At 30.3% G+C, this 60,948-nt stretch overlaps 7 protein-coding genes and 2 non-coding genes across 11 annotated transcripts; 1 reads left to right on the top strand and 8 right to left on the bottom strand.

The window, feature by feature from the left end:
• Positions 1 to 12,235: 12,235 nt before the first annotated feature.
• On the bottom strand, positions 12,236 to 21,643 carry LOC103483046 (glycosyl hydrolase 5 family protein-like). Of its 2 annotated transcripts, none has more exons than XM_051089757.1 (3): positions 21,038 to 21,628; positions 20,291 to 20,891; positions 12,236 to 12,702 (listed from the first exon to the last, which is right to left on the bottom strand). In XM_051089757.1, exons 1-3 carry the CDS (start codon positions 21,617 to 21,619, stop codon positions 12,269 to 12,271), a joined length of 1,617 nt encoding a protein of 538 aa, XP_050945714.1. In that variant the 5' UTR covers positions 21,620 to 21,628; the 3' UTR covers positions 12,236 to 12,268. The 2 variants fall into 2 exon arrangements, with proteins under 2 accessions (XP_050945714.1, XP_050945715.1); XM_051089758.1 differs by lacking the exon at positions 12,236 to 12,702 and adding an exon at positions 19,520 to 20,141 and having other exon boundaries at positions 21,038 to 21,643.
• Positions 21,644 to 22,544: 901 nt separating this feature from the next.
• Positions 22,545 to 22,630, bottom strand: TRNAM-CAU (transfer RNA methionine (anticodon CAU)). Its single transcript is given in 2 exon segments — positions 22,545 to 22,580; positions 22,593 to 22,630. It is a non-coding gene; the product is annotated as a tRNA-Met (tRNA).
• A 712-nt stretch (positions 22,631 to 23,342) lies between these two features.
• On the bottom strand, positions 23,343 to 28,051 carry LOC103504655 (DEAD-box ATP-dependent RNA helicase 7). Its single transcript, XM_008469036.3, has 14 exons — positions 27,366 to 28,051; positions 26,751 to 26,885; positions 26,537 to 26,677; positions 26,330 to 26,441; positions 26,142 to 26,212; positions 25,851 to 26,005; positions 25,636 to 25,747; positions 25,427 to 25,528; positions 25,261 to 25,321; positions 25,009 to 25,180; positions 24,842 to 24,938; positions 24,636 to 24,730; positions 24,148 to 24,281; positions 23,343 to 23,901 (listed from the first exon to the last, which is right to left on the bottom strand). The coding sequence occupies exons 1-14, from the start codon at positions 27,822 to 27,824 to the stop codon at positions 23,651 to 23,653; spliced, it is 2,097 nt and encodes a 698-aa protein (XP_008467258.1). The 5' UTR covers positions 27,825 to 28,051; the 3' UTR covers positions 23,343 to 23,650.
• A 3,667-nt stretch (positions 28,052 to 31,718) lies between these two features.
• Positions 31,719 to 33,848, bottom strand: LOC103504656 (60S ribosomal protein L7a-2). The gene is made up of 6 exons (XM_008469037.3): positions 33,648 to 33,848; positions 33,365 to 33,566; positions 32,551 to 32,720; positions 32,306 to 32,434; positions 32,132 to 32,224; positions 31,719 to 32,031 (listed from the first exon to the last, which is right to left on the bottom strand). The coding sequence occupies exons 1-6, from the start codon at positions 33,693 to 33,695 to the stop codon at positions 31,900 to 31,902; spliced, it is 774 nt and encodes a 257-aa protein (XP_008467259.1). The 5' UTR covers positions 33,696 to 33,848; the 3' UTR covers positions 31,719 to 31,899.
• A 2,120-nt stretch (positions 33,849 to 35,968) lies between these two features.
• On the top strand, positions 35,969 to 38,261 carry LOC103504657 (60S ribosomal protein L7a-2). Of its 2 annotated transcripts, XM_008469038.3 has the most exons (7): positions 35,969 to 36,090; positions 36,186 to 36,230; positions 36,314 to 36,515; positions 37,186 to 37,355; positions 37,472 to 37,600; positions 37,692 to 37,784; positions 37,883 to 38,261. In XM_008469038.3, the coding sequence occupies exons 1-7, from the start codon at positions 36,088 to 36,090 to the stop codon at positions 38,012 to 38,014; spliced, it is 774 nt and encodes a 257-aa protein (XP_008467260.1). In that variant the 5' UTR covers positions 35,969 to 36,087; the 3' UTR covers positions 38,015 to 38,261. The 2 variants fall into 2 exon arrangements, with proteins under 2 accessions (XP_008467260.1, XP_050945716.1); XM_051089759.1 differs by having other exon boundaries at positions 37,692 to 38,261.
• Positions 38,262 to 39,047: 786 nt separating this feature from the next.
• Positions 39,048 to 41,240, bottom strand: LOC103504658 (secoisolariciresinol dehydrogenase). Its single transcript, XM_008469039.3, has 2 exons — positions 40,868 to 41,240; positions 39,048 to 39,975 (listed from the first exon to the last, which is right to left on the bottom strand). Exons 1-2 carry the CDS (start codon positions 40,957 to 40,959, stop codon positions 39,159 to 39,161), a joined length of 909 nt encoding a protein of 302 aa, XP_008467261.1. The 5' UTR covers positions 40,960 to 41,240; the 3' UTR covers positions 39,048 to 39,158.
• Positions 41,241 to 43,119: 1,879 nt separating this feature from the next.
• Positions 43,120 to 43,191, bottom strand: TRNAT-CGU (transfer RNA threonine (anticodon CGU)). Its single transcript has one exon. It is a non-coding gene; the product is annotated as a tRNA-Thr (tRNA).
• A 6,513-nt stretch (positions 43,192 to 49,704) lies between these two features.
• On the bottom strand, positions 49,705 to 52,166 carry LOC103504659 (xyloglucan galactosyltransferase XLT2). The gene has a single exon (XM_008469040.3). The coding sequence runs from the start codon at positions 51,668 to 51,670 to the stop codon at positions 50,183 to 50,185; it is 1,488 nt and encodes a 495-aa protein (XP_008467262.2). The 5' UTR covers positions 51,671 to 52,166; the 3' UTR covers positions 49,705 to 50,182.
• A 7,181-nt stretch (positions 52,167 to 59,347) lies between these two features.
• On the bottom strand, positions 59,348 to 60,651 carry LOC103504660 (CDGSH iron-sulfur domain-containing protein NEET). Its single transcript, XM_008469041.3, has 2 exons — positions 59,957 to 60,651; positions 59,348 to 59,692 (listed from the first exon to the last, which is right to left on the bottom strand). The coding sequence occupies exons 1-2, from the start codon at positions 60,181 to 60,183 to the stop codon at positions 59,593 to 59,595; spliced, it is 327 nt and encodes a 108-aa protein (XP_008467263.2). The 5' UTR covers positions 60,184 to 60,651; the 3' UTR covers positions 59,348 to 59,592.
• Positions 60,652 to 60,948: the final 297 nt, after the last annotated feature.

Consider the following 60,948-nt stretch of genomic DNA (forward strand, 5'->3'; position numbering starts at 1 on the left):
CGTATGATTTTTATCTAATTTTTGAGTTCTTAGTTAAGTTATAAAAATAACGGATTTTTCAAAGCTATTTTTCTTAATTTTTCAAAAACTTGGTTTGTATTTTTGTAAGACAATATTTAAGAAGTTGAGATAACAAAAGAAAAAAAAAATCATTGGTTGAAAACTTGAAATAGTTTGGGACCTTGGACCTTGTTCGATATATAATTTTTTTTTATTATCTTTTAAAAAAAGGCAAATGGCAAAAATCCTCTCTTAAAATGCGGTATTTACAAAAATATAAAAAAAGGTAAAATATTTACCCTCTATAAAACAATTCAAAAAATGAAAAAAGTCTAGAGGCCCACCGTATAAAATACCAAAAATGTCCTGTCAACCACGTCGTCAATAACGTGCGCGTAATATATTTACGATCGTTTAGATTTGGTTATTGTTTGATACGCGATCATTTAGATTTGGTTATTGTTTGATATGCGATCGTTTAGATATGGTTACAATTTATCTTTTCAATTCCATCGTTTAATCTGATTACGTTTAAATTTGGTTACACGATCATTTAGATTTGGGCACCCAAATTTAAATGATTTTTTTTCAAAATCTGTTACATGATGTTTTTAATTCTTTTGGTACACGATCATTTAGATTTCTTTACACGATCGTTTACATTTGGCTACTCCAATCCAAATGATTTTTTTTCAAGATTCTTTATACACGATCTTTTATTTTTTTTACACGATCGTTTACTTTTTTTAAATGATCATTTAAATTTTGCTACTTCAATCTAAATGATTTTTTTTTTCAAGATTTTTTATACACAATCTTTTATTTTTTTTACACAATCGTTTACATTTGACTACTCCAATCTAAATGATTTTTTTCAAGATTTTTATACACAATTTTTTTTACACAATTGTTTATTTTTTTACACGATAGTTTACATTTGGCTACTTCAATCTAAATGATTTTTTTTCAAGATTCTTTATACACAATCTTTTAGATTTTGCTATTTTTTGTACACGACGTAAAAAAAAGGAAAAGAAGAAAAACGATGGAAAGAAATTGCAGCCAAAAAAAAAGAGGAAAAGTAGAAAGACGATGGAAAAGCGAAAAAAAAAAAAAGAGGAAAAGAAGAAAAACGATGGAAAGATTAAATGACGTAAATAAAGAACTGAAAAATAGAAAAGATGATGAAAAGAAATTGCAGAAAAAAAATAGGAAAGAAGAAAGACGAAATCGCAGGAGGAAGACGATGAAACAAATAGTAGAAGGAAGACGAATCGCAAAAGAAAGATAGAAGGACAAACCTTGAATATTTAAAAAATGGCTAACTTTATGCAGGGTTTTGTTATATGGCTGGCCTGAAATAGTTTGGTGTTTTGTTACATTTATATAAGTTTCTCTCTTAAAATTAAGAAATTGTTTTTAAACTTATAAAAGTGTTGAAATATATTACACTCTTAAACTTATGATAATCGTAAAAATTGAATCCATAAATAATGTTAAAAATAAAATCTTCAAACTAATTATATAACTGTATAAATTAATTACCACTATATTTTAGAGACAGTTTTTGTAATTTGTCTTTTTAAAAATTTAAGTTTATAAACACTACTCTCGTTCATATATTAAATTTTGCTTATTTTATTGTCTAATTTTTTCTCTTTTTAGGGAAATTATATATCTTTTTAACTTATAACGGTCAAATTTTCTCCTTAATAAAAAAAAGGTTTTCTCATTAATAGAAAAATTAACAAATTATTTATACTCCGTAGAACAAAATTACTAAAAGACAAAATTCATTACACTCGATTTTTTTATGAAATGTAAATAATATATCAAGTATTTTATTTTTGAAAATTTCTCTAAAACAAGGCTCAACCTCGTTAAGTATCTATATAATTATTAGTGTAATTTTGACCAATATTCAATTAATTTAAGTTTAAATCTTAGCATTAAAGTATTTAATTTTTTGAATCCATCAAAGAATATATTAAAACATTAAAGATTATGTGTATTGAAACAAACAAACAAAAAAACATTGAAGTTGTTAATTTGACATCTTAAATCTTAATAAAAATATCAATATATAACATCCTTCATGACATTTTTAACGTCACTTTTCTTAAAATAATACAATTTTTATAAAAGTTAATTGTATGAATAATTTCAACGCTGTCATTTTCATACGAGATAAATAATAATAACTTTACTAATATCTTGACATTTTTATGGATCACAATTATCTCGTCAATCTTCATTCTTTATCTTAATTACTACGAAAACAATTGTAGAATAATTTCAAAAATTAATCACGTATCATTTCAAATAAATTTCAAAGCTCACAATTAAAAATATAGCATTTAGTGTAATTTAACCATGCATGTAAGGGCAAGTTTAAAACAAAAATTGATATATGTCATATAATTGTGGATAAAGTATTATTATTTGTTTTTAAAACTAGATAGGATTGATTTTAATTTTCTAATATATTATTATTTATTTTGTAACATTTTTTATAGCTATCATGAATATAATATTAAATTTTTAAAAAATAAACGTATTTTTCAAAATTTCTAATTTAGTCAAATAAATTTATTATTTAATTCTCAATCAAAAAATCGTAAGAATACTACTTTTTTTACTCCTTAAATTTTAGTTGTGGGATTTCCTTGACATTATTGAGAATAATTCGGATAAGTTTATTAGTAGTATTTTAAAGTACGAAAATAAATGCATTCTACGATCGTTTCTTAATTAGATTATCTTTTCGTTTTATAAAAATCATAGTAATTAAGTATCGAAGAATCTATATATTAACCTTTTAGAAATTTAATTTTTAATTAGTTCTTCATAAAAATAAAGTGTTTTCAATTATAGTTCAATAAAATGTTATATATATAGCATATTTTCATATGTAACTAAATCAAATAAATATCGTTCTTATTTACACCTATAAAAAAAAAAACCCAAAAAATGTCATAGAAATTCAAAGAATCGCAAGTGGAATATAACAATAATAAAAAAAAAAGGTTTATAGTTTAATAATAATATAATAATAGGAGCACGAAAAAGAAAAGCCAATATTATCTCTCAAAAAATCTAAATTTACATGTGAGGAACTTAACACTTTGATCTTCATTCATGTCCACGAGGAAGAGACTTAGCTTAAAGATTCCAATAATTTTAGTAGTTGATCTTTCCATGAATTTTGGTGGAAAAAAAGAATTTTCCCAACTTTTTTTGTATGCATAGTTGATTGCTTCTTCTTCAGTTCTTCACTCACCGACTAATGTTTCATAGTAAACTTTTTGTTTTTAGTTATTGAGTTGATAGACACATAAGCTGGATTAAGCTATGCTCGGTCCCACCTTTTGTTTTTTCTTTCCAACCCTTCCATATCTCTAAAATCGAACTACCAACAATATTGCTGAAGATCAAACTTGTCATGCATGACTTATTGTTGTGAGCACGAGAGAAAACTTGTATGTATATAGAGAGAGAAATACAAATGTAGTTAAGGAAGAAATAAATGTTAGAGAAACTAAATGATCTAGTAATAAATGATGAGGAAATTAAATGGTCTAAAAAACTTTTTTAAAAAATGTTTTCTTTCAGCCTAAAACTATTCCAAATAATGAAATCTTTTACTTTCTTCTTAACATAAAATTTCACCATTTTCCAAAAAAAAAAATTCTTACCACTTCTCCATCGAAAAAAATAACGATGCATTGCAACATTAAATCTTGGAATTAATTTCTTTATCTTCGATGTAAAACTCCTCTATTTTCTTAAAAAAAATCCCTTAAAATTTTCAACATCGCAAGAAATAAATCAAACCTACTAATGATTAAAAATCGGAATTGATTGAAATAGCTAGGCAAAGAGATAAATGTGGATTGAGTTATATTTCTATCATATTCAAGAAGTATAATTATTTAACAAAGTCCCAAGAATTATAATTAGTTATTGTTTTGAAATTAATAATATTTAAACTTAAATAAAAATATATTATTGAAATAGTACAAATAGAATTGACAATTTTTTTCCTTCAATCCCTCAATTATAAGATCCATAATATACTATTGTGGTAAGCACATTCTACCCCTCTTTACATCAAAAGCATACTTAATTACAAAGCAATAATTAAAAATTGAAAACCTAGTTATTTGGTATCCTCATGTCGCATTGTTAGTTTAGTCTCACACTTTTACATATTCTTCATTCTCATTAATTTCTCTGTATCTTTTTTATTAGGTTGATTGCTTGCTCCTAGGCATCGCAAAAATATGATGAAGGTTCGTGGATTTTTGTAGCCTTGGCTCACAAATCTTCATTTAACTTTTTGTGATGACTTGTGAACACAAATAGAAAAGAAAGAAAAAAAAGAGATATTTATACCCAAAATTTTGCAAAAGGAAAAAAATTGGATAGGTTGAAATAGATAAAAAAAAATTAATATGAGAGAGGAAAATGTGAATAGGTAGGAGATAGAGGGATGTACGTGAATGGTTTTAGAAAATTTTTAATGATATAGTTAATTGGAGAGAAAAAGTTAAAATTATTAATACCCAAACATTTAGTAATAATTAATTTCAAATTAAAAATAAATAAAAAAATTACAATAAAACTAAAGTAGGCAACAAATAAATCTACTAAGAAGAAAAAATTACAATAAAACTAAAGTAGGCAACAAATAAATCTACTAAGAAGAATGGTAGAATTGGAAACTAAAAGTTTCTTCTCATCCCTACTTACTATAGATATATGATTACATTTTACATTTTGAACTAAGTTAAATGAGAGGTAGATTTGATGGAACAAAGTGTAAACTATTGGCTTTATTTCTGGATCTTGGCATTGAGAATCATTAGAGCACAAGCACTTATTAGTCACAATTTGATAGGAATGAGAAGCTCTTTGCAAGCCTAAGGTTTGTCCTTGTTCATCAATAGTGACTAGTTGCAATTTGGCATTTGAACAATATTTCCAAATACTTTGTTGGCTTGTGCAGTCTTGAGAGAGAATTGGAGGGAGCTCAACTCCTATAGCTTTCAAACACAATATAGATTCTGCCAACTTAATAGGAGCACCGACGTGTTTATGGCTCCAACGGTTAGAAGTCTTACAACTCTACTGATCCCTAGTTGATATTTTTTGTTCATTCGCACACACCCACCGCTAAGAGGATGGTACATTATGAATGATGATGTGAGATTTGAACTTGGATCTGTGTTAATAACAATCATTTTGATTCTTCAATTAGTAGGGAACGAAAAAAAATAGAAATGAAAATTGGATAAAAATTAATCGTCTTCCCTTAAGATATAAATTAAAGTAAAAGGAGAAAAGTAACCTAAAACTTGAGGTGTTATATATACCTTGAAGTTTTGTTTGCATAAGTTGAGACTTCTTGAGGAATAATTTAGAGTTTTTTGCTTTTGCAAAAGTGGAATCCAAGACATTCTGCATCTTTCACACCTTCTTTGTAATAGTAGCTACCTTGCAATGCTAATAATCCCCAATCAAAATCATTCTCAGTAAGATAGGTAAAAAAACAGTTCAAGAATCGTTTTTGACCCTCATTTATGCCTGTTTGGTCAATCCCAAATTCGCTAACAAATAGTGGTATTGGGTTTTGTCCTCTCACAAGAAACCCTACTCACTCTTCAAATCCTTGGTTGACACTAGCACAAAACGTGTTTAATGACTTCCACATCCAAAAATCACCCATGCTGTTTAATTTGTGGAGGAGTAAAAATGAGCCTCAAATACAAGCTTATTGTCCAAGTTGAAGCACATTGACCTATTCTTCAAGAAGCTAAGATCGGTGTCGTAGCTCAATCCAGAAACTATTACTAAAGCATTTGGGTTAATTTGGTGAATAAGCTTAGCTCCTTGGCTCATATATTGAAACCACTTCTCCACGTTCTGGTTTGGTGCTCGCAGTTCGTTTCTCAAGCTCATTGCCACCACCTTTTACACATATACATTATAATGTAAATAGTTAGCATGTCATATCAAAATCGCAGTCTAAATTTAGTTATCGTAGTTTCAATATGTCTAAAGATCGATCACTATTATTATTAGGTTATGGTCAAACATTTTTTACAAAATAAAGAAAAAATCTCTATTACTCCTTTTCCGGAAAGAAACTATTCTTATTTTACCAAATTGGACAAGATAAATGGCTTTGTTCTTGTATTATATGTTAACGCTGGAATTTGAAACCTCATGGAAAATATCTATGCTTTTTTTATAAGTAATTAAAACTTAATAATCAAAATGGAAATAAATAACTAAATAAATAAATAATTGGAGATAGTTTTCTATATTTTAACCATTGAAAATTTAAAAGATGAGTTTTAAAATGTTGCATTAATCATCGTAAAAAAACTAAAGTTTGTTTTTATCTTCCGTAAGAAAAACATACTTGTGATTTGCTTTTTAGGCTTTGTGTTGCGAAGCTAATTCCTTGTAACCATTCTTGAGGATCGATATATCGATCTCCAAAGAAGTCGTTTCCATCATTATTATCACAACACCATCTTGGTTGACTTATATGATTATCAGAAACTACCATGATCTTATATGTGCAGCAAGTGAATCAACCACTGTTCCATACGCCTGAACAAGTGTCATGTTCAATATAGAAGGATTGTTTTGAGCTATCCCTGTCATGGCATCCTTCATATCAAAATTCTCAAAAGATTGTTTAACGGTCAAATTGGCATGGCGCGTCAACATATGAATTGAGTATGTCAAACGCACACAATTGAATCGCAACTTCACTACCAATGCAGCAAGAAATACTTTAACTTAGTTGGAGGTGTATGGTAGGGTTTTGGTCCCAATGATCCGCACCTCAACAACAAATGAGTTTAGTGTGTTGAGATTTCAACTTTTTTTTATTTTCTTTTTCCTCTTCTTCTTCTTATTATTTTGTTTATTTTCCTTTAAAGTTCTTTAATTTTCATTATTCTTGCTATTTTAATTATTTTATTTATCTTTCTTCAATCTTCCATAAAAAATACAAAAAAAAAAAAAAAAAAAAAAAGAAGAAAAAGAAAAAGAAAGACTAAATGATTAAATATTTACTTATTGTTATTGTTCTTATTGCTCTACTTTTATTTCTCTTATAATTATTTATTTATTATCTTGTGAGGTTCTCTTTTATAGTTTTTTTTTTTATTTATTACATATTTCTTCATACCTTGTTGTTATCTATTTTTTTATTTATTACTATGTCTTTCCTTTATTAATTTATTCTTAAGCTTTATTTTTTATATATTGTTTCTTTACGATTTCTTATATATAATTAGTATTTTTATTTATTTAATTCTTTTTTTCTTTTTATAGCATTATTATTGCTTCATTAGTATTTTCTCATCTTGATTATTGCTTTAATATTTTTCTAATCTTGATTATTGCTTCTTTAATATTTTTCTCATCTTGATTATTGCTTCTTTAATATTTTTCTCATCTTGATTATTGCTTCTTTATTATGTTCTTGTATTTTATATGTTATTTAATATCTTGTTTTTTTCCCTATTTTGTGGTCAATTTAATATGTGGTTGCTAATAACTTTTAAGTTTCTTAACATTTTAAATTATGTTTTCTTTTAAAAAAATCCGACAACAGAATCTAGAAAATTTGGGAGACTGATTTTTTAGAATTCTTGAGGTGAGGAGATCATTTATTTGAAAGTCCAAGATCGATCTCCAATATGTTTTCTTTTATTAAAATCTCAATGTGTTATTTTATATTTGCCTAATTTATTGTGATTACTTATTTACTCTCGTTCTACTTATTTAATGTTCTTATTAAACATCATTTTGTTTCCCATTTAAATTTGTAAGTCTTTTCTAAGAATGTTTTAAAATTATTTCTAATTTAAAACTCTTCAAGTTTTAAGATCTTTCATAAAGGACCTAATAGAAACTTTTTTGAAAGTTGTAGGACTAAATAGAACACAATTTTAAAAGATTAGAACGAAATGTTGCAATTATATTTTTAGGTCAAGGCGTCGCCTGAGGAAGGTAAAGATGTTCGTTTAGGTGATTGGAAAGCTGCTAATGTTGAGATTCTCAATACTTTTCAATTGCTCACAGCCAAGCCTATTGTTTACTTGGTAAGCCCTATCAAGTTAACAAGTATCTTTATTGTTTAGTATCTTTATTATATATCGTTTTCAATTCTTTCTATTTGTTATATTAATTAAAATATGAATGTTTTCCCAAATTTCATATTTTTAGTCACACTTGGGGCATGTAAGTGTTGTTTTGAGAGTTAAAGTGTTGCTTAAACACTTTTTTGGAGGATTTTTTAGGTTGGTTTTGGGTTTGAAAGTCACACTTAGGCCATGCATCTTGTTTAATTTGAACAGTCACATTAGAATGAGACATATTCATTTTAATATATCTTTTTTAGGATTATGTAGTTTGAAGGAGTGGAGAATGAAAGCATTCTGGCTTAGTTAACCATTTTTTGTATATGTAATTTTTTTTTTCATTTTGTTATGCCAAAATGAAATTTAATATAGTTCATGAACCTTGGCACACTAGAGAATGATTGTTTGTGATATTTTGACAAAGTATTGAATTATAGATTGTCATATTTTGACAAAATATTAATGATTGAAAATATTTTCATTTTTAAATTTTTGGTTGTAGTGTTCAATATATTTTGTTATAGATAGGAAATTTATAATATATTTGAAATTTAATTTAGAAGCATACAATATTAATAATAAATGTAAAAAAAATTAAAATCATTTTTGTCACGTTCTTTGTGTGGCTAGAAATATGTTGGCAATTAGAAAGCTCTGGCGACGTTTGGTGCGTGGGCAAAAAGAAAAAAATATATTATTTCAAAACAAATTTACCATGGGGAGAAATTTTTCTTTCCCGACAAAAATCCTTTCGTTGGCAGAAACTATTTTTGCCCACGAAAAAAGTTGGCAGAAAGGTATTTTTGCCCACGAATCTCTTTTCTGCCCACGATTTTAATTTCCGTGGGTATTTTTGCCGACGCAACGTAAAAAACGTGAGCAAAGGAAAAGACGATAGTGTTTCGGCGACGCAACGTGTCCATGCAAAAAAAAACGTCGGCAGAAGCTCTGTCCACATTTTTTATAAGAACTGTCCACGATTTCCTGCGTCAGCAAAGACGAAAATTCTTGTAGTGAAAAGTGTTAAAATTATATCCTTAAACTTGTTGTGATTATAAAAATTGAATCTTTAAACTTATATAATTGTATAAATTAATTACCACCATATTTTAGAGCCGGTTTTTTGCGATTTGCCTTTTTAAAAGTTTAAGTTTATAAACACTACTCCTGTTCATATATTAAATTTTACTTATTTTATTATCTAATTTGTTTTCTCTTTGTAGGAAAATTATATATCTTTTTTATAATAGTCAAATTTTTTTTTCCTTAATAGAAAAAAAGGCTCAACCTTGTTAAGGAAAACAATATATAGATAATTATTAGTGTAATTTTTACTAATATTCAATTAATTTAAGTATAAATTTAAAAAAAAGATGGATATATATCAAGTAATTGTGGATAAAGTATTACTTGTTATTAAAATTAGATATGGATTGATTTTAATCTTATAAAATACTACTATTTATTTAGTAACATGTTATAGCTATCATGAACATGATGTTAAATTTAATTTACATAGAAAGAACTCATTTTTCAAATTTCTAATTTTAGTTAAATAAATTTAATATTTAATTCTCAAGGAAAAAAAATTGTAATAACACTTATTTTACTCCTCAAATTTTAGTTGTGGGATTTCCTTGACATTATTGAGAACAATTGGGATATGTTTATTTAATATCTTGTTTTTTTCCCTATTTTGTGGTCAATTTAATATGTGGTTGCTAATAACTTTTAAGTTTCTTAACATTTTAAATTATGTTTTCTTTTAAAAAAATCCGACAACAGAATCTAGAAAATTTGGGAGACTGATTTTTTAGAATTCTTGAGGTGAGGAGATCATTTATTTGAAGGTCCAAGATCGATCTCCAATATGTTTTCTTTTATTAAAATCTCAATGTGTTATTTTATATTTGCCTAATTTATTGTGATTACTTATTTACTCTCGTTCTACTTATTTAATGTTCTTATTAAACATCATTTTGTTTCCCATTTAAATTTGTAAGTCTTTTCTAAGAATGTTTTAAAATTATTTCTAATTTAAAACTATTCAAGTTTTAAGATCTTTCATAAAGGACCTAATAGAAACTTTTTTGAAAGTTGTAGGACTAAATAGAACACAATTTTAAAAGATTAGAACGAAATGTTGCAATTATATTTTTAGGTCAAGGCGTCGCCTGAGGAAGGTAAAGATGTTCGTTTAGGTGATTGGAAAGCTGCTAATGTTGAGATTCTCAATACTTTTCAATTGCTCACAGCCCAAGCCTATTGTTTACTTGGTAAGCCCTATCAAGTTAACAAGTATCTTTATTATATATTGTCCGTTTTTTGTTGTATATATGTCTTTTACCCGATGGTCATATCGTTTTCAATTCTTTTTATTTGTTCTATTGATCAAAATATGAATGTTTTCCCAAATTTCATATCTTTAGTCACACTTGGGGCATGTAAGTGTTGTTTTGAGAGTTAAAGTGTCTCCTAAACACTTTTTTTAGGACTTTTTAGGTTGGTTTCGGGTTTGAAAGTCACACTTAGGCCATGCATCTTGTTTAATTTGAACGCTCACATTAGAATGAGACTTATTCGATTTAATATATCTTTTTTAGGTTTATGTAGTTTGAAGGAGCGGAGAATGAAAACATTCTGGCTTAGTTAACCATTTTTTGTATATGTAATTGTTTTTTTTCATTTTGGTATGCCAAAATGAAATTTAATATAGCTCATGAACCTTGGCACGCTAGAGAATGATTGTTTGTCATATTTTGACAAAGTATTCAATTATGGATTTTCATATTTTGACAAAATATTAATGATTGAAAATATTTTGATTTTTAAATTTTTGGTTGCAGTGTTCAATATATTTTGTTATAGACAGGAAATTTATTATATATTTGAAATTTAATTTAGAAGCATACAATATTAATAATACATGTAAAAAAAATTAAAATCGTTTTTGCCACGTTCTTTGTTTGGCTAGAAATATATTGGCAATTAGAAAGCAGTGGCGACGTTTGGTGCGTTGGCAAAAAGAAGAAAAAAATTATTTAAAACCAAATTTACCGTGGGGAGAAATTTTTCTTTCCTGACAAAAATCCTTTCGTTGGCAGAAACTATTTTTGCCCACGAAAAAACGTTGGCAGAAAGGTATTTTTGCCCACGAATATCTTTTCTGCCCACGATTTTAATTTGCGTTGGTATTTTTGCCGACGCAACGTAAAAAACATGGGCAAAGGAAAAGACGATAGTGTTTCGGCCGCGCAACGTGTCCACGCAAAAAAAAAACGTCGGCAGAAGCTCTGTCCACATTTTTTATATGAACTGTCCACGATTTCCTGCTCAGCAAAGACGAAAATTCTTGTAGTGAAAAGTGTTAAAATTATATCCTTAAACTTGTTGTGATTATAAAAATTGAATTTTTAAACTTATATAATTGTATAAATTAATTACCACCATATTTTAGAGCCGGTTTTTTGCGATTTGCCTTTTTAAAAGTTTAAGTTTATAAACACTACTCCTGTTCATATATTAAATTTTACTTATTTTATTATCTAACTTTTTTTCTCTTTTTAGGAAAATTATATATCTTTTTTATAATAGTCCAATATTTTTCCTTAATAGAAAAAAAAGGCTCAATCTTGTTAAGGAAAACAATATATAGATAATTATTAGTGTAATTTTTACTAATATTCAATTAATTTAAGTATAAATTTAAAAAAAAATGGATATATATCAAGTAATTGTGGATAAAGTATTACTTGTTATTAAAATTAGATATGGATTGATTTTAATCTTATAAAATACTACTATTTATTTAGTAACATGTTATAGCTATCATGAACATGATGTTAAATTTAATTTACATAGAAAGAACTCATTTTTCAAATTTCTAATTTTAGTTAAATAAATTTAATATTTAATTCTCAAGGAAAAAAAAATTGTAATAACACTTATTTTACTCCTCAAATTTTAGTTGTGGGATTTCCTTGACATTATTGAGAACAATTGGGATATGTTTATTTCCCTAAAAAATATTTGAATAATAATTTGCATGAGTGGAAATAAATGAGGTTCAAATAACAAAATATACATATAATTACATATCGAGCTCAATTAATGCGACGTAGATTTGATGGGACAAGTGTAAACCATTGGCTTTGTGGATCTTCTTGGCATTGAGAATCATTAGAACACAAACACTTATTCGTCACAATTTGATGGGAATGAGAAGCTCTTTGCAAGCATAAGGCTTGTCCTTGTTCATCAACAGTGGCCAGTTGCAATTTGGCATTTGAACCATATTTCCAAATACTTTGTTGGCTTGAGCAGTCTTGAGAGAGAATCGGAGGGAGCCCAACTCCTATGGCTTTCAAACACAGTATAGATCCTGCCAACTTAATAGGAGCACCGTCTTGTTCGTGACTCCAACGGTTAGAAGTCTTACAGCTACTGATTCCTAATTGGTATTTTTTGTTCATTCGCACACACCCACCGCTAAGAGGATGGTACATTATGAATGATGTTGTGAGATTTGAACTTGGATCTGTGTTAAGGACAATCATTTTGATTCTTCAATTAGTATGGAACAAAAAAAATATTCTAGAAATGAAAATTGGATAGAAATTAATCGTCTTTTTAAGATATAAATTAAAGTGAAAGTAGAAAAGCGACCTAAAACTTGAGGAGTTATACCTTGAAGTTTTGATTGCATAAGTTGAAACTTCTGGAGGAATAATTTAGAGTTTTTTGCTTTTGCAAAAGTGGAATCCAAGACACCAAAAGTTTCTTCTGCATTTTTCACACCTTCTCTATAATAGTAGCTACCTTGCAATGCCCATAATCCCCAATCAAAATCATTCTCAGTAAGATAGGTAAAAAAGCAGTTCAAGAATCGTTTTTGACCCTCATTTACGCCTGTTTGGTCAATCCCAAATTCGCTAACAAATAGTGGTATTGGGCTTTGTCCTCTCACAAGAAACCCTGCTCGATCTTCAAATCCTTGGTTGACACTAGCACAAAACGTGTTTAATGGCTTCGACATCCAAAAATTACCCATGTTGTTTGTGAAAGGAGTACAAATGAGCCTCAAATACAAGTTTATTGTCCAAGTTGAATCCCATTGACCTATTCTTCAAGAAGCTAAGATCGGTGTCATAGCTCAATCCAGAAACTACTACTAAAGCGTTTGGGTTAATTTGGTGAATAAGCTTGGCTCCTTGGCTCATATATTGAAACCACTTCTCCACGTTTTGGTTTGGTCCTCGCAGTTCGTTTCTCAAGCTCATTGCCACCACCTTTTACATATATATTATCATGCAAATAGTTAGCATGTCATATTAAATCGATGACAAATTATAGATTATTTAAATGTTAATTATTTGGTCCATATAATTTGAAGTATGTTCCACTTTTAAATTGTCTTCTTAAAAAGAAAACATACTTGTGATTTGCTTTTTAGGCTCTGTGCTGCCAAACTAATTCCTTGCAACCATTCTTGAGGATCAAAATATCGATCTCCAAAGAAGCCGTTGCCATCATTATTGTCACAACACCATCTTGGTTGACTTATATGATTATCAGAAACTACCATGATCCTATGTGCAGCAAGTGAATCAACCACTGCTCCATACGCCTGAACAAGTGTCATGTTCAATATAGAAGGATTGTTTTGCGCTATTCCTGCGATGGTATTCTTCAAATCAAAATTCTCAAAGGATTGTTGAACAGTCAAATTAGCATGGCGTGTGAACATATGAATTGAATATGTCAAACGCACGCAATTGAACCGCAACTTCGCTACCAATGCGGCAATATCATTAAGTGGCCTAAGATGAAGACCCTCTGCCAACATACCCTGCATGTGTCCTGGCCAATTTACACACATTAACTTCACACGTTGGCCTGTTGTGGCATCGACGATCCATCTTCCATTGGTTGAAAGCGGCAACGAATACGTCTTAGAAATTAACATCACAAAAACACAAACTAAAGCAATATTTTTCCATTGTTGTTGTCCTTTCATTTTGGTCTTTCCTTGAAATTGAATACTTTCAAGTTTTGGATTGATGATGCAAGAGAGGCACTTCTCAAATATTTATATAACGACCCATCAAGGGTAATCTATATTAAAATCAAAATAACTACCTAGATAAGAACAATGGTAAAAAATGAAATGATGAAATGGTCTAACTAGAATTTGGTTTAAATTCTATATTAAGGATGATAGTTTATCTTAATTATTCTTAAAGTAGACTGTAAGGTAAAAATCAGGAAGCAAGGTAAAATTTACATTTGTTTTTTCTAAGTACGAGTTGTATGTAAGAGGTGTTTTCTTTTTTCTTTTTTCTTTTTCTTTTTCCTTTTTCCATTCTAGGGATCATGTGTTAATTAATAAATGGATCACACAAAGGGTTTGTTGTCTTTTTTTCTTTTTTTCTTCTAGAAAATCAATAAAGACGTTGTTTGAAAGGTTGAAATATAATCAAGATTACTAGCTAAAATCTGAATTAGAATGTTGAAATGAGTGAAAAATCGAGGATGAAACAAGAAACGGGTTTGTAAAGTGTGGAAACGATGGGAAAATGGGTTGAGTTGAAAACTATAAGAAGTAGATGAGTTTGGTATTAACCAAATACATGGACTCAAAACGTTCCATCGGACTTAAAATTAAAACCTATTACAAACTCATTTCGTTTCATTCTTTGAATGTTTTGTGTGATTCAGTTGTTTAGTTTGGATCGGATGAATTAGATCTTCTTTGATTTTTGTTCTTTTCATTTAGATTTATTTCTTAATAATCTTTGATATGGTTTTTATCTGATTTTTTAATTTTTAGTCAAATTTATAAAAATAAGGTGTTTTATTTTAAAATCTATATTTTTCCTTAATTTTCAAAAACGGGTTTTGAATTTTTATTTAGACAATGCAAGAAGTAGAGATAACAAAAGGAACAAAAGTATCATTGGTTGAAATAGCTTGGGACCTTAGACGACCTTGATTACATTTTTTAATTATAATTTTTTAAAAAATTAAAGGGCAAATATACCCCTTTTTAAAATTAAGAGAAATTAGTTTTAAACTTATAAAGTGTTAAAATTATACCTTGAATTTACGAAAAATGAATCCATAAACTAATTATATAATTGTATAAATTAATTAGCACTATACTTTGAAGGCTGTTTTTGTAATTTTTCTTATTAGAAATCTAAGTTTATATATAAACCCTACTCTCATTTATATATTATTATTATTATTATTATTATTGCTTATTTTATGGTTTAATTTTTTTTTCTCTTTTTTAAGGAAATTATATATCTTTTTGACTTACAATGGTCAAAAAAATGTCTTAATAAAAAAAGGCTCAACATTGTTAAGAAAATATATATGTGTGTGTGTGTGTGTGTGTGTATGTAATTATTAGTGTAATTTTGACTAATATTCAATTAATTTAAGTTTAAATCTTACCATTAAGGTATTTAATTTTTTGAGTCCATCAAGGATATATTCAAACATCAAAGATTCTGTATTGAAACCAAAAAAAACATTGAAGTTGCTAACTTGACGTCTTAAATCTTAATTAAAACATCAATATATAACATCTTTCATGACATTCTAAGCATCATCTTTTCTAAATAATACAATTTTTACGAAAGTTGACTATGTGAATAATTTCAAAATGATGTAATGTTTATAGGAAATAAACAGTAATTTCACTAATATCTTAAAATTTTTATGGATCACAATCGCTACGTCAATTTTCATTCTTTATATCTAACTAGGAAAATAATTAAAATAATTTCAAAATTTACCTCGTATCATTTCAAATAAATTTCTTACCCTCAAAATTAAAAATATAGTATTTAGTGTAATTTAACAATGCAAGTGTAAGTTTAAAACAAAAATTGATATATGTCATATAATTGTTGATAAAGTCCAATTTGTTTTTAAAACTAGATATGGTTGATTTTAATTTTATAGTGTATTATTATTTATTTGGTAACATGTTACGGCAATAATGAATATAATATTAAATTTACATATAAAGAACTTATTTTTCAAAATTTCTAATTTAGTCAAATAAATTTATTATTTAATTCTCAAGGGAAAAAAATTGTAATAATACCTTTTTTCCTCCTCAAATTTTAGTTGTGGGATTTCCTCGACATTATTGAGAACAATTAGATAAGTTTATTTCCCTAAAAAATATTTGAATAATAATTTGCATGAATTGAAATAAATGAGGTTCAAACAAATCTATATATATATATATATATATATATACATTTTAAGCTATGAGACGTAGATTTGATGGGACAAGTGTAAACCATTGGCTTTGTGGATCTTCTTGGCATTGAGAATCGTTAGAACACAAACACTTATTGGTCACAATTTGATGGGAATGAGAAGCTCTTTGCAAGCATAAGGCTTGTCCTTGTTCATCAACAGTGGCCAGTTGCAATTTGGCATTTGAACCATATTTCCAAATACTTTGTTGGCTTGAGCAGTCTTGAGAGAGAATTGGGGGGAGCCCAACTCCTATGGCTTTCAAACACAATATAGATCCTGCCAACTTAATAGGAGCACCGGCTTGTTCATGACTCCAACGGTTAGAAGTCTTACAGCTACTGATTCCTAATTGATATCTTTTGTTCATTCGCACACACCCGCCGCTAAGAGGATGGTACATTATGAATGTTGTTGTGAAATTTGAACTTGGATCTGTATAAAAGAGCAACCTTTTAGGTTCTTCCACAAGTAAAGAGAAAAACAAAAGTAGAGTATGAAAACTATAGGAGAAATAGATGAGTTTGGTATAACCAAATGGACTTAAAACGCTCAATTGAGCTTAGAATTAAAACCTATTACAAACTCGTTTCATTTTATTCTTTGGATTTTTTGTGAGATCGATTATTCAGTTGTTTAGTCCGGATGAATTAGATCTTCCTTGATTTTTTATTTTTTTTATTTGGGTTTGTTTCTTAATAATCTCTTGTATGGTTTTTATCTAAATTTTGAGTTATTAGTCAAATTATAAAAATATCGGATTCTTAAAACACTGTTTTCCTTAATTTTTCAAAAACTTGGTTTGAATTTTTTTTTAAGACAATATTTAATAAGTAGAGATAACAAAAGGAACAAAAATATCATTGGTTGGAATAGTTAGGGACCTTAAACCTTGTTGGATATATAACTTTTAGTTATTATTTTTAAAAGAAGACAAAGGGCAAAAACCCTCTCTTAAGATTAATAAATTGTTTTTAAATTTATAAACACTACAAGAATTTTGGTTTCTACGGGCAAAGATATGATGTGTCGAAGTAGTTTTCATTACGTGGGCACATCTTCATTTTTGTCGACGAAAATATTTACGTGGGCAAAATTTGCGTATTGCGTGGGTACATCATCGTTTTTGTCCACGAAAATATAAATGTTGGCAAAAAGTTGTGAGGTTTTAAGGAAATTTTTTAAGTTGTATTTCTGCCGACGTTTATTTTAGTTTATATCCACGTATGATGTGTGGGCAGATATTTTAAGTATTTGCCGATGTAATTTACGTGGAGAAAAACCTCACGTTTTTTACACATATTTATGCCGACGTAATTCAGGTCAAGGCATCGCTTGAGGAAGGCAAAGATGTTCGTTTAGGTGATTGGAAAGCTGCTAATGTTGAGATTCTCAATACTTTTCAATTGCTCACAGCCAAGCCTATTGTTTACTTGGTAAGCCCTATCAAGTTAACAAGTATCTTTATTATATATTGGCCGTTTTTTGTTGTATATATGTCGTTTACCCGATGGTCATATCGTTTTCAATTCTTTTTATTTGTTCTATTGATCAAAATATGAATGTTTTCCCAAATTTCATATCTTTAGTCACACTTGGGGCATGTAAGTGTTGTTTCGAGAGTTAAAGTGTCTCCTAAACACTTTTTTTAGGACTTTTTAGGTTGGTTTCGGGTTTGAAAGTCACACTTAGGCCATGCATCTTGTTTAATTTGAACGCTCACATTAGAATGAGACTTATTCGATTTAATATATCTTTTTTAGGTTTATGTAGTTTGAAGGAGCGGAGAATGAAAACATTCTGGCTTAGTTAACCATTTTTTGTATATGTAATTTTTTTTTTTTTTCATTTTGGTATGCCAAAATGAAATTTAATATAGCTCATGAACCTTGGCACGCTAGAGAATGATTGTTTGTCATATTTTGACAAAGTATTCAATTATGGATTGTCATATTTTGACAAAATATTAATGATTGAAAATATTTTGATTTTTAAATTTTTGGTTGCAGTGTTCAATATATTTTGTTATAGACAGGAAATTTATTATATATTTGAAATTTAATTTAGAAGCATACAATATTAATAATACATGTAAAAAAAATTAAAATCGTTTTTGCCACGTTCTTTGTTTGGCTAGAAATATATTGGCAATTAGAAAGCAGTGGCGACGTTTGGTGCGTTGGCAAAAAGAAGAAAAAAATTATTTAAAACCAAATTTACCGTGGGGAGAAATTTTTCTTTCCTGACAAAAATCCTTTCGTTGGCAGAAACTATTTTTGCCCACGAAAAAAACGTTGGCAGAAAGGTATTTTTGCCCACGAATATCTTTTCTGCCCACGATTTTAATTTGCGTTGGTATTTTTGCCGACGCAACGTAAAAAACATGGGCAAAGGAAAAGACGATAGTGTTTCGGCCGCGCAACGTGTCCACGCAAAAAAAACGTCGGCAGAAGCTCTGTCCACATTTTTTATAAGAACTGTCCACGATTTCCTGCTCAGCAAAGACGAAAATTCTTGTAGTGAAAAGTGTTAAAATCATATCCTTAAACTTGTTGTGATTATAAAAATTGAATTTTTAAACTTATATAATTGTATAAATTAATTACCACCATATTTTAGAGCCGGTTTTTTGCGATTTGCCTTTTTAAAAGTTTAAGTTTATAAACACTACTCCTGTTCATATATTAAATTTTACTTATTTTATTATCTAACTTTTTTTCTCTTTTTAGGAAAATTATATATCTTTTTTATAATAGTCGAATATTTTTCCTTAATAGAAAAAAAAGGCTCAATCTTGTTAAGGAAAACAATATATAGATAATTATTAGTGTAATTTTTACTAATATTCAATTAATTTAAGTATAAATTTAAAAAAAAAATGGATATATATCAAGTAATTGTGGATAAAGTATTACTTGTTATTAAAATTAGATATGGATTGATTTTAATCTTATAAAATACTACTATTTATTTAGTAACATGTTATAGCTATCATGAACATGATGTTAAATTTAATTTACATAGAAAGAACTCATTTTTCAAATTTCTAATTTTAGTTAAATAAATTTAATATTTAATTCTCAAGGAAAAAAAATTGTAATAACACTTATTTTACTCCTCAAATTTTAGTTGTGGGATTTCCTTGACATTATTGAGAACAATTGGGATATGTTTATTTCCCTAAAAAATATTTGAATAATAATTTGCATGAGTGGAAATAAATGAGGTTCAAATAACAAAATATACATATAATTACATATCGAGCTCAATTAATGCGACGTAGATTTGATGGGACAAGTGTAAACCATTGGCTTTGTGGATCTTCTTGGCATTGAGAATCATTAGAACACAAACACTTATTCGTCACAATTTGATGGGAATGAGAAGCTCTTTGCAAGCATAAGGCTTGTCCTTGTTCATCAACAGTGGCCAGTTGCAATTTGGCATTTGAACCATATTTCCAAATACTTTGTTGGCTTGAGCAGTCTTGAGAGAGAATCGGAGGGAGCCCAACTCCTATGGCTTTCAAACACAGTATAGATCCTGCCAACTTAATAGGAGCACCGTCTTGTTCGTGACTCCAACGGTTAGAAGTCTTACAGCTACTGATTCCTAATTGGTATTTTTTGTTCATTCGCACACACCCACCGCTAAGAGGATGGTACATTATGAATGATGTTGTGAGATTTGAACTTGGATCTGTGTTAAGGACAATCATTTTGATTCTTCAATTAGTATGGAACAAAAAAAATATTCTAGAAATGAAAATTGGATAGAAATTAATCGTCTTTTTAAGATATAAATTAAAGTGAAAGTAGAAAAGCGACCTAAAACTTGAGGAGTTATACCTTGAAGTTTTGATTGCATAAGTTGAAACTTCTGGAGGAATAATTTAGAGTTTTTTGCTTTTGCAAAAGTGGAATCCAAGACACCAAAAGTTTCTTCTGCATTTTTCACACCTTCTCTATAATAGTAGCTACCTTGCAATGCCCATAATCCCCAATCAAAATCATTCTCAGTAAGATAGGTAAAAAAGCAGTTCAAGAATCGTTTTTGACCCTCATTTACGCCTGTTTGGTCAATCCCAAATTCGCTAACAAATAGTGGTATTGGGCTTTGTCCTCTCACAAGAAACCCTGCTCGATCTTCAAATCCTTGGTTGACACTAGCACAAAACGTGTTTAATGGCTTCGACATCCAAAAATCACCCATGTTGTTTGTGAAGGAGTACAAATGAGCTTCAAATACAAGTTTATTGTCCAAGTTGAATCCCATTGACCTATTCTTCAAGAAGCTAAGATCGGTGTCATAGCTCAATCCAGAAACTACTACTAAAGCGTTTGGGTTAATTTGGTGAATAAGCTTGGCTCCTTGGCTCATATATTGAAACCACTTCTCCACGTTTTGGTTTGGTCCTCGCAGTTCGTTTCTCAAGCTCATTGCCACCACCTTTTACATATATATTATCATGCAAATAGTTAGCATGTCATATTAAATCGATGACAAATTATAGATTATTTAAATGTTAATTATTTGGTCCATATAATTTGAAGTATGTTCCACTTTTAAATTGTCTTCTTAAAAAGAAAACATACTTGTGATTTGCTTTTTAGGCTCTGTGCTGCCAAACTAATTCCTTGCAACCATTCTTGAGGATCAAAATATCGATCTCCAAAGAAGCCGTTGCCATCATTATTGTCACAACACCATCTTGGTTGACTTATATGATTATCAGAAACTACCATGATCCTATGTGCAGCAAGTGAATCAACCACTGCTCCATACGCCTGAACAAGTGTCATGTTCAATATAGAAGGATTGTTTTGCGCTATTCCTGCGATGGTATTCTTCAAATCAAAATTCTCAAAGGATTGTTGAACAGTCAAATTAGCATGGCGTGTGAACATATGAATTGAATATGTCAAACGCACGCAATTGAACCGCAACTTCGCTACCAATGCGGCAATATCATTAAGTGGCCTAAGATGAAGACCCTCTGCCAACATACCCTGCATGTGTCCTGGCCAATTTACACACATTAACTTCACACGTTGGCCTGTTGTGGCATCGACGATCCATCTTCCATTGGTTGAAAGCGGCAACGAATACGTCTTAGAAATTAACATCACAAAAACACAAACTAAAGCAATATTTTTCCATTGTTGTTGTCCTTTCATTTTGGTCTTTCCTTGAAATTGAATACTTTCAAGTTTTGGATTGATGATGCAAAATAGGCACTTCTTAAATATAATGATAATCTATATTAAAATCAAAATAACTACCTAGATAAGAACAATAGTAAAAATGAAAGGATGAAATGGTCTAACTAGAATTTGGTTTAAATTCTATATTAAGGATGATATATATAGTTTATCTTAATCCTTAAAACTAGATTGTATGGTAATGAGGTTAGGAAGCAAATGTAAGTTTACCTGTGTTTTTCTGATGTGTTATTTGTTCTTCTTTTCTTTTTTTATTACATAGTGACTTTAATAAATAATAATATATAACCCAGGATTTTCTTTTTTTAATAATCAAATTTTTGTATTTGAAAATTGATATGGTTTTCACTCTAATTGAAGTAATGTTTGAATCTTTTAATTAAATTATAAGAGAAGGAAAAAAATGAAAATTACTTCTTTATTTTCAAAACTTGGGTTTGAATTTTGAAAATATTATTTGGTAAGTAGAGATAATAAAGGAATAAAAAAATTGGTTCAATTAGTCTCGTTATAAACTTGAGTTTCAAAAGTCAATATGGTGCCAACCACCAAAAAATTTACATAGGGACCAACGGGGCAAGTGTCAGATTATAATATATATTAAATAATATTTTATTTTAAATTGAGTATAGTTGTAATAAAGTGTCCAACTCTCATAACAATCAAGTCGTAGTTTCGAATATTTGCTTCTTGCAAATTTCAATTTTTTTTTCCTAGTGACTTGATTTTAAAAAATCGTGTTTACAAAAAAATAAAATAGGAAAGTATTCATTTTTGCTGTAAATCACTTGAATGCATAATCAAATTTTAAAAGTTACGATAAACATTTTCTTTTAAGAATACTTTTATTCTTAGAAAAAAGAAAAGTAAAAAAAAGTTGTGGGGTGAGAGAGGCTCGAACTCTCGACCTCAGGATAACTCTTTTAGCTATGAGACCTACGCGCTAGCCAACTGCGCCACCACCCCCTTTGTTAACTTCAAGTTCAAAATGTATATATTATTTGTTTGTATACATATAGATGTTTTCGGCCAATAGTAAGAGAAGCATTTCTTGAGCTTTTGCGCTAAGACAACTTTTGTAAAAGTTAATTTTATAAATAATCTTAATGGCTATTTTAGTGAAATATACTTCTACCTCTACGAATCAACTGCTTCTTCAAATAAAACCTTTTGAAGTTGGTGCATCATTACAACATACTACTTTAAGATTGCATAATGAGAATTATTAACTTAATAGCGGAATAGTCGAACAAGATAAGGGATTAGACCACAATCTTTTAGAGTTGGTAATATTAAATCTTTTAAAATTGGTAGTATTAAATTTCTACTGATATCTAATATCACGCCTTTAAAAGGGAAACATGATAGACCAAAAAATGAATTGACTAGTTAAAGACCACCAACTATCTTAATGTTCGTGATCGATATATTTACTAAATTGATCCTGAACAGACACCTACTGCTGCTTGAGCACAAATGAGATGCAGATACCCAAATTGGAGTTCAAAACCAAAGTGAGAACAATTTGGCCAAGCAAGAATAGTCCCTTCCAATCTAGGGGAGACGAGAAAAACCAACAAGATATCAATATAATCTCATTTACAGCTGGGAGGACAAAATTCTTCCAAATAATTCATCAGAATTTCCATAATGTTAATCTATCAAAAACATACACCAGTACTGTAACTTTCCAAGGAGCTCAATTAAATTAATAAAATAATACAAAATCCTCTCCTCACAAAAGTCTAGTTTACCAAAATAAGGGGCACATGGAAAAACCCCCCATTAGGAATAAACAGGAAATCATCAAATGAAAACTAATTACCAACTTATAATCTCGCCGAGATTGGCCCTCAAGCGATAATACATACTGCTCTCACATCTTGTAAAGAGAAAAGAAACTCATCTTTCTACAAAATTTCCAATGTTCCTAAAATTCAGGTTGTGGCTTATTAGGAACATTTACACGCACCATCTTGTTTTACCTTACCAACTGCTACGGCTGCCACCACCACCGAAGTTTCGACCTCTTCCACCCGAAAACCTGTTGTTTCTGTCGGAAAATCCTCCACGACCACCTCCTCTTCCTCCTGAAAACCTACTACCACCGTTTCTGCGATCGCCGAACCCTCCACGACCACCGCCACCAAATCTTCCGCCTCTTGATTGCTCTCTATCTTGCAATTTTGGAAGAGATTTCAACACCTCTATACTCACATCGGCTGCATTAGCCTGGCCTGGAAACAGATGAATAAGAAAAGAGAAAGTAACTTCAGGATCCCACTCTGCAAACAACGTTTTTTAATTATATTGCAAGGAATAGATTCAAAGCGTGCGTGATAGATAAATGAGGTTCATTTATAAACAGTATCATTCACAAGTCCAATTAGAAAAAAAGAATAACGTCAATCAGACGGATAATGAAGGGGGGGGAGAAGGGGATAATCAAAGATGAAAATGAAAAAGTTACTCCATAGATTTACCAGTAAGAAATGCATCCAAATCTTCAGTTTTAACATCGAATACAGCACTGTATCCATCAGCCGTCAATGACATGCCCTTCACTGACTCGACCTTCTCCTCAGGCAAGAACCTCCTCAAGATACTGTAGGCGAATCTGGACAATTGAGAAGCAAAGTTCGTTAGTTATTATGGTATGTTGCCGAAGAGAGGCAGGAATAAAAGCTATTTTACATGCAAGACAAGAAATACGACATTCAAACAACTGATCAACCCACAAAAAAGTTTAAATGAAGACAACAGAGGTCAGTAATTTTTAACGTATTACATTCATAAACTAAAAGAATATTAATTTCCCATAATCAAAACCTACAGTTTAAATTAATTAAAAAGAAAGGCACGCAAATGACATCATTAAGGGATCAACACAACTTTCAAATTCATAGCAAGTGTAGGACACGTGAAAAGAGCATCAAGCAGATTAATATAGCAAAAGGTCAAGATTTCTCACGATGGGGAATAGATAGGCTTCCCAGGTTCTAGAATTAAAGTGACATGATTTTCCATTGATGTCAGAAGTGATCTACTCTTTATCTCTGTATAACCCTGCAGAAATAAAATAAACCAGTGCAGTTAGGCAACTGTCAGTAAAAAAGAAAAGGCAACAACCAAAAGCTTAGGTTGCATAGTTAAGAAAAAATTTAAAAGACAACTCACAGAGAGCTTGGCAAGGGCCTTGGCGAGTAGCTCCACAGCAGACAAACTAGAGCTGTTCACCATCTCCTCCGCAGCAGATTTGAAAGGTGGGATTACACTGTTTCATTATAAATAAGATTCAAGCACGCCAAGAAAAAAAATAACTAATTAACATTATATGAACGTACCTGTCAGACACTTGCGTTACTGATTCTGCAGCACTTGCTCCAGCAGATTTGGCTATGTCAATAGGCTGAGGAGCAGACAAGTGCTCAAACTTCACACCAGAATCTCTTTCTATCCTGGCGATTCTTCCTGACTTTCTTGGATCATACAATGTCACAGCAACTCCAGTATTGCCTAAAAATAAAATAGTCTTTTTAGAAAGTTCAAAATTATATGCATGTATAATGGGGAAAAGTTGCCGAACTCAGAATTACCAGCTCTTCCTGTTCTTCCGGACCGATGAATATAAGCTTCTATATCCTTTGGAGCTTCACACTGGCAGATTCATAAATAAAGACAAATATAACATTAGCAAGAAAAAACATACTTCAGAAAATAAAATAAAAATGTGAAGTTACATAATCAGGGTCAAGCACAAACCTGTATAATTAACTGAACATCATTGATATCCAATCCACGTGCTGCCACATTGGTGGCCACCAATATCAGAAACTTGCCTGACCTGAACCCAGATATGGTAACCTGCAACAAGTAGGTCACAATAAAAGACTGCAAAACAGGCAAGTATATCCAGTAGGGAAAAAATGTGTATGTGTGTATGTGCAGGCTACACTAATCTATCAAATTACCGAACGTTGGGACTGCTGTATATCTCCATGCAACGGCCGTGCGCCAGGAAGAAGACCAGCAAGCTCAGATGCAGATTCCTTAGTCTCCGTGAATATAATAGTTCGGCCCCCACTGATCATCATATAGCAATAACAAAGAGAGCAATTGAATAATTCATTGATGATAAACAGATAATAATAACAGTAACTAACATCTCTCCATTCAAACCACTAACCTGCTATAACATCGAATGATATCTGGAATGAGCTGAGACCTCTCTGAATCAGAGCAGGGAATAACAATATGCCTAACATCCTTACTGGCTTTCATTTTCTCATTGCCAACAAGATCTACAGTTTTCTTGCTTGCCTTCAGGAACCTAGAAGTAATCTGAAAATGAAAAAAAATTTATCAGTAACAGTTGCAGAAGAAAAATACATATGTTCATAAAACTTATCAACTATTTTATATTGCACGTTTAAATTAGGAAAGCTTAAAAACTGTGTATTATGTTTGGAATACTGACATTCTTCACCCAGTCTGGTAAAGTGGCACTGAAAAGAAGTGTTTGAACTTTGTTCACATCCGCCACCTTGCCTAAGAATCCACCAAAACAATGTTTTGCCAATATAAGTTAAGAAATAAATGGCACTGTATTAAGAAAAATTTCACTCTTCCAGTGGAACAAATAATTATGAATTCCAAATACCATACCAAGAATAAATTCAACATCGTCAACAAAACCCATGTTCAACATTTCGTCGGCTTCATCAAGAACCCTGAACTTTAGAGACCGCAAATCAATATTATTTCTGTTAATGTGATCCTATACCAAATTAAAAGAAGGCACAAGTCAGTAACCAAACACTAAAGTTTTTCCATCATTTAACAAAGCCTTCAATATTTACTATAAATTTGCACCTTCACACGACCAGGAGTTCCAACAACTATGTCAACTCCCCTTTTTAATGCAATTTCTTGGGGGCCATACTGCATTCCTCCACATAAACAGCAAGAGTCCAAGCCTAATGCACGTCCATAAAATTTGAAGTCCTCGAACACCTAATCAAATCACAACTTTTTAAGATACTATAAGCAGTTTAACAAATGTAAGTTAAAAATCTTCAAACCGTACCTGGTCAGCCAATTCCCTAGTTGGTAAAAGTACTATAACACTAGGAGACCTTCCATATCCCGTCACTCGTGATGACTTAAAAGGCCCATTTACTAAAGACTCCAAGATGGGCAAGACAAACGCTAGCGTTTTACCCTGCACAAAAGACAAGAAAATTTTACATAAGATTATTTTTACCAAAAAAAAAAAAAAAAAAGTTAACAGTGAAAAGTAACATTCGTATTATATCTAATCCAACTTCAAAAGCAAAGACCTTCGAAGTTCATTGAGAACAACATCGTCGTAGATAGCAAATATAGACTTTTAAGATTAAGTAAAAGTAGAACTAGAAACCATTCTCAGAATTACTAAAACTTAACTAGGAATAAGTCTATAGCATGCAAGATTTGCCCTTCAAGTAGCAAAGAGGAATTACAAGAGAGAACACAGGATAATTTTTCTCATACAAAAAAAAAGTTACAAATCAAGTTTGCCACAGACATATTCACGTCGTTCAATTTTGTTGATGTTTCAGCGGCTGGTCTTTCATGGTATGTTTCATACTGGAGAGGAAAAGCCTAACATTTATCTTACAATCCCAAAAGAGCAACAAGAAATCAAGCAAACGGATCATACCTGTCCAGTTCTGGCTCGACCAACCAAATCAGACCCGTCATATACGGTATCAAAAGTCATAGCCTGAATCGGAAACAAGGAGCTAATACCCTTCTCCTTCAGTTTAGCCTTCAGCGGTTCAGAAATCCGAAACCTAGTAACAGCATTCGGATTCTCAGCCTCCTTCTCCACATCATCATCTTCAGAATCAACCACTTTCACCTTCTTCGAGCTCTTCTTCTCCTTTCCGCTTTTCGACCTTGAATTCACAGGTTCGCCCAATTCCGAGCTCGTCTCGCTCCTATCCCCGTCGTCAGCCACTTCTACAGCTTTCCGCTTCTTGCTCTCCTTATCGGACTTACTCTTCTTCTTCTTCTTATCGGAAAGATCCAAACCGTCAGCGTTTTGCTCAAAAACGTCGTTTGAAGCTAGGGCTTCCACAAGAGCTTTGTTCTTCATCTTCTTCTCCTTCTTGTCCATAAAGAGATGAGAAAAAGGTTGAAGATGGGAAAACTGTGGTGCCCAAACCGATCCGAACTGAGATGTGACTCCGTTCGGTGCGGTTTAGGGACGGTGAATGAAGAAGATGGGAGGGAGCAAGGGAAAATCCTAGACGGCGCCTAGGTTAAGAATGGGTATAGATGAAAAGAGAAAAAACGAATGGGAATGAGAATGAGAGAGAGAGAGAGAGAGTAGGGTTTTTGAATGAAGAAGAAGGAGATGAAATTAAAATACGATTTTTAATTCTTCCTTTCATGTGTTTTGCACGTGCCACCTGCCTTTGTTTTTTAAAATAATTTTAAATTTATTAACAAATTCTTTACATAAAAGAAAAGGTAAATTTAGGAGAAATTGCCAAAAATAACACCATTTATCTTTACCATTGTAAAATTTGAAAATATATATTTTATGTGAATTTTTCAAATTTGGAAAATAACTTTTTCTTTTCTATAATATTTCTCAATCTTATACACCCAAATCTAGTTTTCTTATACAATCTCTCAAATCATTTATTTTAATTATGTGTTCCATAATTATGTTTACAAGATTATTGTACAAAACTTATTTACAATATAAAATATAGCAAGATTGTAATAGAAAATTTGACTAGAGTTAAGTAAAAGATTTGGTTGATCCAAGTTCGTTTTGATAAAATTGTATCGAAAAAGTCCAAAATTATTAATTTTTATGCTTTCTCGAGACAATTTTGCTCTAGATGAATCGAAGATTATCAAGTTTTTAAGCTTTCTCAATACAATTTTACCCCGATTAACAAGGATCCATAATTTGTTTAAAAAATATTTTTAAAAAACTAGTTAAGGATTGGCGTAAGATTTAGGGAGATTTGAATAATCTTTTTTTGAAAAGATAAAAAAATTAAAAACAGATTTAAAAAATGGTAGAATCTCGGTCTATTGTCTACCGATATGCACCGAACAAATCCCAAACTTTTAATATTTTAGATGGACCAAGAAAAACAGTTTTTACAATTTTCTAAAAAATGTGCTACTTTTGAAAACAAAAACTAAGAGTGTGTTACTTTTACCAATTCTTTTTATTTTTTATTCTTAATTACAATTCGGTGTGTGTTTGGATCAAATTTTTCAGGACATGTTTGGGATTAGAAGTAGAGTGGGCTATAATAGTTTATTCCTTGTTTGGGGTAAGCTTTAGTTTTAATTGAGGATTAGGATCAGGATCTAAAACAACTCAAGTGTTATTGTTGTTCTTTAACCCTAGGGGTATTTGTTTTAAGAGTTGGGAAATTCGTTGACCAACTTTTAGACACCACCTACAATGATCATCGATGACCAATCTTCGACCACCACCTTTGGTGACTCCACTGACAAACTTCTGACAACCAACTCCGACGATCGTCGCTTATATCAACCTCTGGTTGCCATCAATTAACTTTAAATTTTTTTTAAAAAATATTTGTTAAAATTTTTAGAATTTTAGGCTAATCTCCAATGACCGTCGTTCCTTAATTAGATTAGTGCGTATTTAATTTCAATTTATGACCCATTTGGTCATCCTTTGGTTTCTAGTATTTAAGAAGAAGAAACAAGCTTGCAAATATCACTTTCATTCCTGAGCTTATTTATTTTATATATCTTTTACAAATGTTTTCATGAAAATCTAAGTCAATTACTTATACCTTGAAATAATAGTTTTAAAAAGAGATTTTCTTCATTGAGTACTTAAATTTGAGTGCATTAATATTAAATAATCTAAATTATGAAAACTAATCTTTTGCATGCACCAAGTAATGTAAAATTATCTCTGGAGTCCATTTGTGGCGATTTCCACACATTGCAAATCGGAGATAGATATTGAATCCTATTTCCATGTATATCCACACTTAAATTTTCATCATCTTATGGTTTTTTCCTAGCGTTAAAATCGTAAGATCTCATCAATTGAAGACGAGTGAGACTTATAATTTACAAATGGCAATTTATTATTACTAAGTAGTTTGTGACATAATAGTAAAATGTCAATTTTTATAATTTTTACAATTCATGTCACTTACTTAACTCGAGCCCAACTAGATTTGGATTATTTGAAAAAAAAAAGTTTTAAAAACTTGTAAACCTTTTGAATTTAGCAAAATTTTAAAATGTTTTATTAAGATTATACCAAAACCATCGAAAAAAGTTGTGACAAATAGACAATGATTTTTAAAAAAACACAAAACAAACCACTCTTATATTTAGTTTTTAAAAAATAAGCTTATAATAGCTTGTGAGTTTTTATATTTTTTTATTCGTTTAAAAATTTTAATTTTGAATAATAAAAACAGTTTTCAAATTTTTATTTTAAAATTTAAAATTTAACTACGGATTTGAGTATTTCTAAAATATGTATGACTAAAAACAGAATTGTTGTCGAACAAAATCCAAATTAATCATCAAATATTGCTATGTATGTCAAATCATCTTATATATTTGATGATATATGGCTAAAAATCTCGATAGAAAAATGTCTAAACTAATGTGAGTTTGCAAAAACAAATAACATGCAATATTTTAGAGGAGAAGAGTAAAAATTGTTTTTAGTAGGGGAGATTCGAATTACAATCTCGTGGCTGCTATACCATGGGAGTTTCATCGATAAGTCACTGCAAGTAACATTTTAAAATCTAATTTGAAAAGTTATAAGTTCATCTTTCAAAATAGAAGAACCACAAAAACTAATAGAATTTACAAAATTAGCGACATATTGATGTATAGAATGAGAGACCCTATTACATGATCAATGACAAAACAAAGAGACATGCCCCAACCAGCTCGTTAAATCATAAACTTTGACAATTGTGTCTTTTAGGTAAACTGTTCAATGATGAATCCATATATATGGTGTCTTCAAATGATAATTGTTGATGTGAGATTCAAATGAGGGAGTTTCAAAACTGACGAGGTTTGTATATTCAAATAACTTCGACGAACATAAGTTCTCAATTTGAATATATTTTTAACGTTTTGTTTTATTATTTAAAATCTTATCAATTATCTGTTAAAAATCACTCATTTGTTAAGGTGACTTTAATTCATTGATATTTACATAACGATCATTCATTATAGATGTGAGATGCTCGACCTCTTATCTCCATAATTATTGTGTTAACAAATAAATAAGTACCACTTAGTCTCCTACCCACATATTTACATATATGCTATAATTCATTCAACGTAGGTGAGAATATAATACATTGTTTGAAGTTTAAGATTAAAATTGAAACATCCATCCAAACATAGATGTGATTTTATTTAACAAAATTGAAAAATCGAAGGTGAAAATTGATACGAGTTACAACTAATTATTCCCTATTATCTATAAAAGTTACAATTTCAGCTTTTCTTTATTCCCAAAAAAATCAGAAAAAGAACTTTTTTTTTTTTTTCTCTTTAGAGAAAATATGAAAAATGAGTACTTATTAGCAAGAATTATTCTATACCATCTATAACAGTTACAATTTCAGCTTTTTTTTTTTTTCATTTGAAAATATTTACAAAAAGTTTTTTCTTATATATTTATTTTCTTTTGAGTAAATATGAGTATCCATGGACATTATAATACATGTCCATTCTAGTTCATTCAACCCATTCGAAGAATCAAAGGTCCAAAAACAAGAACTAAAATCAAAGATAAGGTTGCTCTACCATGGACTACCTTATTACACATATTTTCAGACAAACTATACAAGTCAATTAACGATTTTTATTCAAAATTATAATAATTAAATTACAATTTTGATACTATGGTAAGAATCATTTTTATTTTTATTATTTCTTCATAAAAATTAAAGTTTTAGATTGAATAAGTACCATTCTGGGATGGGGGAACAGGAGGGAGCATTTGAAACATTTAAAATTAAAACTAAAATAAATAGAGGTTTATATAGAGAAAATACTGCATCAAGTTCTCTTTAAAAGTAAACAAAATTTCCAAATTCTACTGTTGAGTAAAACTACATACCAAAAAGAATTGGGGTCTCAATTTTTCTCATAAAATAAAATTCAGCAGAGTTACAAAAGAACAACTCTGATTTTACCTAAGACATCCTTTGAGCAGCTTCTTTGGCCAGTAATTTCTCCTTTGCCTTGGTTTTTGCCTGAGACTTTGATCCCATGATTCCACCGCCCCACTTCTTCCTGTATTCGTCGTACTTGTCGTTGAAATTAGCCTTAACATAAAACAAAACAACAAACAAGTAGTTAGATATGAAGCTAATACGGATGCTTTAAACTTGGATCATATCTACGTTTTGTGTGTGTGTAAGGCACCTTAATGGCTTCCAAGATCCTGCTAAACTCCATCTTATCTTCATTCTTCACTGTTGTTAAACACAAAACTGATGCAGTCTTTTTGTGGACAACCTGTTATTAGAAAGGAAAAATTACAAAAATTCATGGCTTCAAAGGAGTGTGGCAAATAAAGGGACATGGTTACCAACTTACCGCTCCCAAACGTGCTTTTCCCTTCACAATGCAATATGGAATTTCCATCTTCCTGCAAAGAGCTGGGAGCCATACAACCAACTCAATTGGATCCACATCGTGTGCAATCACAACCAGTTGTGCCTTGTTCTGAAAATAAAGTGCATAATATATTGATGTTAAAGATAAAGAGAGTGTATCTGATTGCAGACAACATTGCAATTGAAACGAGTGAAAATTTTCAAATGTATGGAATAAAAGATGACCTGCTCAATGAGGTAGGTAACATGGTTGAGACCATATTTAACAACAATAGGCTTTTTGGCATCGTGTGATTTTCCTTCAGCCTCTTCCTGAGCTCTTTTCAGAAGACGCTCCCTTTTCTGTGTTTTATCCTCTGGCCTATACTTCAAAAGCATCTTGAACAAGTTTGTTGCTGAAAATGAATGGAAAGGCTTTTAAAACCAACCATCTAATAACATTTCAACAAATATCAAAGAACCACATAGAAGATGAGATAAGCATAATTCAAAATATACCTTAAATCTAATCAAAACCACATGGAATCAGGTCAGAAATTTCCAAATGACCAAAATGGAAAATACAAAAATAAAACATTTCATTCGCTATTTTGTACTACAAAGAGAACCATTTATAACAATACAACTATTAGAATGTCTAAATAACCCAAAATGTGAGAAGATCTAAGCATAATAATCCAAGAGACCTAAGGAGAAAAAAACGTTCATACAAGAATTTAGGTTCCAAGAGACTGAAGCTTACTACCAATTCCCAGATGAACTTGCATTGCCAATCAAAACATAGTTTCTCATCTCAAGGTACCCAAACCAAACCATCAATCAAATGGAACAACTTATTTCTTCTTTCATCATAGTAGAAACTTCAACACCTCTCCTAAATTAAGTGCAATCATACAACCTACCCCTCCAAAATCCTAACAAAGTTCATACTTCATAACAAATGTTCCAGCTGAAAACACAAAAAAGCATAAAAAAAAAGACCGAAAAACCCTAATAATGTAATAGGAATCTCCGTGAGAATTTAGTGTTTAATCATTACCAAGATTCTTGTCAAGGGTCTTGGTGAACTGATTCAAAGCTGGTGGAACCTTGAGCCTCTGCTTCAGAATCCTCTTCTTCCTTTGAATTTGAACAACCTTGGGCCATTTGACAAATCGTGTGAGATCCCTCTTAGGCGGCAAAGCCCCACCGATTCCAAACTGCTTTGGACGCTTCTCAAATAGCGGATTCACCACCTTCTCCTGCAAAGAATCCAACGCAATGTTAAAACAAAGCAATAGAGAACTGAAGCAACAAACTCGCCATTAAAAAAATGGATTTACCGGCTTCTTCTTCGCCGAAACTTTTCCAACGGCCTTCTTCGGTGCCATTTTTTGGCGCTGCTGCAACGGGCGATGTAAAACTGGCAAGAAGAAGGAACGAGAAGGGGAGTGTTAAGAAGGCGGGGGAAGAGCTAGGGTTTTGAAGGAAGAAGACAAAGAGATTAAATATAAATTTAATAACATTTTTTTTATTTATGATATATTTCTTTTTTCACGATATAATTATAAACAAACTATTTACCCTATAGAAGGTGTGAGCATCAACATTTACAAAAATCGATCCGAACGATAATGGACCAAACCGACATCCAATAGTCAGATTTATTAAAAATATAGTTGGTGGTCAGTTTAACTAAAATGTTTGAAAAACTAACCAAAATCGACTAGCTAAACATGGTTGTCGGTTTTTCTTAGTATAAATCGACTAGGTCAGTTTTCGACTATGATTTTTGTACAAAACTAAACGATGGTCACCCTACTGTACTTATAAAAAAAATTAAAATTCACTTAAATGATTTTATTATGGAGCGTAAATATTTGTATACTTTGCTATTTATATATATATATAATTTGAGTTTTTAATCTTATTTTAGTAAAGAAAAATAATTAAATAAAACTTTTATGTTTTACTTATTTTTTAAATAGAAATTAAAATAAATGAACCAAACCAATCCCATCTAAATGTTTTCAGTGTGTGCTTGAATTTATTTTTTAGAGATTTTTAGGTTAAAGGAATTTACGATGAAATCATTGTTGATATAATATTTATTTAGCTTACTCAAGTATTTTATTTAAAAATTAAATCTCCAATGCACTTTGATTTGTCAATAAATTTTTTTGCATATCCATGAATGATTGAGGAAAAAATATGAAGGTATATTAAAAAAAATCGACAAACTCATTAAGAATCATGATATCAATGTTATATTTTGAAATTGCATTTTGAATGAGCGTGTTAATATCGTGAAAGATAGTTTAATTATTATATGTAAGTGACATGCATATCATTATCGATATATAACCATCATTAGTTTTACTTATATTGAGTGTAACAACAACGTAGATGTATTATTGATATACTACAATTTGTCTGTTGTTGATTTACAGGATATGCTCAATTGTAATTAATAAAGACAACAATGAATCAAGTGTACCGTGTTTTATGAGATGAAATGCCAAAATAATTGCACTCTTGTCAACAATTTTCTTTTGTAAATCTATGAAAATTATGGCCCAACCGAAATATTAAAATGTACAAAAACAACTTTTAGGAGATGTTAAAAGGAAAAATGGAAAAACTCTTTTAAAATGACTATTTGATGTGCTTATCTTTCTAGTGGACAACGTCACATTTATGTTTTATTTAGATCGAGACTCAATGAACAGACATGTGTGTTTTTAAGGTTTATTGACAAATTGATTAGATGGTTTTGTTCAACCTATATAACATAAAACTTATAATAGTTTCAAAAGTTTATTGAAACATGAAATCATTTATATTTTTTAAATTCTAAAATTTCAAATCATTTGTTTCTAAATCATATTGTTTGATAGACGGAAGTTTTTTAAATATTTTATTTACGTCATATTAGTATGAAGTTACCAAAACAAAACTCAATTAGATTGGATTGACCAATCACTCTCGCTCTCTACTATCTTGTTGTCTAAAACTTCTTTTTCTTATCGCTTCATTTTGTTCCATTTTCCCGTTCTCGCTCTCTCATTCACTTTCGACCTCTTATGTCCCTCATAGTCTCATCACTCACTCTCTTTTGGTCTACTATCTCACTTTCACTCTCAATCTCCTATTCGATCTCCCACTCCATTGCATTTGATGTGTCTAAGTACCGGTAATGACTTTGCTACAACTTTTCAATTGTTGACAAAGAATGGAGAAAGGAAAAATGGAGAATGGTTGACGTGATTGGTGGAAGAAGCATCAAGGAGATGAATAGACAAAAAAGAAAATTAAGAAACGAGACAAAATTATCAACTTTCAAATAGTACAAGAAAACCCATTTAAAGGTTGAGATTGGATCTCTGGTTTAGTCACCAAAAAATCCTAATCTTTAGCAAAAAAAGAAAAGTGATATCCTCCTCTTGGGATCATCATCCGAACCTATCATTAAAAAGATCAAACAAAAGACTCAACTAAAGTGAAATCAATTTAGTTTGATTTGAAGAAATTTTTGAAATTGAATTTTTCTGTCTCATTACAACTTCGAAAACTAAAATAAAGCAGTCTGAACCGCATGTTGGTCGAACCGGTTCGATTCAGGTTCATATATAAAATTTAAAATGTTAGGTTCGGTTCGGATTTTCATAACCGAACCGAACCGTTTCCTTCCATAGCCTTCCTCCAAAATAAAACCCTAACTCTAAACTAGCAATACTGCTGCGGCTCTGTTTGCTTCACCTCGCCCCTCTTCCACCGTGAAAAATGGTACACTCTCCTTTTCTCTCACTCAATCAGTACTTTTAATGGTTTCAATTTATTCTTTGCATTCTTATGTATGAATCTTCTACTATTGAATCAAGGCTCCGAAGAAGGCTGTTGGAAAAGTTTCAGCAAAGAAGAAGCTGGTAAATCCATTGTTTTTTTATGCGAAATTTGTTGTTTCAATTCTCTATTTCTTTGGTTTCACATCGCTTTGGATTCTTTGCAGGAGAAGGTGGTAAACCCACTATTTGAGAAGCGTCCCAAGCAGTTTGGAATTGGTGGGGCATTGCCGCCCAAGAGGGATCTCACTCGCTTTGTCAAATGGCCCAAAGTTGTTCAAATTCAGAGGAAAAAGAGGATTTTGAAGCAGAGGCTCAAGGTTCCACCAGCTTTGAATCAGTTCACCAAGACCCTTGACAAGAATCTTGGTAATTTAACCCTAAATTCTCACGGAGTTTCCTAGTACATTATTTCTATTAGATGGTAATAATTGAATAGTTTAGTTAATTACGGATTGTGTCCCATTTCGGTCTATGCTTTGTTTTTCTGCTGGAACTCTCATAATTTGTTATGAAGTATGGACCTTTTTAGGTTACAGGAGCGATAGGTTTTATGGTTGCGCTTAATTTTGAAGAGGTGTAGAAGAAAAATGTAGTTCCATACCTATCTGATTGATGGTTTGGTTTGGATACCTTGAGATGAGATAATATGTTCTGATTTTATTGGCATTGCAAGTTCATTTGGGAGTCGGTAGTAAGCTTCAGTCTCTTGGAACTTAGATTTTTCTCCAGGCCTCATTTTTCTTATTGGGTTTATTGGATCGTGCTTAGATCTTCTCACTTTATAGTATATGGTCGGGAATGATGCCTTTGTTTTTTTATGGTAATTTTCATTTTTTTTCTGATTTCCATTTTGGAGAACTGTATTAGTATCTGCCTTGATTCCAGGAAACTCTCCTGGTCATCTTTTTATTTGGTTTGGATTGGATATTGGATTTAAGGTGTATTTTGGCTTTTGCCTTTCACTTTTCTTGTTTATTAGCATTTGTTGGAAGTTTGTTAGTCTGTTGTTTTTAAATGCCTTTTCATGCATTTGCAGCAACGAATTTGTTCAAGATGCTTTTGAAGTATAGGCCAGAGGATAGAACACAGAAAAGGGAGCGCCTTTTGAAAAGAGCTCAGGAAGAGGCTGAAGGCAAATCACTCGATGCCAAAAAGCCTATCGTTGTTAAATATGGTCTCAACCATGTTACCTACCTCATTGAGCAGGTCATCTTTTATTCCATACATTTGAAATATTTCACTACTTTCAACTGCAACTTTGTATGCAATAAGATACACTTCTTTTATCTTTAACATCCACATATTATGTACTTTATTTTCAGAACAAGGCACAACTGGTTGTGATTGCACACGATGTGGATCCAATTGAGTTGGTTGTATGGCTCCCAGCTCTGTGCAGGAAGATGGAAATTCCATATTGCATTGTCAAGGGAAAAGCACGTTTAGGATCGGTAACCTTTTCTTTATCCTATTCCTGACAGACATTTTCCAGTACTCTGGAGCCCATGGAATTTTTTCTGAAACCTTTTTCCTTTTCAATAGATTGTCCATAAAAAGACTGCGTCAGTTTTGTGCTTGACAACAGTAAAGAACGAAGATAAGTTGGAGTTCAGCAGGATCCTAGAAGCTATTAAGGTGATGACCACAGTTTACATAGATGTTACACTTGACGCCTACCGTTATAGAGCTTTATTTTTTAATACGTTTACTGCTGTGTTTTTTTTTTTGTTAAGGCAAACTTCAATGACAAGTACGAGGAGTACAGGAAGAAATGGGGTGGCGGAATCATGGGTTCCAAGTCACAAGCCAAAACTAAAGCAAAGGAGAGGCTTCTTGCCAAGGAAGCCGCTCAAAGGATGTCTTAGGAATTCACAGATCAACACTAGAGCAAAGGACAAGGGAGAAGTTTCTAGCAAAGCAGAGGATGTCAAAGCATGGCTTAGTATTTGGTAATGAGCTCTTGTCTAACTTAAGTCATTTTTCCTTGATTGCAAAACAGATTGTTAAGAGGCTTGTCATTGTTATTTTCAGTTTTAAGTTTATTGGATTGAGAAATTTTATTATGTTCTACGAGTTCTACATTATGTTTAAAGCAGGACATTTTGGAATTAATTCTGTTTGGATCCCATTTTTCTTGTATAAGTTAGGTTATATGGTACTTTTACCCTGTTCTCTCTATTCAGCCTCCTGTTATTTCATTGAAAAATTTTCTTAAACTTTTATTATAATACGTTTTCTGAAAGAAATTGCTATCAGCAAAAGTTAAAGGATTCCATTTAAAAGCATTTCCAAGCCTATTTTTTTATAGGTTGAGTTTAATTTGCATATTAAACAGGATCTAACGTTGGGAAAGAGGAATCTAGGGGTGCTTTGTCTTGTGTCAATAGTGCCTACTTTCTTCACGATAAGATGCAATTTTGATCCAAGAGCTTAGTGCTGGTGTTTATTTAGTTTTTTAAATTTCAAAAGAAATACGTTTGGTCTTTGAAAAATAGTTGAATATGGTTTGCATATTCCTTTGACCGTAAATGGGTTAAGTTCAATATATATTTTGACCTATATCATAGTGTGCTAGTAAGACTAGTTTTTACTTGAGTGGCAAAATGTCATCATTTTGAATTAGACATCTACTTTGTTTGCATCTTATAACAAAAGTTTTAATGAACAACTCGCAAATATCTTCATAAAAACTTTGTTTTACATTGTTTTCAAGATTTGGTACAACAACCATCATGTTCGTAAAGGTCTTGACCTTCTTTACTCCTATGGTAAGGCGTGAACTTTTTGGCTGAGTCTCTAATTCGTAATGTTATGTAAAGATGAACTTCTTTGCTAGTTGTTTGAAAGACATCAATTTGACATTTTTCTAACTTTGGCTCTAAAGAAACTCTCCTATACTTCGAAATAAATCTCATCTATTCAGTGTTATATATAATTAAACATTTATTTTGTACTAAGAAAACCTGTATAAATCAAATCATACAACAAATGACCAAAACGACTAGTTTTTCAAGATTCCCCTTGGATTGTATTTTGATCGGGCAGGGAAAAGTTCAAGCTCTTGAAACAAGTAAAGGCTCCATCAACCACCAAATTATGCCCACTTACATACTTAGCATCATCAGATGCAAGATAAAGGGCAGCATTAGCAATATCATTGGTTTCACAAACTGTCCCTTCCAAAGCACTCAAATCAAATATCATCTTCTCAAGTTTCTCCTCTTCGACAGAAGGAAAAAGCTGTGTCATTTCCTCGATAACAAACGGTGTCGGGATCGGAAATGGTGATATGCAATTCACTCGAATACCATACCTACACAACTCTGATGCCAACGACTTGACAATTCCTATAACTGCAACCTTCGATACAGAGTATGTATGTTGAGCCAATCCACCCATGAGACCCGTAACACTAGCCGTGCAGAGAATTGACCCTGATCGTCGAGGAATCATGACACGAGAAGCATGTTTGATACCGGCCAAGACACCACGGACGTTGACGTTCATGACTTTATCGAAGACGGCGAGGTCGAGATCTGAGATGCTTGGAGGAGTGTTGCAAGCAATACCAGCATTGTTGTACATGATGTCAAGTTTTTTGTGAAGAGAGATAGTGAAATCAACAGCATCAGAGATGTTGGACTCTTTGGTAACATCACAATGGATGAAGGTTGCATTTGGTCCTAATTGTTTGGCAGTGTCTTGGCCAAGTTTTTCTTTGATGTCAGCTATTACTACTTTGGCTCCATTACTTATAAATTTCCCAGCAGTTGCCTTCCCAATTCCGCTTGCTGCTCCTGTAATCAGTGCTATCTTCCCTTCAAGTCTAAATATCAAAAACGACCGTTGCAAATATAACGATTAAACATAAAATATTAATAGATATAAAAGGATACGAATAACTTTATAGATATAGTAAAATTTACATCCAACTATTTGACTATACATTTAATTATTACCTTTATTTATTGAAATTATTCTATTTTAAAATTAGGAAATTTTATAGTACGTTTGGTTGTGAGTTTTTTTTATTCTTTTTTCATATTTACTAGGTGAGAGATTTAAATTATTATCCAAAATTTGAATATTTTTTGGAAGCTTGTAGATCTTTAAAGCACTTAAAACAGACAATTAAACAAAAATAGTTGATGGTATTGTGTTTGTGAGCTTATAAACACGCTTTCTATTCTTAAATTTCTAGATTTATTTATCTACATTCTACCCATGTCTTAAAAAATTAAACCAAAATTTGAAACAAAACCTAGCTAAAAAAATGTGATTGACAATTATATTCAACTATTTTACTTAACAATAAAAATCGAAGGAAAAGTAGGTTTAATTTTTTTAAAAATCAAATACTTACTAAACACCATTAATGGTTTTCAAATAAAGCTTAAATCTTTCAACATTTCGATCAATAGTTCTAAGAGCTTTCAATTGAGTATGAAGTGAATCCTAAACCCAATTCGACATTTATCGTAAAACCCACGAACTAAACACAAAAATTGAAACTTTAATGTTCAAATTGACACATATTTGAATATATATCCCTAAGACAAAAGAATTGAAAAGCTTAAAACTACTAGATCTGAAGTTGAAAACATCACACACACACAAACACACACATATACACATACTTTTTAAATTTCAAAAACTATTAATCTCAAATCTATACAAGAAGTAAGACAAAAAAGAAAGAAAGAAAGAAAAGAAACCACCTTCCAGGTTGAGAAGAAAATCTCCTATTGAAGAAGAAGCTCCAAGTAAGAGAATTGTTGAAGAGAGATCTCAGCCGTTGGATCTGGATCATGCTTAATTGATCTTGAAAGATAAAATGGATCTTCAAAGATTTTCGTTTGTTTGAAAAGCTATGAACAATAAGAGTTGGCAATTTTAATGGTGGAAATTGAAGGAAAAGAGATATGTGATGATGAAAAGAGAGAGTTTGATAAGGAAGGCTGTTTTGTGGTTTTGTCTAATATTTGATGTTTTTGGTTGGTTTTTAGTCAAAGGGACATGTTTTCTTGTTTATGTAATCAATCACCCATTTCTATTTTATCTTTTGGTTTTCTTCTTTAAACTAAAATCTGAAAAACAAAAGGAAAAGATGAAGAATTGGGAGCCAAGGGGGATGGCATTATATTTGCATGTTAGTGTTTATTTTAAGACTGACAAGTGCACACACTAAATATTTATTAATATAAGTTTGACCAAAATATACACTTTTGATGCATTTGGTCATTCAAGTTAAAAGATCAACTTGCTTGGTTTTTTATATTTAAATGGACTGAAATTTAAAAAAGAAACGATAAATTAGAAATCAAATTAATTCGGTTATGTTTATCACAGAGAAAATATAATCTTTATGTAATTTGGAAAGTAGGTTTCAGTTGACGATGTTTTTGTTGTTGTTGTTTACTTGTGTTATGTAATTGTTGAAATGTGAGATCCATTGTTGAATATATAATCAACAAAGACAACTTAAGTGTAGAGTTTAGGTTGATTGGTCGATTATAGCAAATAGTTAAAGAAATAACGAGAAAAAGAAACCCTAATGGAAGATTTTTGGTCTTTTTTTTTATAACATCCGACAATAATTTCAATGGATTAATTAGGTGTTTTTATCGAGAAAGGAAATTATGGAGAAAAATGGAATAGCCTTTACCTCTTTCAAGTGCAAGAGTTAGAGTATAAGAAAAAAGAAGAGGGAAAGGAGAAAACATGTGAGTTAGGGAAGGAGCAATGGTTTGGAGGATGGGAAATAGAGAGTAAACAGAGATTGGATGAAGAAAATGACAGATTGTTGGAAAGACAAAAGAATATTAGAAAGCAATAGATTAAAATACACACAATATGTATTTTGGATTGGATGTTTGATTGGGATCATGATTACATGAAATAATGTTTGAGGAATCGAAAGCAGAACGAAAATGGAATCGGAAAGCGTAAAAACGGTGGAAGAGAAGGACAAGTTGAAAACTGTAAAAACAAAAATGAATTTTGTACTACAAATCAAAGTCAAAAGACGTAACTCAAACATGAGCTTTGAATTACTTTACATTACAAACATGTTCTATTATATGGTTTCCTAAACAACCGTTCGTAAAAATACTTTCAAGAGTTTAAATTTAAAAGAAAAATTGCAATAAATCTTAAAACTAGTTCTCTTTGTTAGATAGAAGTTTAACTTTTTTTATTGAATATATGATTAAAATATTGTTTTGATTTTTATACTTTGAAGTTTGTTCAATTTTAGTTTCTATACTTTCAATAAATCTTAAATTTAATCCCTCAAAGTTAATTTATATACCACGAAGGAACAATGATACCAAACCAACGAAGGAGAGACAACGACAAAGGGAGGTTAAGAGAGACAATGCCAAGAGAGCTCTAAAAAAGACAGGGAGTAATCTCGTATTAACCAAACTAAGAAGAAGTGAGCAAAAATAATTCTCCAATCGAAAATTTTGCCAAATCTCATCAAACTAAACTCTAATGTCGATCATGACCGACGTCCTTCTTGTCATTGTACATGCACGTCTTTTTATTATTTATTACCAAAAATAAACGATATAATATGATAGAGCTAGAAAGAGAAAGTTAATAATTGGAGCCTTATCTTTTTGTTCATATTTATTATTGCATGTTAAAAAAAGTAGGAGTTTAATTGTTAAAATTATAAGCCACACACAAAGTTTATCCAAATAGAATGCAATGTTAGAAAAGTTTAGTGTTTAACTGATCAATACAATTATAAGTTCGAAGTTTTAATTGATACAACCTCCAAAAGTTTAAAAATATAAATGAATATTTCTTCTATATTTTATTTATTTCACCGTCAAATTACACTCTTTTTTCAAAAGACCTAATATTAGGTTTATATGGAAATCGTTAGTGTTTTATTTTAAAAATATTCTTAAACAAATACCTTGAGACTTAATTAAAAGATAAGTTCAAAAGACGTAATATTAGCTCCCAGCGAGGATCGAACTCGCGACCTTTCGCTTACGAAGCGAACGCACTACCACTATGCTATGGAAACAATTAACGATTGCAAATTGGTCATTTACTATTTAAAATTATTTTTTAAATTTTTTTTGGGCATACCATTGGAAAAATACAATCCAACTTTGTGGTTCGTTCTAATAGTAACCTTAATTTTTTTTTAGATTGAAGTAACAACCTTAGGAGGTATCGTTTGGTTTAAGGTTTTATAGATGTTTGGGAATGACATTGGGAAAAGGACGTTTGAGAATAAAATATGACATATTTGATTGTGCATGAGAAATGCTATCACAATTTTATTGAAAAAAATTATGTTAGAATTTAATTTTGAAATTAAACAAAAAAAATGTCTAATATAAATTAAACAGTATATTGATAAAAATTAATTAATTTGGAATCAATAATAACTTTAACTTTAAGCACTTGAAAATTGAGTAATTGATAATTATTTTTTTTTCTAAGGGATTGATGATTAAAATTAACCTAACTGTAATAATTAATTATAAGCTAATACTTATTCATGTTATAATTAATTAAGTTTATCGTTAGCGATTTCAGTTTTAATTAAGTAATATAAGAAAATGTATATTTTAATACAATATATTATATAAAAATGAAAAAAAAAAAAAAAAGAGAGATAGAAATATGATTAGATTAACTAATTAATTAATGATTTGGGTAATGAAATAATTGTATTCATTTAATAAACTTTTATTGTAAAATAAGTTTGGTAAATATTTTAATAAATTATTACTAGTTTATTAAAATAAACATTTTATATTAATTTTTTAAAGTTAATGTTAATTAATTAACTATATTTCAAATAAAATTATAAAAGAAAAAACCCGAGAATAAAAAAACATTGTACGTGAGAAATAAGGAGATGCCTGAAAATCAGTTATTCGAGGCAAAAGTTTGAAAACTATAAAACAAACTTGAGCTTTAAATGTCAGTACCTTTCATACAGAAAACCCTCAAACCAAACGACCCTTAAAGCTCTAGAAAAAATTTATAATGTCCTTGTCATTTGTTATGTGTATGAGAGTAGTACTTCATCTACATCTTAAACGTTTTTGTACAAATACATTTCAATGAAAATGTTTAGAAACCTCTTTTAGATAAAATGTATTCTCTCAAAATATAATATCATAATCTTATTTTAATCGATACAATCTTCTAATATTATTTAAAGATATTAAAAATTGAACAACGTCTCGTTTATCAAATTTATAAAAACAAAAATTATTCTTTTGTCTTGAGACTTGACTTAAATTTATACATTTTAAAAAAGTAGATAAATAGTTGGATAGAATTTAAAATTTAAAATTTAGAAACAAACAACTAATAAGAACCCAAAACAATCATGAATTAATTGTAGTCAATTTCAATTTCAAAATTATTAAAGTCTACATATAGTCATCTCCCAAAATTTGAATGGACAAAGACATTGAACAATATTATTTGATTCCTTGGCCATTTGTTGTACTTTTGTATTGAGAAAATAACAAGTGTATGGTTAAGGGATCATCTCTTTCAAAACAACACAAAATTGGTTTTGATTTGTAACCCAACTGATTTCTCACCAAAAATTTAATCAACTTCATGTGCCAATTCAAATAATTAAACAAATAACTTCTTTAATTAGTATGGTTCGATCCGAAGGAAACAAGAAAGTCGACCTTGTAGAGAGAAGCGGATAGGAGAGTTAGCCTATATAGACTCAAGCAATTAGCTCGTGTGAAAACTCATCCTAACTATAAAGTATGTGAGTCATTTGACTTCGATTAGATTAGAACAGTCCTAAGAGTAACACAATTTATTACTATAACAAATTCGAATTTCATCGCACATTTTTAAATACTATCCTTTGCGCGCAATTTTTTTTTGTTGTTGAATCGACCCTCAAAGTTAGGTTACAATGTCATAAACAATCAATTTCTTGACAGTTTTAAAATGCCATGAACATTCATAGTCTTTACATTTTTTAAATGACACGAACACTCATATTCTTGACGGTTTTAAACTGTCAAGAAAATTTGTATACTTGACATTTATAAAACGTCAACGTTCACTATTCTTGACGTTTCTATCAACCGTCAAGAACTTCGACTTTCTTGACGCTGGCTTCAATGAAGGTTTTAAAACCATCAAGAATAATAGTTCTTGATAGTTTAAAAACGTCAAGAGAGTCTTTTTATAGTAATGTCAATAGTGAAAAATTATTATTAATAACAAACAATTATTGATTGTGACAGTCTATTATTGTAAATTTAAGTTATCATTCCCGATAAATGACTCAATCTGCCAACAATAACTCAACTCAATTGATATGCATCTTATATACTTAAAGATCGAAGGGTCCTAGATTCAAAAATCTTTACACCAGCGTGAATTGATTAGAAAAAAATAAATGATTCGATCTACAAAATATGGGTACTAATTAAAGACAACGAAAAACTATCCATTAAACATTCATATTGATATTTTCAAATTGTCACAAAAATGCTTATAATGTCACTTTTAGGTGCCAATGTTCTAAGTCACGATGAATGTCATATTACAACACCAATTTATCGCCATAAATGTTCAAACCGTGATCATTTTCACATTTTCAAACCAATACATCTCAAAACAATTTTATTAGATGTTGAAAAACCGCTTAAGCTTGTAATAATAGAAAATCATACATTCATTAATCCGATTAATCCTAAAAATAAATTAAAAAATAGGGTTTAACTAAACCCTAAACCCTAAAATTAAATACAAATAAACTAATAATCAAATTTAGTAAAGTCTTTACAAAGACCTAAAATAGTAAATACAAAACGTTTTATATATATATATAATTTAACATTTTCTAAGAAAATATATAATTTCATATTTGTTAATTAGTAAGTCAATTATGAGTGATTGATAAGCTTTGTACTTAAATTTACTACAAGACAATGGAATAAAATATTCTAAAAATGTTTTTTTTTAATTTCTTCTAAAAAAATTGTATGTTTTTTAATAGCATTCGGTGAATTATAAAGGTTTAAGTACTATTTTAGTCCCTATACTTTTAGTTCAGGTTTATTTTGATTATTAAAAAATATTTGTTTTGGTCTTTATACTTTTCAACTTATTCATTTTAATTTTTGTACTTTAAATTTTAGTTCTATTTTAAAACTAAACTTTAAAGTTATTTGTTGGCACGCTATCGAACATTCTCTTTTAGCCACACATTGAAACATAGGTCAACCTTTACAAAACACACACAAGACTGAGCCTAGCTCCACTCAATCGGCATCAATGTATGACTCTTTCAATTTTTTTTATCTCGAAGTATTGCCACATTCGAGGTACGTCTTGAAATCTCGCGATATTTCAAAGAAGTAAATCCACGTTATATTGATGCTTAATAAACGAGGAGAGGAGAGTGCATGATCCCTACCATCAAAACATGTACCAATGAAGTAAAAGCTTTCATTTTCTTTCACAATGTTCACAAAACAGAACCAATGAATGAAAAAGATAGAGAAGGAGATATCATAAATTGAAAGTAAAAAAAAATACAGCAAATGCACATGCCCTAAATTCATAATAATTCCCATTCCCACCTTTCACTTTCTCATAATTGATTCAACCCATAAAAGGATGGGCCCATAACAAAGCCCATTAACCTAACCACCTTATGCTCCCATCTTTCTGCATTTTATTTTAAGGACCACCAATAAATGTATATGCCCACACACACAAATATATATATATATATATATATATATATATATATATATATAGCTTTTACTTTATTTGTACTTCCACTGTTCAACTATGGAACCACACATTTATCTTTTTCAAAACCTAAATAAATATTGTTCTCAATCCTCTTTTTTTTTTTTTTTGTTTTCCCTTTGACATTTTAATTAGCGGAGACGTGGTCTAATCAATTTTCTTTCAAATGATCATGTTTCGTTCAACGTAACCAACCCTAACATCGCTTATAAGTTTTATAGTGTCATAACACATAATTCTCTTAAATCACTACTCTTAAAAAGTTTTGGTTGCGCTATCCATAGTATTGCATTGTCAATCAATTATTTGACTAAATTGTTTATGATTCAATATAATGATCTTCTAGAACTAGTCATAATCAATGAATCTGCTACATTTGATTAGCCAACTTTACATTGAAATAGAGATTTAAATGTCTTGTAGTATTAGGCAAGTTAATATCACTGTTGAATAAGAAATTTTGGAACCAATCACAAATTGCCACATCATTTACTAAAATAATTATATTTAGGATTAGCTAAAAATTGGCATGTGTCCCAAATTAAATTTAAAAGACAAATTGGACAATTCTAAAGATGTCACGTGTCTTTATTATGACAATTGGATATTCATTTGGACTAAAATTCAATTGAGCCAAAAAATAAGCTTAATTTAGTCCAAAATTAAATATGACCCAAATCCATATGATTGAGCCCATGGGTATGGTCCATAGACCAGCCAAAGTTCACCATGGAACTCTATAAATAGGAGAGTTCTCTTCATTTGCAAGGGTTGGAAATTTTTTACTCTAAAAGTAGAGAGAATTCTCTCAAGAGATAGAAGCCTCCTCAACTCCTGAAGTCGACCACCCTCGAAGATTGAAGTTCCTTTAAAGATACAAGCTTTCTTCCAAGACTCCAATTTCAAGAACACCTTCGAAGATTGAAACTCTTTTTTGAAGATCCAAGCTTTCTTCCAAGTCTTCAACTTCAAGAACACCCTCGAAGATTGAAGCTTCTTCGAAGATACAAGCTTTCTTCCAAGACTCCAACTTCAAGAACATTACGTGTTTCGCTTCCTCAAATCAAGCGTAAGCATCCAGTCGAGAGAGAATCAGAGGATCAAATTCTAGAGATCGAACCATATCGCATCAAGTCAACGTAAATACAACATCAACACAAGTTCAACTCCACGAATCAAATTTCTTCGGAAATCTCATGTGAACAATCACATTAGATCGTTAAAGTGTTGAATTGGAATACCTCTGCTACATTTAAAAGTACGCTATTAGTCATCTATTAGACAATTTACATTCTGTTTAGCCTAAATAGATAACCATATCTTCAAAGTGCATTCTAATTTATCAATACTATCAATTACCAAGGAAAGAGGAGCGATCAGTGATCATACTTGCTTGGTCTAATTTCGATAGTCTCAATTGTCGATGACACAAAAAGTCAAAAACACTCGATTTTAAAATCAATAATCACGCGTATGCACATATATATACATACGTATATTGTGTTAGAGTCAAATCATATGTCTTTACAATCAAGTCAACTTGGGCATATATATATATATATATATATATATATATATATATATACAAAGACATTTGGGGGAGGTAATGGAATAATGATATTATAAATATTAAGTAATATGTGGATGAATTCGTAGTATACAAAGTTTCTTGAAATGTGTTTGTTCCTTCCAAAGAAGAAAGGTATAACCAACAGGTCGAGGCAACGTCCAAATGGGCCCTCTTCCCCTCCCAACACAAACTTACCCTTTAATTAATTTCATAATTTAATATTCAAAATCAAACATTACACATTTTTACTCAAATCTACTCTATAAAAGAAAAATGCATGAACTAAATTAGTATATTACTACAACATTAATAATGAAAAAAAAAAAAATCATTTCTCTTATAACATTAGTATTTTAATCCTTAGCTTTAAACTTGAATGAATGATGTCAATTTTTCTTGTTAGATTATCTTTCAATTGAAATCATCAATAAGTATGCTACTGTGCTTCCAAGATTGGAACCACTTTCCTTTTCAATTAAAGTCTATTTTGTTTTTGTTTTGTTTTGTTTTTTTTCAATTAAAAAGATTTATATGAAATAGGAAAACTACAAGAAATGTAAGTAAATGAAAGGAAACAAATTAATAATACATGAACTTCATTGTTATATATATGTTTTTCTTTTCCTTCCTTTTTTTCAATCTGATGCATATTTTCTTCCATAAATGAAATAGAAATCTATGATATTTAATTGACATCAAATTTTATTGTTCTTACAAGACTTGTACACCAAGATATTCTAAACAATCTACACATTATATTTTAATGAATAACGTCTCTTTCTCTCTATTAAAAAAAACATTACTTTTAGCAAAAATAGATTCATACACAACTAAATTATCTATATGAATCTAACTATAAACTTCTATTAAACCGTAGAATATAACACAAAAAGAAATTATAATAATCGAAGTATAAAATTGTTCTCAAATCTTCTTCAAACCTAAGGAGAGTTTCCATTTAAAAACAATTTCTTTTTTTAATTACCAAACGAAAACGAGTTCAGAGGTTTAATTTCTTAATCTCAATTTTCTTAGTACGACAATCTTCCATCTTTATGTTTTCATGATCAAAGTTCAAAGCATTAAATAACAAAAGGAAATATATATATATATATATATATATAAAATATCACTTTTTGATCCAAAATTGAACTATAATTATTATGAAAACCAAAAAACTATTGGAATAAAAAGCAAAGCAAAGGCTAAAAAAACCAAAAAAGTTGGTTCCAAACCTTTCATTTTCTTATGAAATTAAGACATCATAACTTTTTAGTATACATAATAAATCCAATTTTCTATTATGCCAAAAGCAAACCCAACTTGTGGGTCCAACACTACAACATTATCCCCAAAAACCACCAAAATTCCCATTATCCCCTTTTTCTCCTTTTTGCAATTTTACCCCTCCCCCACTTTTATCAACTTTAAAGCCCCTCTAAATAAAATTACACTCCAAAATTTTATTCCCCTAAACCCCCACTATAGTTTACAACATTCATACCAAAAGAATCGTATGTTATTATTATTATCATCATTATCCCTAACTATATATACTAATAACATTAAAAAAATTTAAAAAAAAAAGAAAAAAGAAAAAAGAAAAACTAAAAAGCTTTTCCAATTTTCCTTTTCCTCCCTTTTTCTCTTCTTTATTTGCATTTCTGCCCCTCATACTCTTACCTTATTTCCACTTGTATTCCCATTCTTCTTGCTCTTTAAACCTCCTCAAAACCCCTTCGATGGCCACGTCGAACGCGTCTCTAACATCGCCGGTGCCGTAAATGAACTTCGGAATGGATTCGATCACTCTCTCTCTCATTTCCTTCACTTCCTCTCTGCTGAATCTCTCCAGAACCGCTTCAATGGAGGTTGTCCCGTTCTTCACCGCGTTCCGGTCTATAAAAACCGAGTAACTTCCCGGTTCGCCCGGTAAGAACCACTCGTACTGATAATACGCCGTCCGTCGCCAAAAGAAAACCGGAATCGCTCCGGCCACCATGCAGTCGAAGATTGACCGCCGCGTGAAGCTGTCTCCTCTCGGCTGAAGGCAGAAGTCTGAGGTGAGAAATGTCTCGAGAATCGCCGACGTGCCGTTAGAGCAACGGCTGCCAGCACAATCGACAACGCGGCATTTCTCTCCGGTGGAGTTCTTGCACTGGTGGAGAAGCATCGCTCGGAAGTCCTTGCGGAAAGCGGCGCGGGTGGCTCCGGCGAAACAGAAGAGGTGAGTACGAGGGCGCGTGCGTATAAATTGCTGCCAGGCCGATATGTCGTTTTGGGATTTGGGGTGGAATCCTGTGGGGTAAGGTACACCGACGTCAAAATAATCCCATGGATTTCGCTCTATCAAAAGTCGGGTTATATTTCTCATACCGGGTAAATAAATACAACCCGATCCCCAATCTTTATCCTTACTCCTCCGGAAATCCCATGTGATACGTCCCATTGTAATGAAATGATCCCAGCCGTTGGATTTTTTGTAATACTCTTGATCGGATAGCCATTTTAGAATCGAACGGCAATGCTGATCCCGTTCCTCCGCGGTTGAATTCGTCCATAGGAATTTCCCCACCGCGAGTCCAGCGTAAAACGGTATGTAAAACGCCGTAGCTGATTCCGGCTCTAAAACACGGCATTTATGCTTCAAAATCCGATTATGGAAAATAATCTCCGTTACGAATTGGTCCGTCCAATACCACGACTGAAGGAGATTCTCCGGTATAATCCCGGCTAAGGAATCCGCTCTCTGGCCGAATCCACCGTTTGCCATCGCGCTACAGCTCGAGCTCCATGGATTCAGATTATCACAGTTATCGAGAATGTCTTGGTTAAACACCGTCGGCAAATCGTAAACGAAGATCCTGCCGTTTTTGCAATTTCCGCCGTCAATGTCGGCGGGGGAGACGGCGACTGAAGGGAAGCGGTGGAGTTGTTTGTTGGTGGAGGAGGAAAGCGCTGGTGGGAGAGGAAGAGGGAGATAGCGGATGGTGAAGAGGAGGAGGATCTGAAGGAAGAGGATTACAAGTAGAAGCCATAAGCGAGATTGTTGATGATGAAACTGCTGTAACAAGGAGTTGAAGGAATTCTTCTTATCGAAAAACTCAGACGATGCTTTGAATTTCTTCGGATGGTGCTCGGCGGGCGAGGAGTTACCGGAAAGAGGAAGCATCAGAATGAAATAAATAAATAAAAAGAAAAAGAAATTAGGGCTAGAAAATGTGGTGACAGTGACCGTGAGCGTCGTCAGCCGTCACCGCCAGGGGAGAATTGGGTGGCTTTAGTGTGAGGAAGAAGAGAGGGTGAGTTGTGGTGGAAAAGATGGAGGGCCGAAATTTTATTAGGAGAAGAGAGATGACACGTGTCGTGTTTTGTTACCGGCTGAAAGAGCAACCGACAGCGTATTAAGTTATTGTAGACAGACAAGTGCCGGTTTTCGTTTTATTATGGTTGCCAGAACGTTGATGGTAAGGCAACAAAATGCGAGGATTCCGTGGACTTCTCCGTTTGATATTTCTAAGCGGCGAGGAGGGTATTATTGGTAAAGTAACTAAATAGGAATTTTTATTTATTTTATTTTATTTTATTTTATTTTATTTAAGGTAGTAAAAAATTGTGAATTTAATTAATTATAAATTCACTTAATGAAGGAATCATTACGATTTTCGCTTTTTTGTTTTATTCAATGTTTTTGACTTACTTTTTGATTAATTATTTTATTGAAATTATTAATTAATTTCTAAAAGTAAAATACAAAACTTTTTCTTTTTTTTTCTTTAAAAAAAAATTAATCGAGTTATTTTAAGGTTCACAATGTTATCATTACAATTTAAAGATGTATTTTTCTTTTACAACATTCCATTTTAAAGTTGATTCTGTTTTATATGATTTAATGATTTTGTAGGGATTTTCAAATAATTTTGAAATCAAGTCTTTAAAAAAAAAAAATTCAAATGATTACATTCGTTAATCCCATAGATTGATGAAATTAAAATTTAATTACATGATATAAATAAAAAACCTACTTTCGTAATAAAAAACCAAAGTTAAATGAATATTTAAATTAAATAAGGATATCAAAATATGTAATCTTTGATTTTTTTTAATGTGTAGCAATCAATAGTAATAGAAAATATATTGTAGTTTGAAGATTAACAAAATTGAAATGGGATGAAAGTTTTAACTGTGAATGATTAGAAAACTTATAGGTATAAACTTTGAGTTTAAACCATATTCAAGTAGTTTAAATTAATCATTAAATTGGTTTTAATTGATAATCTAAATTCAAAAGTGATTTTAAACATGCCAAATTTGTGAAAATATAAGAATCAAACACAAAAGCAAGCCTACCCAAATTTTTAACACGAACCCAAATTCAAAATTACACTAACAAAAACTCAAACTAAACAAGTTGTACAATCTTCGACAATAAAGAATGAGAATGAGTTGATTACAATATAATAGTAAAATATGATAGGGTGATAGTTGTTATTGGTAAATGTGAGAAAGAAGAATCCAATTGATTGTGTATATATAGAATTGAAGGCATATGAGGATTGTATGAATGAAAGAGATCTGAATTTGAATTGCAGCAATTTTGATTACCGATTAAAAAGGGAAAATTGAGGAAAAGAGATGCGTTCAACCGACGAAATGTAGAATAATTTAATAAAAGGAAAAAAAAAAAAAAAAGGAAGGGTACGAAATTGTAAATATCGAAAAGGGCAATAAAAAAAGAAGATCATAAATGCCATTATTTTTGGAGGTTAAGAAAAGGAAAGAGAAAATAAAAGAATTTTACAAATTACCAAACAAAGTACGGAGAAGCCAATAAATGAAGGCAAAATAAATTACAAACAATAATAATAATAATAATAATAATAATAAAATGCATCAGAAATAATTACCATAATAATAATAATAATAATAATAATAATAATAATAATGTCAATAAATGTAGAGGAAAATGCGCATTGGAAACAGGAGGAAGCAGTTGCCGGTGGAAAGCGTAGCTGTAAGAAATCTATGAAGAACCGTTGAATGGGCATGACGTACCACTGACACGTGGATGTCACCAAGCCCCTAAATGTTTAATTATGATTAATAATTTATACACCTAAATTACTAAATTAGTCTCTTTTTTTTTTTTTTTTCTTTTTCGAGGTCTACATTTCAAATTTGTAATCTTTGATTTAGTATTTAAGTTTCAAACCATCTAAAAATTTTATCCTTAAAATAACAATAAGAAAAAGATTCTCGACATTGGTAAAAGAGTATGGATAACAAAAAGAAAAAAGAAATTGAGAGGTGAAAGTGTATCTATATTCTTAATTTTAGAAAACTAAATTAGAGATTTAAAGTTTGAGTTTTATATCGAGTTTCAAGATTCATTGTTTTCGACTTTTCTTACTCATATTTGCTTTAGTGTTAGATCATAAGAGCTAAATTCCAACATTTTTTAAACTATCACATTAAATTTGTGTTCAATATACGACGGCTATTTACTTAGAAATTTATTCTGTATAAGTTTTATTGATACTCAAATGTTGTTGTGTGTGAGATTAGTTGAGGTGTGCGTAAATTAACTATAGCACTCATTTAATAGAAAAACATTAGAAGATTAAATTTGTAATTTAACTGACGACATATGTGAAGCGATATGTTAAAAGGAGTTAAGTGGGAAAGGTGACGTCTGGAGAGGTAGGCCAAGAAATGAGAAAGGGAAAGCGGTGGTTTCTCCTCTTCCCTACTAAACTCATAATATTGTTCCATCACGTCGTTTTATGCATTTTTCTTGAGAATTCTCTTGTCGTTTTGTAGGGAACTAAACACGTCTAACTATCTCCCTATTTTTTAGATGTAATTTTAATTTTCAATTAGATGATTAGACTCTTTTTAGTTTAAATAATTTAGTTGAGATTAAGAAAATTCAAACTATATTTCATTTCTTTCCATGAGTAATACAAAGAGTGAATAACATCACGATATTGTAAATTTACGTTTAAGTTATTTATCTATCGGCCTAAAACAACTCATAAATTTTAGAGAATACCTTAAATCAATTTTATTTTTTTTTATAAATACATCATAAATAACTTCACTCGAGATAATTAAAGCCCTACTCACAAACTCTTTATAGTTTTCATATTTTATTACTTTCTAACTTAGATATCAAAATGTATGTGACAAGCACCATGCAAACACATGTGTTCAAGCTTTCTATTTTGCAGGTTACGTTTTTCTTTTCTTCAACAAATTTACTAATATCACGTAAAGATTAAGCAAGCTGTAGATTAATTAACAGACTATTTTATAGTACTTCAAATTAATTCTCATATATTTAAAACATATATGCTTTGGATTAAGAGATAAAAGAGTATTGTGTCATCTCAAATTCGTTTTTTTAAACTGATTATGAAGAAAAAAGAAAAACTCAATTTACGAATTTAAAGAATATTTATGTAAAGAATTGGTTAAAAAGTTTCTATTAGGATTATTTGTTTTGACTTTTTGAAATTCTTTTTTACTCATCACCGACACAAAGGAAAGGCTTTTTCTATACATAATATTAATTTTCCTTCCGAATTACTCCAACGTCATACTGTGTGCAGAAGGGGTTTCTAAATACTTCAAAAAATCAAAATTTTTGTATCAAAATTTTATATAACAAATGTTCACAAATATAAAAAAGATAGATCGTATGTCTTTCTAAAACCTTAAAATTTTAGAAACCTTAGAAAAATCCACAACGAACGAACGATTATTTTTTCATAAATTTCATAATATGCTATTGCAATTTATATCTTCTTTGTAAGTTATTAATTCCAGGTCACTTCGATACAATTAAGGTCTGAGATCGAATAACTAAAGGCAAAAGTCTTTCATCCCAATACATATAAGGATAGTATATGCTTGAGATCGAATAAAACAAAGACATAATTTTTTCATCCTGGACCATCTCTGTAGTGTCACCAAGACCCGAGATCCGATAACTAAAGGAAGAATTCTTTCATTATGGGAGAATTACGATTGTTCTGTATCACTTTCAAAAGTGTTCGGATCTCAAATTTTTGTTTGTAAATATTTTGGTTGAAAAAGATTTAAAAATGCCACGTCAGTGAATATGTAATATATATTGGTGTAGAAGAGGCAACAGGTGTTAGATGGAGCGGAAATACGTTGGTTGATGAATTAGGACGGCGGAAAGTTCATCGAATGTTGAATTAAATAATACATAATATTAATTAAGAATATTAACATTCATAGCTTAATTAATTTCATATATATTGGAGTCAAAGCTTAATTAATTTATAATAAGCTTAGCTAGAAGTAGACATATTGTATTGTGATAACAAATCAATTAAATCCCAATTATTGACGTTATGTGGTTTTTATTATCTATTATTATTATTATTATTAATGTATACAAACATAGGATTTGATTAATTGGGATCATTTCCCATATCTTACTTAATTAATTACCTTCTACCACCCCCACATCTTATTTATTTACTTACTTCTTTTAATTCCAAACTTATTTTAATTTCCAAGGACAATTTTAAAATTAGCATAATAAATTAAAATATTAAAATATTAAAATTTTAGATTATATCAATGATAGGAATCGATAGATTTCTATCCTCGTCTATCAATAAAATTTAATAGAAGTATATTAATGTTTATCGATGTTTATTATTAATAGAAACTAAAATTTTACTATAGCTTGTAAATATTTTTATCAAATGTACTATTTTTTATTATATTTTTAATAAAAGAAACTTTAGAAAAATGATCAAATTACTTGTAACTTGTAAGTTATAGTCTAGATCATCATTTATTTTTTGAATTTATTAACGCATCACTCGGCACAAAATTGAAAGTTTAGGATTTTATTAAACATGAAATTAATCTTTCTTTTTTTTTTTTTTTTTTTTTAATTTTTAGTTTTAAAAACGAGTGTATTAGGTAACTAACTCAGATTTTTTTGTTTTTGTTTTTAAAATAATATTTTTTTTCCAAAATGAATTAAAAAGAATGATTATGTTTTAAATAAGTTAAGTTATCCAACGTTAGGTGATTTTTGTTTTCAATAAACAAAATAGAAAAAAAAATAAAAAACTAAAATGATTAGCGAATAGACTTAAATTATATCAAATAAATAAGTTAATTTATAAGATTTTAAATACGTATCTAAGATAATTTTAAATCAAATAACCAATTAACCATTTTTAAAATTAAAAGATCTATTAAACGCACAACATTAAAAGTCGAAAGAACTTTTGAGCTAACAGACTATTCTTATAACTCAATGTAATTAGCATTAGTATCAAGATTAGAAAATATGGACGTTCTATTAGTTTATATCATTAACTTAAAAGATAATAACATATTTTAAAATGTCATATTACACCTAAAGGAGAAGAAAGAACAAATTACAATATAATCATATAAACATAATTTAATTAGCACACAAGTGAAAAGTTTGAAATTATTTGTTCTACTTAAAAACAAGAGAGTGGGAAATAATTTGTCGACCCCAATTTTAATGTTGTAGATAAGTTTTAGCAATTAGATATATAATAATAATTGTATGAAAAGTAATGTGGGATATGATTGATTAGAAATATATGATCCATAGGGTTTATGCTTCTCTTGGCTTTTTGTCACATATTCAATTACTATATATTGATAGCAACTTTTATTTTATAATCTCTCTTCAATTTGTTTGGTCAGATTTTTGTTTTGCATGTTACATGTCCTATATTTTTCATCACTACAGCCTTCTATTGTTGTTATCAACAATAATTGATTTAATTTAAAAGTCTTTGTTTGATAATAATAATAATAGAAATTCCATTTTCCAAATTTTTTTTAAATAAACATTTGTTATATTTTGTACAAGAGAATCCATTTATTCGTCGAACGAAATTTAACTTTACTGTAATTGACATAACATCTTTCATTTTAGACGTTGTGGCCTTCAAAAAAACCTGTAATAGACATTTGTTGATACACCTCTTTTCTTTTTATCAAAATTTATTCCAATAATCTTCTTCAAAAGATTTTCAATAATCTTTGGGAAACAGTAGATTTCAAAGGCTTTTTAATCCCGCCATGGATAAAAATCTCATTTTTTAAAGCCTTTTCACAACCTTTGATAAAAGATCGTTGAAATACATCAACTTTTTTTAGTGGTTTTTCGATCTCATCTTTATAATTGTTGTAATAAAAAAGAATTGGTCACTAATTTTCGAAACTATCATTCTGTTTCGGTCTCTATATGATGTCCTTAGTTCATTGTCATTTTTTCAATAATAGGTTATTGTTAGGTTTTGGCAAAATATTAGTTGTTTCACATTTTAAAGGTCCAACAAAATAATGATGAGCTTTTCAACATCATAAAAGAGTCAGAATTTCAATTCATATGTTCGGTGTTTCAAAATTGACCTAATATTAAATTCTCTTTATAATGTATATTTCGTTTTAACGGTGGGAAGGACGTGTGAGTAGTTAAAAGCTTTGAGAGAATGTTGGTATTGTAATTGAGATTAAAAGAGAATTAATCCATGTGATTAGAATAAATTTTTATGTGGTGGATTTCTTTTCTAATGGACTCTGGTCGTTCCTTAGGTTCACATAATTTATTTAAATTGTTTTTTTAATAAAATAATATTTGTAAAAAAATTATTTTCATGTATTAAATTGAGATTGTCGACTAAATTTTCATTTACGAGAATTTTCCTTCGATTGAAAAAATTATATTTAGAAGTCGGTAGATAATAAAATATCCAAAAAAATCATTAAGAATAATACATAAGAATATAAGAGATTTTTTTACCGATAATTTAATTTATGTGGATGACCCAAAAGGTCAATAAATAAATAAACTAACCTTCTGTTTACGTCGTAGAGTTGCCTCTACCATCCTCCTATTAGGTTAGGGATGTCTTGCATATCGTCAAATTGTTGACTGACTCTTGATTTAAAAATTAAAAGAAAAAAAATGTGATTGAATTGAATATCTCGTTAGTAAATTTTTGTAGTAGAACGTGAATATTTTAGTTGTTTTATTATTATCAGTAAGAAAACCTTTTTTCTTCTTGTTGTCTCACCTTTCTTCACCTCTAATTTAATTCTCCATCATCATAATGTAAAAGATTTTTTTTTTTTACGTCTTAGTTACATAAATGTAGATTTTCAAGAGAGAGAAAAATGCTCCAAAAAGCCACATCTTAGATTTCTAAAATTAAACCTTTATATTAGGATGCTATGCTCTACCTTTTTAAGAAAGAATATTTCCCAACACCAAAATTGAGAAACAATACAAAGAGAAGGGAATCAATGAATAGAAGGAAAAAGAAGTAAAAGAATTTGAATAAATTATCGTAAAGGAGAGATCAAGAACAAACAATATCGATTATTGTATGGTTCTCAAGAATAAACCCTTTAGATGACTTTTGTCGAACTCAATTACTATATTAAAACTTGATATTATGTTATTGTATACTTATAGATTTGCATAGTGTAAAAGTTATGCAACAAAATCAATAAATTGACTCATAACCTAACATTTTTATAAACTATGAAAAGAAAATCATGCCACACAATAAAACATCAAGAAAATCTCTCATGATATGGATGAAATGTTTATGAATTTTAAAATACTAAAGCTAAATTTACACAAATGTATTACCATTCAGTAACAAAATTATTATAAATGTGCAAGTTTAGTATTACTTATAAAATCGGTTCTATTGTGATATGAAATTTCTCAACATACATGGTAAATTATCACTTCATGAATCATATAAAAGTGACTTTCCAACTGAGAATAAGATTAGTTTGGGAATGATCTTCGAAATGGATTTTTTTGATATATTCAAAATCATTCACAAACATACTTTACTTTCGTCTACTACGAGGAGACAAAAGTGGTTATTTCTAAAACAACCTCAAAGGTTTTTCTCAGCAGAAGAAGTTAAGTAGGAAGAGAGATTAGGAAAGCACATTCTGAAACTCAGGAAGCAATGGAATAAGAGGTTGGAGAATGAAAAAGTAATAAAAGAAAAACATGAGAATGTGTGTGTCTGTCTACTACTTCTTCAAGAGTAAAGGACCAACGTTATCTCCAGTTGCTTTGTTGTGCTTAACATGGCTTCCATCACAAAGAGGAAATGTCCCTGACCTCCAACATCTGCACCCAAACCCCATCTCATATATCTTATAAAGAGTACTTTCCAGTTTTAGTCGTTTCTTAAGAGCAATAGAAAATTAATATAGCAATCATGCTTGAATTATTATTAAAATTAATAATACAATGCAGAAAAATTTACAAGCACAACAAAATTTAGATTCAATTAGGTGATCAAAATTTATAATTATTCCTCCCATTTTGTAAAATTAAGCATGTGGGAAAGAGAATGAGGAATAAAAGGAAAAGAATGAATGAGAAAAGAACCTGCAATAAGGAGTGAGAGGCTTGGAAAGTTCAGCAATGAGCACAGAGTCCACCACTTTCTCTTCACTCTTTCTGATTGCAGGGTTTATATGTTCGCCGCTGCTGCCTTCAGCTCTCACGACAACTGTACGACGTCGTCCGTTGTCGTTGAAACTACGAGGAAGAAGATGGACGGCTCTTGTTGATAGGGAAGTAGAAGGAGAAGAAATGGCTACAATGGATGCCATAGTTAACTCAATTCAGATGTGTGTGTGGTGTGAAGTAGTATAATGAAATGGAGGGGGTGATGAACGTGTGGAGACCATACGCTTTTTAACTACAAGAATTCAAACCACATCCTAATTGGTGGATCTTCATTTGACACGTCTCCTTCCCTAATTTCCTAATTTACAACACAACACACGACCCTATCCCTATTTTTTCTTTACCTATAATTCTTATGTGATCAACAAATCCAACTTTCCACTTCCAAAATTGATAAAATAAACATCAACCCATCAGTTTAGGGTTTAGGGTTTTGAGATGGCCGGCCATCGTCTTCCCCCTTCCGCCGCAAGTCTCCATAAATTAGTGTCTAAAGTAGATTTGAGATTTCGAGGATGGTAATTTCTTTCTAAAATTTCAGTATACTTCGAATACTTATATGGTAGTTGTCAAAATTTTCAAGAAAAATTACCACCTTAGTCCAATTCATGTGTGTTTCATTTGTGAGTTTTAAATTCTACGTTTTTAATCTATAAAAAAATAGGTCTATTTAGTTCTTGAGTAGCAACGAATGTACTTTTTTAGTTCATCAATTTTGTAAAATATGTTAAAAGGGTCCTGAACTATCTTTTTTGTTTGATTTTTAGGGAAAAAAAAATAGTTTTAGAAACCATGACACATTCTTCTGTCGTATAATTTTTGAAATAAAAATAAAAAATTATTCGAGAGATTTTTGAAATCTATTTTAAAAAACTAAAATTATACATTCATAAAACTCATAAACCAAA

The sequence above is a fragment of the Cucumis melo genome, chromosome 9 (genome assembly GCF_025177605.1).
Source record: "Cucumis melo cultivar AY chromosome 9, USDA_Cmelo_AY_1.0, whole genome shotgun sequence".
NCBI lineage: Eukaryota > Viridiplantae > Streptophyta > Magnoliopsida > Cucurbitales > Cucurbitaceae > Cucumis > Cucumis melo.

Excerpts from the sequence above, each read along its gene's own strand:
- LOC103504656 (XM_008469037.3), bottom strand. The coding sequence starts at position 33,695 with ATGGCACCGAAGAAGGCCGTTGGAAAAGTTTCGGCGAAGAAGAAGCCG. Across the intron at positions 32,435-32,550 it reads TTACCTACCTCATTGAGCAG|AACAAGGCACAACTGGTTGT; the intron begins GTCATCTTTTAT and ends CTTTATTTTCAG. Across the intron at positions 32,032-32,131 it reads GGATCTTGGAAGCCATTAAG|GCTAATTTCAACGACAAGTA; the intron begins GTGCCTTACACA and ends TTTTATGTTAAG.
- LOC103504655 (XM_008469036.3), bottom strand. The coding sequence starts at position 27,824 with ATGGACAAGAAGGAGAAGAAGATGAAGAACAAAGCTCTTGTGGAAGCC. Across the intron at positions 25,181-25,260 it reads CGGAAGAACAGGAAGAGCTG|GCAATACTGGAGTTGCTGTG; the intron begins GTAATTCTGAGT and ends TTTTATTTTTAG. Across the intron at positions 24,282-24,635 it reads AAGCCTATCTATTCCCCATC|ATTCGCCTACAGTATCTTGA; the intron begins GTGAGAAATCTT and ends TCAATTGTCCAG.
- LOC103483046 (XM_051089757.1), bottom strand. The coding sequence starts at position 21,619 with ATGAAAGGACAACAACAATGGAAAAATATTGCTTTAGTTTGTGTTTTT. Across the intron at positions 20,892-21,037 it reads GCCTAAAAAGCAAATCACAA|GTGGTGGCAATGAGCTTGAG; the intron begins GTATGTTTTCTT and ends TATATGTAAAAG. Across the intron at positions 12,703-20,290 it reads TATGCAATCAAAACTTCAAG|ATCCAAGTTCAAATCTCACA; the intron begins GTATAACTCCTC and ends TCCTTAACACAG.
- LOC103504659 (XM_008469040.3), bottom strand. The coding sequence starts at position 51,670 with ATGCTTCCTCTTTCCGGTAACTCCTCGCCCGCCGAGCACCATCCGAAG.
- LOC103504657 (XM_051089759.1), top strand. Across the intron at positions 36,516-37,185 it reads GACCCTTGACAAGAATCTTG|CAACGAATTTGTTCAAGATG; the intron begins GTAATTTAACCC and ends ATGCATTTGCAG. Across the intron at positions 37,356-37,471 it reads TTACCTACCTCATTGAGCAG|AACAAGGCACAACTGGTTGT; the intron begins GTCATCTTTTAT and ends CTTTATTTTCAG.
- LOC103504658 (XM_008469039.3), bottom strand. The coding sequence starts at position 40,959 with ATGATCCAGATCCAACGGCTGAGATCTCTCTTCAACAATTCTCTTACT. Across the intron at positions 39,976-40,867 it reads TTTTCTTCTCAACCTGGAAG|ACTTGAAGGGAAGATAGCAC; the intron begins GTGGTTTCTTTT and ends TTTGATATTTAG.
- LOC103504660 (XM_008469041.3), bottom strand. The coding sequence starts at position 60,183 with ATGGCATCCATTGTAGCCATTTCTTCTCCTTCTACTTCCCTATCAACA. Across the intron at positions 59,693-59,956 it reads CCTCTCACTCCTTATTGCAG|ATGTTGGAGGTCAGGGACAT; the intron begins GTTCTTTTCTCA and ends GTTTGGGTGCAG.